Below are 72089 nucleotides of genomic sequence, written 5' to 3' on the forward strand. Positions count from 1 at the left end.
TACATATTTGTTATAAATGAATAATTACTAGCAACAACAACATGTTAATGTATAGCTGATTATGTCATTATGTCAAACCCCAGTGCATTATTTAAAAATGTTATTGCATTATTTGTTGTTGTAAGTCAAATAAATGACTGAAAATATGTATTGAAGTTGTCATTTTACTTTCTTGTTGTTTTCAATAGGTGTTAACAAGAGCATGAAAATGTGTAAATATATACTTTTTGTTTAAATCTAGTATTTAAAATGATTTCACTTACATTTGGTTTCAATGATATTCATGATTCACTTTGATGTTAAACAATAAAAAAAGGTTGCTTATGTGATTATTACATTTTATATAATTAAATCTTGATAAGAATTCTGCACAACACGATAAAATACAATTTGTTTTTAATAATATCTTATAATGACTGATTGATGACAAACGAACAAAGATCCATTTTAATGTATATTTGGAAATAGATAGATGGAAGGACGGATGGATGGATGGATGGATGATAGATGGATGAATAAACTTTATCGATCTGAAGCAAATTGTAAGTAAGTTATTTTTGATTGTTCAAGCTCTTTGTGACCCTGGTCTAGAAAATTATCTTTACAACTTGAATTTATTTGTCAGTATTATGAGACGAGTTAAATACTTGAGTGTTTTCACTAAAAATACATAAATTGTATGTAAAACTTATTTTAAAATGTAAATCACTTTCCACAATGATTTAAAAGACATGATTAAACATGAATGAACAAAAGGTAAATGTAGTTTAAAAATCACCTGTAAATAGAAACATTTTAAGTTGTTTAAATCTAGTATTTAAAACTACTAGAAAAATACATGTGCTTTCAGTGACATTTATGATTCAGTTTAATGTTATCAAAGAAAAAGGCTAACATGTTTATTACATTTTAAAATGTAATGCCTCAAAAGTATTTGATATTTACATTTTATTGACATCATGTAAGAACCACTCTGATCATATTCCTGCCCTCAATGCTCCACAAGGAAGTAAAGAACGTTCATCAATGACAGAGAACATATGAAGTGAATCATTATTCTGTGTCTGCTTCACGCTCAGGAAGGAATATCACGACTCTTCATCGTGGTTAGTGAGACCAAACACTTTAGAAACACATTTCTTAAGTTAAGTACTATAGAAATGATCCCTGAAAGTATAGTCTTAACTTAACTCTGGGCGAGCATCAGACTCCATCCTCCCACCAAACTGTTATAGTGAAGGTTGATTATTTACATTATTGTCATTTATTAAATCACACAGACATGTATCAAACAAATACTTAGTATATTTCAACAACAACACAACATTTTATAGACATATATTTTACATATTTTAAACTGAAACGCAACAATGATTTTTAGAGAAAGATTAAACATATATTTAGAAAACATAAATGTAGTAAATTAATAACTCATAAGAAGCAACTTTTGTTTTTGTTGTTTAAAACGATTAATTCAAAATATTAATTTGGTGTCAATAATATCATAATCAGAAACTTTTATTGTCAGTGTTGTAAACACAACATGGTATTTTTACTGTGATTCAAATGTGTTATTGTCTACAACAAGAAAACACATTTGTGTAAAACAATTATGATTGTTGTCTTTAACTTCTGAACAACACAAATATAAAATATTGTGACGACTAAAAATAGTGTAAATGTTGTTTCTTTTAAATCAGTATTTGTTCTTTTACAGAACACAACAAACACTGTGAGTTATTTGTTTGAAAACATTTTTAAAATATTCCACTGCACTATGACAGGCTTGTGATCTGATAAATGTTAGTATTTATTTTTTAAACGAAGATTAACTAAAAAGAATAAGCAGTTACATAATTTTACCACAAGATGGCATTAACAACATGTACATTAGTTATTTATCGCGATCAATTATAAGTCAGTAAGTCATTAGTATTTATAGAGACCAGGGTCACAAAGCGCTTAAAACATCAAAACAATACTCAATAAAATATACACTTAAAGGTCAAGATAACACCGAGAACAACACCGGAGTCTCCGAAAATCCAGGAAAAGATGAGAGACATTTCAATAAAATACATTTTTTCTTCTATCGTCGTAAGTGTGAGAGAACTTGGTAGTGAGTGTGAGAGAACTTGATTACACAGGAAGCCATCTTGATTACACAGGAAGCCATCTTGATTACACAGGAAGCCATCTTGATTACACAGGAAGCCATCTTGATTACACAGGAAGCCGCCCCCTTTTTCAAAAGAAATTCAAAATAAAATTGTTTAATCATTACTGAATTTCAGAGATGCCAGCAGTATAATACAAATGTTTGGTTTGGTGAAGAATGAATTCAATGCTTGGAAGGTGATGTTAAGTTTATTAAATCAGTCCCCGTTGTGCACATTAACATTATATCTTATTGATAATTCCACATTGTGCTTCACTTTTTATACACAGAACTGCCTATTTGAAATCTAAATAATAATCAAAGCAAATAAGAACTTTTGAGTGTTGAGCCTATTGGACCCTTATAGTAAGTACGAAAATACTACAAAAAGATTGACTTCTTTTCCCCAGATTGACGCAACGTTCATCGAATTCCTGGATGATTCTCTGGCTTTTTCTACTTACCTTGAACGCATCACACTGGTGAAGCACTTCTGAAGGGTCAGGGGTCAAACTATTGGGAGAAATCAATTCCAATTCATTGTGAAGAAGAAAATATTTACAGCTACAATGTTTTTTCTATGTCTGTACTATGAGTGATATTTGCTAGTTGTCTTGTCAAAAGTACTGCAGTACTTACAAAATATATGTTTAACACAACTCAAAAATTATAAACATTATTTTGCATAGTGGTCTGTGAACAAAATTCAAGTAGTAAAAGTGAAAAGTGCATGAAGTGAAAGTTATTTATTGTTCAGTATATTTAGATAAAGTCAAATGAGCTTCTGGAAGTGACCACACTTTGAAGATAATACAACAGAGAGAACCACAATAATCACCTGATGTTTAAACATTTAAATGGTCAACTTAGTTTATAAACTCTGCTAGTTTATTAGTTCTGCTGCTTCATCTTTGTGTGTGTTTGAAATTGTTCCTTGTTTCCTGAGAGACTCTTGAGATGATCCAGCACCAGATGAGTTACATTGTGGTCCAGGATCAGGAATATTTTGCAGCTCTTCCTGTCGCATGTCCTGGTCATCTGTGGAGAAATAATACAACTTTTAAAGTATCCTTTTTTCACAGTGTTCTCATAATATCATCTACTGTGATGAGTAACTGTATGAGTAAGTATTAATATTTACAACAACATTACTATGTGTCACACCTGAGGAGAAATAGGACTGATCTAAACTTTCTACATTTGTCAAACTTTGGTTATTGAATGATTTGGTTTCTTTCTTTTCGAATGACATCAATCTGGAAAAAAAGAAAAAATGATGAGAAGTTAGTTCTACGTCATTGGTGCTCCGCCCTCTAACGGCTTCGCTATTGGTTTACCCCGAGGCACCGCCTCGTCTCTGAGAAAGCTTAATGAACTCGCCACCCAGCAGGGGGCAGTCCACTTCCTATAAAGGCGGGAAGCACCCGCCGCACTTTCTCCTTTTTCAACTCAGCGAGAAAGCTCCTGACAGTGGAATGTATGATGGCGAATGAATATTGAAGTGAACCATGTGTGCACGAAGACTCCCTGAAGAGGAGACACACATGTCTGCTTCGTTTTGCCTAGAGGCCCAAATCACACGTGATGATTATGTGGCCTTCCGAGCGCTTCCCACGGCTTTTGACAGTGATGGGAAGCGTTCGAGGCTTGTCGACCCACGCCGCCTCAGATCATGATTATGATCAACACAGGACTGCCATGTTGTTTAAGAAAACAACACATAAACTGGCTAGAGCTGAAGGCGATTCACAATGCCCTGCTTCACCTCTCTACCCAACTGTCACGGTCCAATGTCCTAGTACTATCCGACAGCTCCACCGCCGTGGCGTACGTAAATCGCCAAGGTGGAGTCAGATCCCCAGCCCTTCTGAGTGTGGCAAAGAAGGCTTGGCTGTGGGCAGACTGTCACCTGCTTTCGCTCAGAGCTCAGCACGTACCGGGCGAGCTGAACGCAGTAGCGGACAGACTGTCGAGGGGGGACGTCCAGGACGAATGGGGTCTGTCCGAGGCAGTGGCGAGCGAGATCTGGTCTCGGTTCGGTCACCCGGTTGCAGACCTCTTCGCCAGCAAGGAGGACTTTAAATGCCCTCTTTGGTTCTCCCTCAGGGCTTCGGATGCCCCCCACTAGGCGTGGACGCTTTAGCCCATTCGAGGTGGCCGGTCGGTCTACTGTTTGCCTTCCCTCCTCCGCGGCTCCTTCTCCCCTTGGTTCGGAGGGCGAGGCGGGGGGGGCTGAGGTTAATACTAGTAGCACCAGACTCCCCGGGGGCGCTCTGGTTCCCAGAGCTGGTGCGCATGGCGGTCGGGGCCCCGTGGGCCATCCCTTTGGACTCAGACAGCGCCCCCGGTGCTGGGCCGGCCTCTCAAGGTGCGGCTCCTGCACGGGACGAGCTGATCGGGACTTTGGACCCGGACGTTCTCCACACGCTGGAGAACGCCCGGGCCCCGTCAACACGCAGGCTTATGCCTCAAGTGGGGGATTTTCTCCCGCTGGTGTTCAGACAGGTCCTTGGACCCCAGCTCTTGTTGGTCTCCGCTATCCTGTCTTTCCTGCAACATTTGCTGGACAACTGGCGGACTGTGGCGACACTGAGAGTGTTCGCATCAGCCATAGCGACGAGGCATGTCGGTTTTGAGGGTGCTTCGGTTCGCGCCCACCCCTTGGTGGCACGTTTCTTGCGGGGTGCCTGCAAGCTTCGACCTCCTGCAAGGCCCTCCAGTTGGTACTGGACTCTCTCACAGGCCCGACCTTCGAGCCTCTTGACCAAGTCCCACTGGATATCTTGTCTTCAAGGTATCGCTCCTTCTGGCACTAACAACCACGAAGAGAGCAAGTGAGCTTTGTGCCCTCTCCATTAGCTCTGAGTGTCTTTCCTTGGCGTCGAGGAGTCTTCGGTGTCTTTGCGTCCTAACACAGCGTTCCGCCCAAAGATTCTGAGTTCCTTGTTCCGGGCGACGACCTTCACGCTGCGGGCCTTTCATCCGCCGCCACACTCGGACCCGGGTCAGGAACGTCTCCACCTGTTGTGTCCAGTGAGGGCGTTGGCCTGGTACTTGCGGCGGGTGGCCGTGTTTGGGCGCTCTGATGCCCTTTTTTGTCTGCCACGGTAGATGCCGACGGGGAGAGGCGATCTCCTCCCAGAGGTTCTCTCATTGGGTGAGATCGGCCATTATCCGGGCCTACCGAGCAGCGGGTGGATCCGCTCCTAGCAGTCTGAGGGCACATTCCACCCGTGGTGTGGCAGCCTCAGTGGCTCTTTTGCGGGGTGTGGCAGCAGAGGATATCTGCTCAGCTGCTTCTTGGGCGTCCACGTCTACCTTGCTAAGGCCTATCTCTTCGACGTGACGGAGGGATCAGTAGCTCATACGGTTTTGAGCGCTGCTGTGCCCCCCCTCGAGGCCCACGGCTCCAGTTGACTTGGATCCTGGGCCGGCGGGGCCCTAGCGATGCTGCTTCAGGAGCGGCGTCCAGCTGGGGGTACATTTATCCCGTCAGGCTTCGCCTTTTGGGTAAACCAATAGCGAAGCCGTTAGAGGGCGGAGCACCAATGACGTAGAACCCCTGAGTTATCTATCATAACCTCAGGTTCTACGAGTTGGTGCGAACCCTCTAACCTCGTCGCCCAGCGGCCGCCCTTCTCGCTGAGTTTTCAGTTGGAGAAAGTGCGGCGGGTGCTTCCCGCCTTTATAGGAAGTGGACTGCCCCCTGCTGGGTGTCGAGTTCATTAAGCTTTCTCAGAGACGAGGCGGTGCCTCGGGGTAAACCAATAGCGAAGCCGTTAGAGGGCTTCGCACCAACTCGTAGAACCTGAGGTTATGATAGATAACTCAGGGGTTTTCACTGGTGTCACACAAGTAACGGTCCTACGGAAACATGCAAAAAGGTTCCTAGCAAAAGCAATAATATTGCTGCAATAGTACATTAAAAAGAGACAATATAATGTTGATGTGCACAACGAGAGCTGATAATAATAAAACAACTTACATGCTCGTCTTCTGAGCGTTGAATTCACTCTTCAGGCTCCACTGGTTTATAACAAGTCAGGCGCTTAGACGGACTTCAGGAGGAAATGATGTACATCAGCAGAAACGTTTAATAATTGTGTTATTAATGCTGCGATATCATTAAATAAAGTGATCATGTCAAAAATAACATAATAACAATACAAACATTTTTATTAAACTGCCGGAGATTAAGTATTGCTTGAACAACTTTATTTTGAAGTTGCTTAAAAAAGGGCGGCATCCGGTGTAATCAAGATTGCATCCGGTGTAATCAAGTTCTCTCACACGCACTACTAAGATCTCTCACACGTACTATCAAGTCCTCATGCACTTATGTACAAGATCTCTTACGCTCACTATCAAATACTCGTACTATTAAGTGCTAATAAAGAGTTTGAAAGTAGATGTGAGCAAGTTTGATAGAAGATGTGAGAGGGTTTACTAGTATGTGTGAGAGGTCTTGATAGTATGTGTGAGAGGTCTTGATAGTATGTGTGAGAGGTCTTGGTAGTATGTGTGAGAGGTCTTGATAGTAAGTGTGAGAGGTCGTGATAGTATGTGTGAGAGGTCTTGATAGTAAGTGTGAGAGGTCTTGATAGTATGTGTGAGAGGTCGTGATAGTATGTGTCAGAAGTCTTGATAGTAAGTGTGAGAGGTCTTGATAGTATGTGTGAGAGGTCTTGAAAGTAAGTGTGAGAGGTCTTGATAGTAAGTGTGAGAGGTCTTGATAGTAAGTGTGAGAGGTCTTGATAGTAAGTGTGAGAGGTCTTGATAGTAAGTGTGAGAGGTCTTGATAGTAAGTGTGAGAGGTCTTGATAGTAAGTGTGAGAGGTCTTGATAGTATGTGTGAGAGGTATTGATAGTAAGTGTGAGAGGTCTTGATAGTATGTGTGAGAGGTCTTGATAGTAAGTGTGAGAGGTCTTGATAGTAAGTGTGAGAGGTCTTGATAGTATGTGTGAGAGGTCTTGAAAGTAAGTGTGAGAGGTCTTGATAGTATGTGTGAGAGGTCTTGATAGTAAGTGTGAGAGGTCTTGATAGTAAGTGTGAGAGGTCTTGATAGTAAGTGTGAGAGGTCTTGATAGTATGTGTGAGAGGTCTTGATAGTAAGTGTGAGAGGTCTTGATAGTATGTGTGAGAGGTCTTGATAGTAAGTGTGAGAGGTCTTGATAGTAAGTGTGAGAAGTCTTGATAGTAAGTGTGAGAGGTCTTGATAGTAAGTGTGAGAGGTCTTGATAGTAAGTGTGAGAGGTCTTGATAGTATGTGTGAGAGGTCTTGAAAGTAAGTGTGAGAGGTCTTGATAGTATGTGTGAGAGGTCTTGATAGTAAGTGTGAGAGGTCTTGATAGTAAGTGTGAGAGGTCTTGATAGTAAGTGTGAGAGGTCTTGATAGTATGTGTGAGAGGTCTTGATAGTAAGTGTGAGAGGTCTTGATAGTAAGTGTGAGAGGTCTTGATAGTAAGTGTGAGAGGTCTTGATAGTATGTGTGAGAGGTCTTGATAGTATGTGTGAGAAGTCTTGATAGTAAGTGTGAGAGGTCTTGATAGTAAGTGTGAGAGGTCTTGATAGTAAGTGTGAGAGGTCTTGATAGTAAGTGTGAGAGGTCTTGATAGTATGTGTGAGAGGTCTTGAAAGTAAGTGTGAGAGGTCTTGATAGTAAGTGTGAGAGGTCTTGATAGTAAGTGTGAGAGGTCTTGATAGTAAGTGTGAGAGGTCTTGATAGTAAGTGTGAGAGGTCTTGATAGTATGTGTGAGAGGTCTTGATAGTAAGTGTGAGAGGTCTTGATAGTAAGTGTGAGAGGTCTTGATAGTAAGTGTGAGAGGTCTTGATAGTAAGTGTGAGAGGTCTTGATAGTAAGTGTGAGAGGTCTTGATAGTATGTGTGAGAGGTCTTGATAGTAAGTGTGAGAGGTCTTGATAGTATGTGTGAGAGGTCTTGATAGTAAGTGTGAGAGGTCTTGATAGTAAGTGTGAGAGGTCTTGATAGTATGTGTGAGAGGTCTTGATAGTAAGTGTGAGAGGTCTTGATAGTAAGTGTGAGAGGTCTTGATAGTAAGTGTGAGAGGTCTTGATAGTAAGTGTGAGAGGTCTTGATAGTAAGTGTGAGAGGTCTTGATAGTAAGTGTGAGAGGTCTTGATAGTATGTGTGAGAGGTCTTGATAGTAAGTGTGAGAGGTCTTGATAGTATGTGTGAGAGGTCTTGATAGTAAGTGTGAGAGGTCTTGATAGTATGTGTGAGAGGTCTTGATAGTAAGTGTGAGAGGTCTTGATAGTATTCGTGAGAGGTCTTGATAGTAAGTGTGAGAGGTCTTGATAGTATGTGTGAGAGGTCGTGATAGTACGTGTGAGAGAAAAACTGAATTTTGTCTCAAACGGCCCCTCATACACTGCAGCTGCTCAGTGTTTGTTCTACTTCACGTCATGTTTGTAAATCAAAAGCATGAGTTCAGGATCATCTGATCAAACTGAGGATTCAAATATGAAGCGAGTGTTTCTTTCAAATGTTCTTCAATTCTTTGTCCACTGATCGACTCATAATGGTTTGTTTTTTTAATTAAACTTCACTCAAATCAAATTCATAATAAGTTATTTCCAGTTTAAGTTTAGAAATGAACTATTTGAAAGCAATCATCAAAAGTTTCCAAAACTATTCTAACCTCGTCGTTGCTTTTCAAATCCAAGTTAGAAAATGATCTTTACTTACAGACCTCAACAGACTGAATTAAGAATCAACCTCTTCAGGAACTTCTTTATCACTTCGATTATTCAGTCACTTCTGGTTGGAAAAGTCTCAACATTCCTAGAAAACACAAATTAACAAGTTTTCATTCTCAAAGTAGATCTGAGATTGTTCTGTCGTCAACCTGTCACTCCAAACCAGTCAGTGTATCATTTACATTCAGATATGATGTGGAAATACTTATCCTAACAATTATCCCTATTCAATGGTACTACATTTTCAACCAAATATTTTCTTCCTCTCCTTTTCTCCCTTTTTTTAGTTTTCAAAAGTAGCAGATAAAAGGATAGTTTACTTCCCGTTTTTTATACTATTCCATTTCACTTAAACTTCCTAACTCCCTACATTACAGCGTCTCACAGTGATGACTGTTCAGAATCTCTTCTACTAGAGGATTATATTTCTACTAAACTAAAACATCTCAAAATCTTGGGTCTACAGAGATTATTTTTGAAATCAGACGTTTTAATGCTTTCAATGAACGGACAAGAAAACAACAAGAAAACAATATCATGCAAGAAAAGGAGGATTTTCTTCAGTTTGCAAACATCGTCATGGGATCAGTCAATGTATTGGATTTTAGCCTGTTTCTCAAAACATGAGTGGCTTCGTCGTGTCACCAGACAAGGTTCTGACAAACCTTCTCTTCCACCTCGACTCACCAGCATCACCTGCATGGTCCCATCCCAGCTTCCATGAGCTTGACTGAGGTCCAGTAGTCGTGACTGTGCCTGTCTCAGGTTGTCCCAGGGTTGGAGTCAGGATCTGAGCCGTCCTTCCAGACTCTCCTGGATCAGGCTGCTCAGAGGGCGAGAGTGATAACAGTCGTGGGGAGAGAAGCGACTCTTTCTTTTTCTCAATCCAAACATTCGTTGTGATGACTGTCGGACCCAGAAAATTGTTTGTCAAAGTACTGGTCATTTTCTGATGTTTCACTGTGACCCATAGTACTTTGATTGTTTGATAGAAGATTTGATCTCCATAAAAGAAAAGTTCTTCTAAAGAGTGTAATTATATAGACACTATGTAAATCTTAATCTTAATCACTATCTATTAGTAATCAAATGCTCAAAATTGTGTGAAAAGTCACAGAGTGGAAGGAGTGTGTTAGTAGAGCAGGAACAGATCTCAGAGTCCAACTTGGTTCATTGCATCAACAAGACCCTTATGTTTTAACTTTATACATTTTCAATTCAAAAGAAGCACATCTGACCTTTTTCCCATATGCATATTTAACAACAACAACAAAGTTTAACAATCAACTTCGGCATTTCTGAACAAACAAACACACTTCGCTCTATACTTGTTTAAATTTAAATTTATCTTGGTCTCAGCCATGGAACCGGGTCTTTGGATTCAAAAGAAGACTTCTAATTAATAAAGTGGTGTCTTCTTGATGTTTTATGCTGCGCAGTCTGTCATTTTTGAGTCCAGGAATCCAGGCCCGTCACCTCAACCAGAACCTTCTTTTCCTCCTTGGATCACGTCACCAAATTGAAGTGAACTCAAATCTCTTTCCTGGCTAATGAGTTCTGCGCATTCGTTTGATCCAAGGAGGAGTAACATTTAGAATTAAAACAGTAAATTTATTTAAAGTAAAGAATGATTACAAAACCATACAAACTTAAATACAACTGTTAACAAAGAATGCAAATTATTCAGAAATACCAGAAGTTCGAGCACTCGGTCCAGTCTCTGTCCGACATCCTGGTTCACCCACCAGATCCTTCCAGAGAGTGGTCTGTAGGCCATACATTCTGGGTCATGGACGTCAACATGACTGTATCCTCCTTACAACACAATATATCTTTCACAGTTTGGAACTTATTGTAACAATGAGGCCTCTGTCAATTGTATAAGAAACTTATACAAAGGTTCACACAAAGTTGAGGCCCAGATGTTTAGAGCCTTCAACTTTTGAAATACAAGACTATGTTTTAACTCTGAATAGAAGAAAACATTATCAATGTTAACAATTGAGTACATAAAATGAGGATATATAATTTAAGCCTTAAATGAATACATATATGTGGATCAATCTGAGGATATATCTTCTCAGTGAAGAACTAAAGTTGTTCTTATATCAGTGAAGTTACTTCTTACACTAACAGTTTTGTTAATCAATCATGAATCATCAAGTGATAAAGTAGAACTTTGAACAGGTGTGGTCAGACAGTTGTTTAACTGAGTGTTTCTTATGTAAAGTACTAGGTTACTCTGAAAGTTATTCATATAAACATTAATATATTCATGTAAATAACTCCTGCATTCCTTCTTCTAGATCAACATTGTGACTAAACTTATCAAACGTCTTGATTCTCGTGGCAAATGTTTCGTTGTTGAACGATGTCATAAAACTGTGAGTCAAATACACACTATGTTGCACTGATGTCTCTGACAGACACACCTCCTCACTGACGGTTCATCAGTGTTTCCCTGAGTCTGGATCACAAGCAGCTGAGCTCACCTGGAAGTTTCACCGACAAACATGGACACAAGTCTTCAGAGCAGAGCGTTGCTCACAGGTCAGTGGCTTTTTTCATGCTGTCATGTTCCCCAGCCAGAGTGTGAATGCATGAATCAAGAGTGAGTTGGCGAGTTGAATACATGAATCAAGCGTGAGGTCAATAATTGAATCAATAGTGAAGTGAATACATAATTCAAGAGTGATGTGATTAATGAATCAAGAGTGAGGTGAATACATGAATCAAGAGTGAGGTGAATACATGAATCAAGAGTGAGGTGAATAAATGAATCAAGAGTGAGGTGAATACATGAATCAAGCGTGAGGTGAATACATGAATCAAGAGTGAGGTGAATACATGAATCAAGCGTGAGGTGAATAAATGAATCAAGACTAAGGTGAATACATGAATCAAGAGTGAGGTGAATAAATGAATCAAGACTAAGGTGAATAAATGAATCAAGACTGAAAAAGAAAAGAATTCTTCACGTGTCGATTGAATAAGTGAAAACATAAAAAGCTAAAGTGGATCAAAGTCAGTCGAAGATCAAATTGCTCTCATATCAACATGTGCATCAATCATTAACCTGGTGACTGGATGAAGAATCGAGGACTATAAACACATGTGTGGCAGCAGCAGGTGAACTCTGATCCTGACTCTGTTGATAACGTCTGAACTGTGTTCCGGCATCTTTTGATTGCAGCAATAAAAAGTGTTCAGAGACCAAGAGTCAAAGTTCATGTGAAGATCAGCAACAACTAGAGTGAACACATGAATGTGTGGTTGAGCAACAACATGTTGTTTGTACTGGTTTTATTATTGTGTCAACAACACAATGATGACGAGTGATGATGCTGTTGTGTTTGTGTGCAGGTGTGGACACAGAGGAGGAAGATCCTGCCTCTGAACCTCCTCTGGGTGAAGACCATGACAGCTGGACCAGAGCTCAGAGGTGAGAAGATCACGTCTATGTCACACCAACAAATACTGGAATCTTCTTCTCACTGAAACTTGTGTGTGTTCAGCTCGAAGCTACGTAAATCTGCTGGACCTGGACCAGGACAAAGACCAGGACAAAGACCAGGACCAGGACCTGCTCCCAGCTGTGTGTCTCTGAAGAGTGACAGATCTATGGGAAGATTGATTGACTTCAGAGGTGAACAGAAGCATCAGAGGTGAGAGACAACAGGAGCAACATGACATCTACTGGTCAGATGGTGAACGACAGAAGTGTTGATCAGAGTTGTGTCTCTTTCAGGATCTACCAGGAGAAACAAGAAGAGTCTGAACTCAACTGTGAGTCTCTGAAGAGTGAAGCATCAATGGAACATCGTATTGATTTCAAAGGTGGACAAGAGTCTTCAGGAGACAGGTGAGGTTTTCTTCTCTCTTTTCTCCACTGATACCAACTGCTCATGAACTGTTAGTCAAAAGTGCTGCAAACACTCGTGAAAGAAATTCAACATCCAAGAGAAGAAGCAACAAACTGAAGCCATGAAAACTAAACCATGACTGAAGTAAAAACGTGTGTTCCTTCTGGTGTTCCATCAATGTGGAAAATTCCAACTGAGAGTCTGAGTCTTGCTCAGATCATTGGTGACCTTGTTGAAGTAGAACTTTTTGACTACCTGATGTTCTTCACAGAGAGGATCAGCAGGTCTCAGATGTTCTCCAGTGTGTCCAGCAGCATCCGACAGATGTGGAGTCCACGATTCAGGTACGTTCTTCAGCCTCACCTGCGAACTGCACCTGCATCTGTCAGCTTCACACTTGAGCTGTTCCTACATGAACCAGAAGGTCTGGTGTGGCTGAGACTCTTGTTTGGTTCTGGAGAGAAGATGAGATTTAAACGTGACTCAGACTCTCAAAGAAGGAACTTTTCCTTCTATGACGTCAATAAGAGACGAAATATCACGTCCTGCTCTTGAAGAAAGTTTTGCTCAACAGGTCCAGGTTAGACTTGAACTGAGACCTGCCTCTAGTCACATGTGTCTGTGTGTGTTTCAGCTGCTGGAGGACAAGGTCGTGACCCTGGTGAAGGAGGAACTGAAGAGAGTGAAGAAGTTTCTCAGACCAGGTGAGCAGAAACACCTGGATGATGAGGAAGAGGAGGACTTGAAGTGTGAAGAGGAGCAGATGAGGAGCAGCAGAGAAGCTTTTCTGACGATCATCCTGAACATCCTGAGGAGCATGAAGCAGGAGGAACTTGCTGGTCTTCTGTGGGGAAGTAAGAGGATTTGAACCTTCAACCTGTTGAATATGATGTCTTGAAGTAAATTTGTAATGGAAGTTCCTGCAGCTGATGAGAAGATTGACCTTCTAGAATCTTGAGCTTCATGTGACTTCTCTTCTTCAGGAAGTCGTGCTGGAAAGCGTCAAAGACGACTGAAGAGGAGCCTGAAAGAGAAGTTCCACAGAGTGTCTGAAGGAGTCGCTAAAGCAGGAAACTCTGCTCCTCTGAATGAGATCTACACGGAGCTCTACATCACTGAGGGGGGCACAGACCAGGTCAACCTGGAGCACGAGGTCCGACAGATCGAAGCAGCCACCAGGAACCAGACCAGACCAGAAACCACCATCAGACAAGAAGACCTCTTTAAAGCCTCACCTGAAAGAAATCGACCAATCAGGAGCCTGCTGACGAAGGGCGTGGCCGGCATTGGGAAGACCCTCCTGACACAGAAGGTCACTCTGGACTGGGCTGAAGACAAAGCCCACCAGAACTTCCACCTCATGTTTCCTTTCACCTTCAGAGAGCTGAACCTGCTGAAAGAGAAGAAGTTGAGTTTGATGGAACTTGTTCATCTTTTCTTTCCTGAAACCAAAGATCTCAGCAGTTTTGAAGGAGACCAGGTTCTGTTCATCTTTGACGGTCTTGACGAGTGTCGACTCCCTCTGGACTTCCTCAACAGTCAGGTCCTGATAGAAGCTACTGAGTCCACCTCAGTAGACGTCCTCCTGACAAACCTCATCAAAGGGAATCTTCTTCCCTCAGCTCGTCTCTGGATCACCACACGACCTGCAGCAGCCAATCAGATCCCTCCTGAGTGTGTGGACATGGTGACAGAGGTCAGAGGGTTCACTGACCTTCAGAAGGAGGAGTACTTCAAGAAGAGGTCCAGTGATGAGGAGCAGACCAGCACCATCATCTCTCACATCAAGACCTCCCGAAGCCTCCACATCATGTGTCACATCCCGATCTTCTGCTGGATCACTGCCACAGTTCTGGAGGACATGTTGAAGAGAGGAGAGACAGGACAGCTGCCCAACACCCTGACTGAGATGTTCATCTACTTCCTGGTGGTTCTGTCCAAAATCAAGAAGCAGAAGTACCATGGAGCAGCTTGGACAGACATAGTTTGGGATCCCGAGAGCATGAAGATGATGAAGTCTCTGGGAAAAATGGCTTTTGAGCATCTAAAGAAAGGAAACTTGATCTTCTACGAATCAGACCTGACAGAGTGTGACATCGACATCACAGCTGCTTCACTTCACTCAGGAGTGGTCACTCAGATCTTCAGAGAGGAGAGAGGACTGTACCAGAACCAGATGTTCTGCTTCATCCACCTGAGTGTTCAGGAGTTTCTGGCTGCTCTTCATGTTCACCAGATGTTCTTCAACTCTGAAGTCAACCTGCAGTCAAGAATCGTTGACATAGAAAAGTTCTACCAGAAAGAAATCAATGATGCTTTAGAAAGTCCAAATGGACATCTGGACTTGTTCCTGCGCTTCCTTCTGGGTCTTTCTCTGCAGACCAGCCAGAGTCTCCTTCCAGGTTTGTTGACACAGACAGGAAGTAGCTCCTGGACCAATCAGGACACAGCAGAGCTCATCAAGAAGAAGATCAGTGAGAATGTGTCTCCAGAGAGAATCATCAACCTGTTCCACTGTCTGAATGAAGTGAAGGACACTTCTCTGGTGGAGGAGGTCCAACAGCAGCTGAGATCAGGACGTCTCTTCACAGATCAACTGTCTCCTGCTCAGTGGTCCAGCCTGGCCTTCATCTTACTGTCCTCAGAGGAACATCTGAAAGTGTTTGACATGAAGAAATACTCTACCTCAGAGGAGGTTCTTGAGAGGCTTCTGCCGGTGGTTCAAGCTTCAAATGAAGTTCTGTAAGTGGATCATTGAAACATCTCTGACATGAACCATGAACGTTTGATTTCCTTCTTTATTTCATTTAGGCTGAGAAACTCCAACTTCCTTTCTCTCTTCATGGTTTTTCTTTCACCTTGTTTTGTAAATCCATCATTTTCTAAAGTCACTTTCGAAACAACATCAACTTTTCATTTGAATTTCATGAGCAAACACTTGAACATGTGGAAACAAATTAATTTTTACTCTGGAAAAGAATTAGACACAACAATTGAGAGAAAACACACAAAAACACTGAGATAAGTAAGTGAATAGAAAAAGAATCAATGATGTGTTATTATGATCAATATACATGTAACAACCTTTTATTTTCATTTGTCTTTGTTGTTTGTTTTGTGACTCTTTTTATTTTTCCTTATGTTATCTTGTGTTTGTTTCTCATGTAAACACAAATCAATCCTCTTGTTGACGACACTCGTCTCTTTCACAGGCTGAGCTGCTGTCGACTGTCAGAGAGAAGTTGTTCACTTCTGTCCTCAGTCCTCAGCTCTCCGTCCTCTAGTCTGACTCAACTGGACCTGAGTGACAACGACTTTTATGATCCAGGAGTGGAGCTGCTGTCTGCTGGACTGAAGAGTCCACACTGTCACCTGGAGACTCTCAGGTCAGAACATCATGTCTTCAGCTTCAGAACATGTGAAAGTCAGAGGTGAGACTCCAGAGAGTCAAAGTTGAGTCTTCAGTGAGTTCTTCAATGAAGCAGATGATTCTAAGTGACCTCAGTCTTCAGCAGGTTCTCACACTTGAACTTGATTTGTTCTTCTGCTGGGTCGTGCTGTTCAGTATGTTGACACATATTTACTGATCTCAGATCCATTCAAAGACATTTGAGAGACTCTTGTGATGTCATCACTTGTTCTGTTGCTAGATTTCAATGCAGGGTAATGTTCATGGTGATGTGAGCATGTGTGATGAACACATCAGCAACTGAATGAAAAGTCAAACATGTTCTTCTTCACAATATTCAACAGTGTCGTCTCACGTCCTGCTCATATCTTTCATTTCAACTCATCCCTGTGTCACCAACTCACTCCTTCTTTCTCTCTTCATGGTTTTTCTTTCACCTCGTTTTGTAAATCCATCATTTTTAAAGTCACTTTTGAAACAACATCAACTTTTCATTTGAATTTCATGAGCAAACACTTGAACATGTGTCGTGAACACAAACACACAAACACACAAACAGTGAACAACTGTATGTTTCTCCCTCAGGCACAGACAGGGTTTATTTTAGGCTTGACCCCGAAATCCAGCGTGAAAACTGAACATAAATGATGAAGAAAATGAAAAGTTAACACAGTGTTAATAGAAACTAACATTCAAACAAAACAACACCTCGTTGGCTGCAAAGAGAGAAAAGTCTTGTTTAATGTTTCTTCAAGTCCTTGAGTTTATGCAAATGAATGTCTCTTGAGCTTCTTCTTAGACTTTTGAACTCTTGTGAGATAAACAGACAGGAAGTGGACTTTCAAAATAAAACTAACAACGTTTTACAAGAAAATAAATAACATGAACACAATTTAAATCCACTGCAAACTTCACAACATGGAAGATTGTTTGAAATATCATGAAAGTAAGTACGTCATTTATATTTATAGGTGACAGTAAATCCTGGTTTGACCCTCCTAGGCCTCCATATTCAAACCTGGAACTACAGAGAAAACATTTGAAACCTGGAGATTTAAAGGAACGACACATGTTTGAACAATGTTGGAGGAAAACTTTGAAGACTTTGATAAATGTGAAAAAATATCATTAGAAAATAAGAAAATGTCAAAATATCTTCAATTGAAACATGTTTATGAATCATGAATAAAAAGTGTCACCAGATGGAAACAAACTGATCCATATATTGATTGATGTCCAGAAACAACTTCAAAAATAGTCTCCAAACTTGACACATGTTTCAAAAGTTGAAACTAATTCAGTTCATGTGAAGCAAACATGGAGAAGAAATGAAGGTGAATGTGACGGAGGATGATTGACACTCCATCTGTGTCACAACATAGATCCACTGGATCCAAAGATGGAGAGAATTCACCTTGAATTTTCTATCTGTAAACATTCAAATGAAGACAACAATGTTGAGAGAGTGCAGGAGTGTGAGTGACAAACACACACACATTGTTTGAGCTTGTATTACCTGCAACACCTTCACACTCACACCTGACACGGTTATGAATAATAACTTTGTAAACCTGTTCATATTGAATTGAATGTTAAAAAAACAAATAGAATAAATTGACTGAAGTGAATCTTCACGATTGAATCAGTGTCTTGATTAAATTGAAGATATTTTTACTCTGGAAAAGAATTAAACACAACAATTGAGAGAAAACACACAAAAACACTGAGATAAGTAAGTGAATAGAAAAAGAATCAATGATGTGTTATTATGATCAATATACATGTAACAACCTTTTATTTTCATTTGTCATTGTTGTTGGTTTTGTGACTCTTTTTATTTTTCCTTATGTTATCTTGTGTTTGTTTCTCATATAAACACAAATCAATCCTCTTGTTGACGACACTCGTCTCTTTCACAGGCTGAGCGACTGTGGACTGTCAGAGAGAAGTTGTTCACTTCTGTCCTCAGTCCTCAGCTCTCCGTCCTCTAGTCTGACTCAACTGGACCTGAGTAGAAACAACGACCTGCAGGATCCAGGAGTGGAGCTGCTGTCTGCTGGACTGAAGAGTCCACACTGTCACCTGGAGACTCTCAGGTCAGAACATCATGTATTCAGCTTCAGAACATGTGAAAGTCAGAGGTGAGACTCCAGAGAGTCAAAGTTGAGTCTTCAGTGACTTCTTCAATGAAGCAGCTGATTCTAAGTGACCTCAGTCTTCAGCAGGTTCTCACACTTGAACTTGATTTGTTCTTCTGCTGGGTCGTGCTGTTCAGTATGTTGACACATATTTACTGATCTCAGATCCATTCAAAGACATTTGAGAGACTCTTGTGATGTCATCACTTGTTCTGTTGCTAGATTTCAATGCAGGGTAATGTTCATGGTGATGTGAGTATAACCTTTCATCACACTTCTGATTCCACCAATGAAGCTGCGCGTGGATCACTTGTCTTTTATTTGTAGGATTCTGCACATAAATCAAAATACTGTTAGAGGATGAATCGCTCACACACTCGTTGCTCTCGCTCTAGAAACACCACACAATAAGTTAAACGCTAAACGATTAAACAAACATATACAATAGAACGGCTACTAAACAAATAATATAAAATATGACAATTGAAAGAAAAAGGTGTTTCTAACATATTTTTATACACTAATGCTCACAGAGCATCTCCTCCTTCTACCTCATCGCAGTCCTCGAGGCCATAGACATATATACATGGACGCCGCATCGACTGCTGCTGCCCACTAGAGGGGTGTGTATACAGGGCGGCCATCTTGGTACAGTGTTACTCGCTCCTACAGTGCATTAGGTCTATAGAGGAATGATGTGTTTACACAGTTTATCACTAACCGCTCATTTGTCAAGATATTTTCACAGGGTTTGTTTGCTTGATAGACAGACAGAGGTTCACAACTTTATTGCTTGAAGTTCTATTGCATTTGAGTATATTCCTCTTATTACAGAAGTTCTTATTTGTCAACCACTTTGTGGTGGCTTGTTTTTCAGAACTTTAATTTCAAATGGCAGCTTCTATGTCCAGGAACTATCAAAGGTCGAGCCATAGTTGCTAAATTATCAGAAGGAATATTTTCAATTATTATTATTATTATCCAAGCACCCTGTATCATAGCTTCATGTATGATGATTGTTTGAACAGACCAAACCGTTTGAAAATCGCTTCAGAATTCAGCGAATAATTGTATTTTAAGATTGAGAAGTACCTCCTTCCCTGCAGTTGTTAATGCTGCCTCTGATGACACTGAACCAAGATGGCGGCACTTTATACACATCCGTCTACAGTCGATGCGGCGTCTATGTATCTATGTCTATGTCGAGGCAATGAGGATATCCCACAATTCAGTGCTACAGTTCAAAGGGCAGGACTAACCAAAAACAATAGTAACAGTAGGTGGCACTGTTACCCCATTTTAGTGAATTTAATGCACAGCCCTTCACTAGGTTACATACACCCTCCTTAAATTCTGCTCAAACTGGGTAACAGTTACAACATTACAATATGTAAAAACATTTGAAGGAACAGTATTACATTACACTAAAAAATCCCTCAGTGCAGGATACCGAGCTAGTCAGTCAGCTAGTAAACTCTTCCGTTGGAAGCAAGAAAGTAACAGATTGACCAGATTTTTCACTCAACTTTGACTCATAAGATGTAATTTACATCTTCCATAACCGACAATAATAGAACATACATATAAAGCACTGGTTTACACAATGTAAGGATCAACACGATCAACTACAATGAACCCGAAAGAACATTTTTGAAAAAAGGACTCATTATTCAGTTTGAATTGTGCATCAACTGTTGCTTCATCTCAAATATTAGTCGTGTAAGTAAGTAAGTAATATTTATTTATATAGCGCTTTTCGAGACCAGGGTCACAAAGCGCTTAGACAATCAAAACAATACTCAAAAAAGTACATACTTTAAAGATCAAGATAATACTGAGAACAACACAGGAGTTCGAGAAATTCAAGGAAAAGCCTGAACAAATAGAAACGTCTTAAGGTGTTTCTTAAAGGAGTCAGTAGATCCATCAAGCGCAAAGAGAGAGAAGATCGTTCCAAAGCTTAGGAGCAACAGCCTGAAAAGATTTCTCTCCTCTGGTCCTGAGCCGTGTGCGTGGAACCATAAGTAGATTCTGATCCACAGACCTCAGAGCCCGAGCTGGGGTGTAAGTCTGGATCAGATCACTGATGGAAGGTCTGACCATGAATAGATCTGAAAGTAAGAACCAGAATTTTAAAGTTGATCCTGAAAGAAACTGGAAGCCAGTGAAGAGTTTTAAGGATCGGAGAAATGTGAGTTCTCCTACTTGAGCGGGTCAGAATTCTCGCTGCAGAGTTCTGAATCAACTGCAGACGAGACAGCTCCTTCTTGTTAAGACATGAAAACAAACTGTTACAATAGTCCAGACGAGAAGAAACAAACGCATGGATTACAAGCTCCAGATCATGTTCCGACAACATTTTCCTAAGTTTAGAGACTTTTTTCTCAGTTGAAGGAAACAGTTTCTGGTCAGTTTTCTTCAGTGTCGAACAAGAGACATGTCTTTATCAAATACAACACCCAGGTTTCTCAGTCTCAGTTTGACAGACTGACCCAAGTCACCCAAGTACTGACTCAACCCTGGAATCTTATCATCAGGAGCAATCACCAGAGTTTCAGTTTTGTCCACATTTAGCTGTAAAGTGTTTTCACTCAGCCATTGTTTGATTTCTAGCAAACAATTGACTAAGCTGTTCAGCCTTTGGGGCTCAGTTGGGTCAAAAGAGCAGTAGAGCTGGATGTCATCAGCAAAAATGTGATAAGAAACATCTGGAAATCTCTGAATGATTTTACCGAGGGGAATCAAGTACAGCAAAAACAATAAAGGACCCAGAACAGAACCTTGAGGGACTCCACACAACAGATCTGCCGATTCAGACCTCATTTGATTGGCAGATACACTAAAACTGCGCCCAGAAAGGTAAGATGAGAACCATTCTAACACAGACCAAGACAGTCCCACTTCATCCCTTAGTCTTCTCAGCAGGATCTGGTGATCAACTGTGTCAAAGGCTGAGGACAGATCCAAGAGCACCAGAACAGTGAATTTACCCAAGTCAGCCGACATCATGATGTCACTGGACACTTTCAATAAAGCTGTCTCCGTAGAGTGATGTTTACGGAAGCCAGACTGAAACTTCTCATGGATGTCGCTCTGATCCAGGAACAAAGACAGCTGCTCAGACACCACCTTCTCCAAGATCTTGGACAAGAAAGGGAGCTTAGAAATAGGACTGAAATTACTGAGGTCAGTTGGGTCTAAGCCTGGTTTTTTGAGCAGAGGCTCCACAATGGCATGTTTAAATGCATTGGGAAAAACCCCTGTGGAAAGGGAGAGGTTCACCATATTGGTAACCCAGGGGCCAATTACATCAAATACTTTGATAAAAAGCCTACAAGGAAGGACGTCATCTGAGCAAGAGGATGGTTTCATCTTGTTCACTAGTGCTGAAATATCACCAAAAGATACAGCAGTGAAGGAGGACCAAGAGGAGGAGATGGGCTCAGAGACAGCAGGGGTTCCAAACAAAGGGGGAGAGATTTTCTCTTTGATCAATTTAATTTTGTCAATGAAAAATCTCAACAATGCATTGCTGTCAGCTTCACAGAAGACAGGCGTGATTTGAGGAGCAGGAGACACAAGAGAATTAATCGTATCAAACAAAACTTTGGGGTTTTTCCTATTTGCTGCTACCAGTTTTCTGATGTAATCAGATCTAGCAGTTTCTACCATCTCATTGTAAGAAGTCATCAGATCCCTGAGGTGAAGTCTGTGCACCTCAAGTTTAGTAGAAAAATGTCCACCGGGAGCAGCACGTTTAAGTGAACCACTTTTTGTCTGAGTTACAGGGTGTCTGATGGAGTAGACATGAATCTCATGAGGTCACAGAGGTCACCTCATAAACAGTAGACTCCCACTTGTCAGCAAGCTTCTTTTTCCCCCTCTCACTGCGGTTAGCAAGCAGAACCTGATCACCAACAGCAAGATTGTCAGATTTCTCAGCAGACCAAAAACCAATTCCAAAGGTGCAGATGTTTCAATGCATTCAAGGGGGACACGAAATGCAAGTTCTGGAGTTTTAGCAACAACACAGCCAAAACAGCCCTTTACTGATGCCTGGCAAGTGAGACAGTTCGTGCCTGACCCTGATGACCAGCTGAGTCATGTAAACCACGCAACACCTGACCTTTTAATGAATTTGGGACGATTAACTGGAAGATTTTTTGTGTTGAGTTGCCTGTCTTTAGTTTGTCTGTACAACAAGCCATGTTTAATGACAAGTTTCGGCCAATGTCTAAGCAACTTCATCAAACCCCTGGTTCACTTCCCCGTTCACACCTGTTTGGGCGATTATGACGTTTGACATAATGAAACGCCATGTTTAGAATGTTGTCCTGTTCTTGCAGTCTGGCTATTTCACTTTTAGCTAATGAGTCCACCCTCATTCAAAGACTGCTCAATGACCCTTTGACAGTTCGTACTACACTTGAATGCACCATACACTTTTTCATCTTTAAGGCCACACATCTTCTCCAACAATGAGACGTAGGTCTCTGTAATAGTGTTGTGTCGTTGTGTCGAAAGAACGAATCTTTTGAGTGAACGTACTGAACCGCATCACTTCATGAAGTGATTCGTTCCTTTCTCAGTTCAGTTGAACTCACTCAGCCGCGATCGTGCCGGTGGGAGGCTTCTATGATGATGATTATCATGATATGATGATGATTCTATGATTCTATGACGCGCTGAATCCTCGGCGTCAGTGAACGACGCAGCTACTCATGGGTGCGGGGGGAGGGACTGAGGAGGGAGAGAAGGACTCGCTACACAACATTTAGTTTTAAAGGATTTCTTATTTTAATATTTGTTTTTACTTAAACAAGGCCTTTTTAATTGATTTGAGTTGATTGCATTTTATATTACATTACATATTACATTTTATTATTATTATTATTTTTGTTTTATTTTGACTGAACGAGGATTGTCATCCGGTGATTCTCCTCCGGGGATTCTCGAAAGAGTCGTTCAATGAAAAGGATTCTCTTCCGGTGATTCGCGCATCAGGGATTCGGTCAGTGAACGAGGATTCAAGTTCGGCTGTGAACACACCTCAAGATCTTCTCTATTTGCTAATTCCTCGCGAATTTCACTGGTCCTTGTCCGTGAACGGGCGTCTTTTTTTCTTTTTTTTTTTGCATTGTCCCTCAAGTGCAGTGAACGTGAACCTCGGGTCTGAATCATTAAAGCTAGTAACGGATTGTTTGGCTGCGTTCAGGAAGTAGAAGACATTGCAGTCAGAGCTCCATAAGCACAGAGTTATTGATTTGGTGAATGAACGAACTGAACGAATCTTTTGAACGAATCATTTTAATGAACTGATTCTAGTGATTCAGTTCACTCAAAAGAACTGCCGATCCCATCACTACTTTGTAACAAGTCGATGACCAATGCAAGACTGAACAAATGTTTCTCAAGGGCACCAGCGACCACATTCTTGTTGCCAGGTACATAGTTTGGATCAAAACTATAAGCTGCCAACTTGGACACCCATCTTTGTTCACATACGTCCAACCGGGGCATAGTCACAATGTAGGTTAGGGGATTGTTATCCGTCCAAACCGTGAAATGTCTCCCTTTTAGCCAGTGACTGAACTTATCACAAACCGCCCATTTCAGCGCCAGAAACTCTAGCTAATGAACAGGGTAATTCAGCTTGTGAGAGGACAGCCCCTAACCCATCAAAAGAAGCATCTACAGCAGGAACAAGGGCTCTGTGAAGTCAGGGTGAGCCAGAGTGACACTGTGGACTGAGTCATGTTTAAGTGTTTGGAATGCAGCCTTACACTCAGCAGAACAATCAACAGGAGTGAGTTTGATGAAACCTTTTCAATTCAGGTTTGCATTTTCTGCCTCTACTGTTACAGGAGACAGGATCAGAAACAAGATCAAAAAGTGGTTTGGCTTCAGCTGAACACCCCTCTATGAAATGGTGATAATACAGGACCATGCCAAGAAATGATCTCAGCTCATTGCAGGAGTGATTCCATCAGGGTCAAACAGATCAGATTCTTCCACATCAACAAATGCCTGTATTATATCAGCGTCCGTCTTTAACACCATTTGCACAAATAATGTGTCCTAAGAACCTTACAGATCTGCAAAGAAAGTTACATTTCCTAGGTGTAGCTTTAAGTTGTTAGCAGCAAGACGCGAAAAAACCATCTCCAACCGCTCAATTGCAACCTCCTCCGATGGAGCAAAAACCAGCAGGTCGTCCAGATAACACAAACGACTGGTAAAGTTCTTATCACCAAATATGCACATCATCATCCCTATAAATGTTGCGGGGCTGTTGGTAAGACCCTGGAGCATTCTATTATATTTGTGCAGACCAAACCGGAAGGAGAACGCTTTAAATTTCTTATCCTCTTCGTGGAGTCTGACATTATAAAACCCTGATGTGAGGTCCATAGTGGAGAAAAATGTGTTACCACCAAGCGCAGCAAGGGCGTCTGTCTGGTGGGGCAGGGGGTCCGCATCTTTCACTGTTCTAGCATCAACCATCTGAAGTCATTGCAAATGCGTAGGTCACCATTAGGTTTAACAACAAGCACAAGAGGAGAAGAAAACTCACTCTGAGATTCTCGAATAATCCCTTGTTCCTCCATCTTATTTAGAGCGATCCTCAGTTTCTCATATTGACTAGAGGGGTCACGGTGCTACAGCAGTCTGAAAGGCTTGTCGTCCACCAAACGGATTCTATGAACATATTCATTTGCCTCAACACAATCCATTTTGTGTTTTGAGAAAGTACACTCATAACATTGGATGAGACATAATAACTTGTTTTTCCATTCAAGAGACACTTCACAGGAAGTGAGATCTAAGTCCTCCAGATCCATGTCCTTCAACGTGTGGATGATCATCTCCTCAGACACCAGTGGATGTTCTGTGTCAACATCACATTAGAATAAACTGGTTCTGGTTGAGGCAAGTCTTGGACTGAGGGGCGAGTGACACATCTGCAACCATAGCATCTCGTTTTATAGTGAGTAGCTTCTCAGTAGGATTCAATATCTTCACAGGAGCCCAGGCATCCCCCCACAAGGTAGTGACAACTCTTCCTACCAGGATTTGTGCAGGTCTCACTTTGGACTGTGTTGCTCGATCACAACTGTTTTCTCCACAATGACTGAGCAGACGATGACACTTTAGCCCACACTAGATGTTCAGACCCTGGTTGCAGTGTGACACGACTCTTTGTCGTCCCAATCCTGCATTGCAGGTCTTCCTCTTTCCACTCGTCTGAATGTGACCAAAAGAGAAAGTAACTGTGCATCATCACATGTTGAGGTTAATGATGGAACTATTGAACCCTTCATCTTTGAAATAAGCCATTTGATGATGTTGCAGCCCAATATCATGTCATCTTCCTGGCCTGGTACAACAAGGACAGGGAGCATCACTCTGTAGCCATAAACAGTAGCAACAACATTGTATATTAGTGTTGGTTTGATGAAGTCTTTAGCTGATTTCTTTTCAGCACTTGAAAGTGATCAGGAAAGCCTGATATCTGTGGCTTCATTTACAGTGCACACCATTGAACCACTGTCCACCAAAGCTTTCACCACACATCCATTTTCAGTACTGACTTCAGTGTGGAACAGACTGTCAGTATTAGAAATCTTCTGTAGGCTTTGCATTATAACTGTTTTTGAGGTAAAGACCTTGTTCACATGAGACTGATATACTAACTCTAAATCAATATCTACATCTAAGGTGGGAGGTAGGCTCAACTCGTCTGCAGTTTCCTCCCTTGTGTGCAGACTGATTAGTTTCCCTGATGTGTGAAGGCAGGTGGCATAAGAACTTGAGGTCAGTTACGTCTTGTGTGTTCTGGAGAGTGACAAAAGAAGCAGAGAAGGTTTTCTCGGCAGTGAGAATATGAACCATCAGCACATACAGAACATCACAGCGTCAAGTCCCTCGGTGTTGTCTGTTGTAGTTGTTACGTGTCCTTCTGTTATATTGGTTCTGACTCTGGTTCTGCAGCATCTTTTCCAACAACCCCAGCAACCTCTCCATTGTAGAAGAGTCTGGATCAACTGGCTGCTGTCTCTCAGGTGGTTCACAGGCTGCTGTAGGTTAACTTCAACTCTATCCATGTTCACCTCTTCACTATGTCTGGCTGGTGTCTTCAAACTAGTCTATGAAATCATCCAACTCGTCCTGCACTTCACGGCTGACCATTTATCCAAAGTATGGACCGGAATGTGAGCCAGATCTGGGTGATCAAACATTTGCCTTGTTCCCACAAGCAACCTGTTGCGACTTCAGCAGCTTTCTTGAGGCGGAGCCAGTAGTCCTACGGGTCTTCATCACATCTGGGAGAGTTGAATAAAAGTCTGACAAAGGCACCGATGAATAACGTTCAGAAGAAAAATGTTTCCTCAAGAGACCAGACACATGTGAGGACGGCGTGCAACATCTATCTCTCCATTATTATCCAGAATTTCTTCGACCCGACTCTCCAGTTGAACATCACGTTTCTTGAAATAATCTTCCATCAACTCGAGCCATTCTTCCAACTCAACTTTGTCTGAACATCCCCACGGAAAACAAGAGGAGCCTTGAGTTCTCTTTGTGTTTCGTGTCTAACATGAGAGAATCTAGAAATGTCCGTTGGGAAGTGACTTGAACCATCATGGGCTCCTGAGCTGTTGTGTGGAGCTGATGGAGGGGCTGTCGTCCTTGGATGGGATACCATAGTCTCAGCTCACTGTCCTCCATATGTTGAACTACATCAGTCATTTGGTCAGTCATGTTGGCACTGAAGGTTGATAGTAGTCCATGTATAGTGGAAGTAGTCGACTCCTTGATTGTCAAACACACACACATTGTTTGAGCTTGTATTACCTGCAACACCTTCACACTCACACCTGACACGGTTATGAATAATAACTTTGTAAACCTGTTCATATTGAATTTAAGGTTAAAAAACAAATAGAATAAATTGACTGAAGTGAATCTTCACGATTGAATCAGTGTCTTGATTAAATTGAAGATATTTTTACTCTGGAAAAGAATTAAACACAACAATAGAGAGCAAACACACAAAAACACTGAGATAAGTAAGTGAATAGAAAAAGAATCAATGATGTGTTATTATGATCAATATACATGTAACAACCTTTTATTTTCATTTGTCATTGTTGTTTGTTTTGTGACTCTTTTTATTTTTCCTTATGTTCTCTTGTGTTTGTTTCTCATATAAACACAAATCAATCCTCTTGTTGACGACACTCGTCTCTTTCACAGGCTGAGCTACTGTTTCCTGACAGAGAGAAGTTGTTCACTTCTGTCCTCAGTCCTCAGCTCTCCGTCCTCTAGTCTGACTCAACTGGACCTGAGTGTCAACAACGACCTGCAGGATCCAGGAGTGGAGCTGCTGTCTGCTGGACTGAAGAGTCCACACTGTCACCTGGAGACTCTCAGGTCAGAACATCATGTCTTCAGCTTCAGAACATGTGAAAGTCAGAGGTGAGACTCCAGAGAGTCAAAGTTGAGTCTTCAATGAAGCAGCTGATTCTAAGTGACCTCAGTCTTCAGCAGGTTCTCACACTTGAACTTGATTTGTTCTTCTGCTGGGTCGTGCTGTTCAGTATGTTGACACATATTTACTGATCTCAGATCCATTCAAAGACATTTGAGAGACTCTTGTTTTGTAAATCCATCATTTTTAAAGTCACTTTTGAAACAACATCAACTTTTCATTTGAATTTCACGAGCAAACACTTGAACATGTGTCGTGAACACAAACACACAAACACACAAACACACAAACACACAAACACACAAACACACAAACACACAAACAGTGAACAACTGTATGTTTCTCCCTCAGGCACAGACAGGGTTTATTTTAGGCTTGACCCCGAAATCCAGCGTGAAAACTGAACATAAATGATGAAGAAAATGAAAAGTTAACACAGTGTTAATAGAAGAAAATAACATTCAAACAAAACAACACCTCGTTGGCTGCAAAGAGAGAAAAGTCTTGTTTAATGTTTCTTCAAGTCCTTGAGTTTATGCAAATTAATGTCTCTTGAGCTTCTTCTTAGACGTTTGAACTCTTGTGAGATAAACAGACAGGAAGTGGACTTTCAAAATAAAACTAACAACGTTTTACAAGAAAATAAATAACATGAACACATGAACTTAAATCCACTGCAAACTTCACAACATGGAAGATTGTTTGAAATATCATGAAAGTAAGAACGTCATTTATATTTATAGGTGACAGTAAATCCTGGTTTGACCCTCCTAGGCCTCCATATTCAAACCTGGAACTACAGAGAAAACATTTGAAACCTGGAGATTTAAAGGAACGACACATGTTTGAACAATGTTGGAGGAAAACTTTGAAGACTTTGATAAATGTGAAAAAATATCATTAGAAAATAAGAAAATGTCAAAATATCTTCAATTGAAACATGTTTATGAATCATGAATAAAAAGTGTCACCAGATGGAAACAAACTGATCCATATATTGATTGATGTCCAGAAACAACTTCAAAAATAGTCTCCAAACTTGACAAATGTTTCAAAAGTTGAAACTAATTCAGTTCATGTGAAGCAAACATGGAGAAGAAATGAAGGTGAATGTGACGGAGGATGATTGACACTCCATCTGTGTCACAACATAGATCCACTGGATCCAAAGATGGAGAGAATTCACCTTGAATTTTCTAACTGTAAACATTCAAATGAAGACAACAATGTTGAGAGAGTGCAGGAGTGTGAGTGACAAACACACACACATTGTTTGAGCTTGTATTACCTGCAACACCTTCACACTCACACCTGACACGGTTATGAATAATAACTTTGTAAACCTGTTCATATTGAATTGAATGTTAAAAAAACAAATAGAATAAATTGACTGAAGTGAATCTTCACGATTGAATCAGTGTCTTGATTACATTGAAGATATTTTTACTCTGGAAAAGAATTAAACACAACAATTGAGAGAAAACACACAAAAACACTGAGATAAGTAAGTGAATAGAAAAAGAATCAATGATGTGTTATTATGATCAATATACATGTAACAACCTTTTATTTTCATTTGTCATTGTTGTTTGTTTTGTGACTCTTTTTATTTTTCCTTATGTTATCTTGTGTTTGTTTCTCATATAAACACAAATCAATCCTCTTGTTGACGACACTCGTCTCTTTCACAGGCTGAGCGACTGTGGACTGACAGAGAGAAGTTGTTCACTTCTGTCCTCAGTCCTCAGCTCTCCGTCCTCTAGTCTGACTCAACTGGACCTGAGTAGAAACAACGACCTGCAGGATCCAGGAGTGGAGCTGCTGTCTGCTGGACTGAAGAGTCCACACTGTCACCTGGAGACTCTCAGGTCAGAACATCATTTCAAACAAACACAAACACACACATGGATGTAAACAGTGAATGGATTCATGTTTCTTCATGAAACCTTTTTCACTCTGAGAGGATTTGAATGACTTTTCCTCGACTCATGAACTTGGTTCTAGAAGTGATGATATTTCATGAACACAACAGGAAGGTGAAGAATATTTCAAGTCATCTTGACATATTTATCAACACAGTCTGGAGACTAAACTCTAGTATTTCTATCATGACTCGACAGTAAAAGACGTTCAAATCATTGAATGTTGAAGAAAACCATCAACAATTAGAACAAACTCTCTTCTCTGGTTCTTGAAGCTTCCATGAGACGCAGGTTGATCTTTACAAACACACAACACAAGTCACACAACACAAGTCACACAACACAAGTCACATGACACGAGTCACACAACACAACTCAGGCAACACAAGTCACACAACACAACTCACACTACATGAGTCACACAACACAACTCAGACAACACAAGTCACACAACACAATTCACACTACATGAGTCACACAACACAACTCAGACAACACAAGTCACAACACAAGTCACACAACACAAGTCACACAACACAAGTCACACAACACGAGTCACATGACACAAATCACACAACACAACTCAGACAACACAAGTCACACAACACAACTCACACTACATGAGTCACACAACACGAGTCACATGACACAAATCACACAACACAACTCAGACAACACAAGTCACACAACACAACTCACACTACATGAGTCACACAACACCAGTCACATGACACAAATCACACAACACAACTCAGACAACACAAGTCACAACACAAGTCACACAACACAACTCAGACAACACAAGTCACAACTCAAGTCACAGAACACAACTCACATGAAACAAGTCACACCACAAAAGTCACACAACAAAAGTCATACCACAAAAGTCACACTACAAAAGTCACACTACAAAAGTCACACAACAAAAGTCAAACCACAAAAGTCACACAACACAAGTTACATAACACAACTGAAACAACACGACTCACACAACACAACTCACACAAGTCCAATGACACAAGTCACACCACAAAAGTCACACAACACAACTCACACAACACAAGTCACACAACACAAGTTACATAATACGACTGAAAAAACACAACTCAGACAGGTCCAATGACACAAGTCACACAACTAACACGAGTCGAACCACAAAAGTCACACAACAAAAGTCACACAACACAACTCACACAACAAAAGTCACACAACACAAGTCACACAACACAAGTCATATAACACAACTAACACATCAAGAGTCACAGAACACAAGTCAAACAACACGACTCACACAACACAAGTCACACTACACAAGTCACACTACACAAGTCAGACAACACAAGTCACACTACACAAGTCACACTACACAAGTCAGACAACACAAGTCACACTACACAAGTCACACAACACAAGTCACACTACACAAGTCACACTACACAAGTCACACTACACGAGTCACATGACACGAGTCACATGACACGAGTCACACAACACAAGTCACACAACACAACTCACACAACACAACTCACATGACACGAGTCACACAACACAACTCACACAACACAACTCACATGACACGAGTCACACAACACAACTCACACAACACAACTCACATGACACGAGTCACACAACACAACTCACCCGACATGAGTCACACAACACAAGTCACACAACACAAGTCACACAACACAAGTCGTATAACACAAGTCACACAACACAAGTCACATGACACGAGTCACACAACACAACTCAGGCAACACAAGTCACACAACACAACTCACACTACATGAGTCACACAACACAACTCAGACAACACAAGTCACACAACACAATTCACACTACATGAGTCACACAACACAACTCAGACAACACAAGTCACAACACAAGTCACACAACACAAGTCACACAACACAAGTCACACAACACGAGTCACATGACACAAATCACACAACACAACTCAGACAACACAAGTCACACAACACAACTCACACTACATGAGTCACACAACACGAGTCACATGACACAAATCACACAACACAACTCAGACAACACAAGTCACAACACAAGTCACACAACACAACTCAGACAACACAAGTCACAACTCAAGTCACAGAACACAACTCACACCACAAAAGTCACACAACAAAAGTCACACAACAAAAGTCATACCACAAAAGTCACACTACAAAAGTCACACAACAAAAGTAAGTAAGTAAGTAAGTAATATATATTTATATAGCGCTTTTCGAGACCAGGGTCACAAAGCGCTTTAACAATCAAAACAATACTCAAAACAGTACATACTTCAAAGATCAAGACAACACCGAGAACAACACAGGAGTTCGAGAAATTCAAGGAAAAGCCTGAACAAATAGAAACGTCTTAAGATGTTTCTTAAAGGAGTCAGTAGATCCATCAAGCGCAAAGAGAGAGGAAGATTGTTCCAAAGCTTAAGAGCAACAGCCTGAAAAGATTTCTCTCCTCTGGTCCTGAGTCGTGTGCGTGGAACCATAAGTAGATTCTGATCCACAGACCTCAGAGACCGAGCTGGGGTGTAAGGCTGGATCAGATCAGTGATGTAAGGAGGAGCCTGACCATGAATAGCTCTGAAAGTAAGAACCAGAATTTTAAAGTTGATCCTGAAAGAAACTGGAAGCCAGTGAAGAGTATTAAGGATCGGAGAAATGTGAGTTCTCCTACTTGAGCAAGTCAGAATTCTCGCTGCAGAGTTCTGAATCAACTGCAGACGAGACACATCCTTCTTGTTAAGACATGAAAACAAACTGTTACAATAGTCCAGACGAGAAGAAACAAACGCATGGATTACAAGCTCCAGATCATGTTGTGACAACATTTTCCTAAGTTTAGAGATTTTTCTCAGTTGAAGGAAACAGTTTCTGGTCAGTTTTCTGCAGTGTTGAACAAGAGACATGTCTTTATCAAATACAACACCCAGGTTTCTCAGGCTCAGTTTGACAGACTGACCTAAGTCACCCAAGTACTGACTTAACCCTGGAATCTTATCATCAGGAGCAATCACCAGAGTTTCAGTTTTGTCCACATTAAGCTGTAAAGTGTTTTCACTCAGCCATTGTTTGATTTCTAGCAAACAATTGACTAAGCTGTTCAGCCTTTGGGGCTCAGTTGGATCAAAAGAGCAGTAGAGCTGGATGTCATCAGCAAAAATGTGATAAGAAACATCTGGAAATCTCTGAATGATTTTACCAAGGGGAATCAAGTACAGCAAAAACAATAAAGGACCCAGAACAGAACCTTGAGGGACTCCACACAACAGATCTGCCGATTCAGACCTCATTTGATTGGCAGATACACTAAAACTGCGCCCAGAAAGGTAAGATGAGAACCATTCTAACACAGACCCAGACAGTCCCACTTCATCCCTTAGTCTTCTCAGCAGGATCTGGTGATCAACTGTGTCAAAGGCTGACGACAGATCCAAGAGAACCAGAACAGTGAATTTACCAGAGTCAGCCGACATCATGATGTCACTGGAAACTTTCAATAAAGCTGTCTCCGTAGAGTGATGTTTACGGAAGCCAGACTGAAACTTCTCATGGATGTCGCTCTGATCCAGGAACAAAGACAGCTGCTCGGACACCACCTTCTCCAAGATCTTGGACAAGAAAGGGAGCTTAGAAATAGGCCGGAAATTACTGAGGTCAGTTGGGTCTAAGCCTGGTTTTTTGAGCAGAGGCTCCACAATGGCATGTTTAAATGCATTGGGAAAAACCCCTGTGGAAAGGGAGAGGTTCACCATATTGGTAACCCAGGGGCCAATTACATCAAATACTTTGATAAAAAGCCTACAAGGAAGGACGTCATCTGAGCAAGAGGAGGGTTTCATCTTGTTCACTAGTGCCGAAATATCACCCAAAGATACAGCAGTGAAGGATGACCAAGAGGAGGAGATGGGCTCAGAGACAGTAGGGGTTCCCAACAAAGGGGGGGAGATTTTCAAAGTCAAACCACAAAAGTCACACAACACAAGTTACATAACACAACTGAAACAACACGACTCACACAACACAACTCACACAAGTCACACCACAAAAGTCACACAACACAACTCACACAACACAAGTCACACAACACAAGTTACATAATACGACTGAAAAAACACAACTCAGACAGGTCCAATGACACAAGTCACACAACTAACACGAGTCGAACCACAAAAGTCACACAACAAAAGTCACACAACACAACTCACACAACAAAAGTCACACAACACAAGTCACACAACACAAGTCATATAACACAACTAACACATCAAGAGTCACAGAACACAAGTCAAACAACACGACTCACACAACACAAGTCACACTACACAAGTCACACTACACAAGTCAGACAACACAAGTCACACTACACAAGTCACACTACACAAGTCAGACAACACAAGTCACACTACACAAGTCACACAACACAAGTCACACTACACAAGTCACACTACACAAGTCACACTACACAAGTCACACTACACGAGTCACACAACACAAGTCACATGACACGAGTCACATGACACGAGTCACACAACACAAGTCACACAACACAAGTCACACAACACAACTCACACTACATGAGTCACACAACACGAGTCACACGACACAAATCACACAACTCAGACAACTCAAGTCACAACACAAGACACACAACACAACTCACATGACACAAGTCACACAACACAATTCAGAGAACACAAGTCACAACTCAAGTCACACAACACAACTCACATGACACAAGTCACACAACACAAATCACACAACACAACTCAGACAACACAAGTCACACAACGCAAGTTACATAACACAACTGAAAAAACACGACTCACACAACACAAGTCACACAACACAACTCAAGTCACACAACTTAAGTTGCACAACACGAGTCACACAACACAAGTCACACAAGTCCAATGACACAAGTCACACAACTAATACATGTCACACAACACAAGTCACACGACACAAGTCACACGACACAAGTCACACAATACATGTCACACAACACAAGTCACACAACACAACTCACACAACAAAAGTCACACCACAAAAGTCACACCACAAAAGACACACAACAAAAGTCACACAACAAAAGTCACACAACAAAAGTCACACAACATGACTCACACAACACAACTAACACATCACAAGTCACATAACACAACTAACACAAAACAAAGTCACAGAACACAACTAACACAACAAGAGTCACAGAACACAAGTTACACAACACAAGTCATACAACACAAGTCACACAACTCAAGTCACACAACTTAAGTTGCACAACACTAGTCACACAACACAAGTCACACAACACAAGTCACACAACAAAAGTCACACCACAAGTAACACGACATGAATCACACGACACAAATCCCACAATACATGTCACACAACACAAGTCACACGACACAAGTCACACAACACAACTCACACAACACAACTCACACAACACAACTAACACAACAAGAGTCACAGAACACAAGTTACACAACACAAGTCACACAACTCGACTCACACAACACAAGTCACACAACACAAGTTACATAATACGACTGAAAAAACACAACTCAGACAGGTCCAATGACACAAGTCACACAACTAACACGAGTCGAACCACAAAAGTCACACAACAAAAGTCACACAACACAACTCACACAACAAAAGTCACACAACACAAGTCACACAACACAAGTCATATAACACAACTAACACATCAAGAGTCACAGAACACAAGTCAAACAACACGACTCACACAACACAAGTCACACTACACAAGTCACACTACACAAGTCAGACAACACAAGTCACACTACACAAGTCAGACAACACAAGTCACACTACACAAGTCACACAACACAAGTCACACTACACAAGTCACACTACACAAGTCACACTACACAAGTCACACTACACGAGTCACACAACACAAGTCACATGACACGAGTCACATGACACGAGTCACACAACACAAGTCACACAACACAAGTCACACAACACAACTCACACTACATGAGTCACACAACACGAGTCACACGACACAAATCACACAACTCAGACAACTCAAGTCACAACACAAGACACACAACACAACTCACATGACACAAGTCACACAACACAATTCAGAGAACACAAGTCACAACTCAAGTCACACAACACAACTCACATGACACAAGTCACACAACACAAATCACACAACACAACTCAGACAACACAAGTCACACAACGCAAGTTACATAACACAACTGAAAAAACACGACTCACACAACACAAGTCACACAACACAACTCACACAACTCAAGTCACACAACTTAAGTTGCACAACACGAGTCACACAACACAAGTCACACAAGTCCAATGACACAAGTCACACAACTAATACATGTCACACAACACAAGTCACACGACACAAGTCACACGACACAAGTCACACGACACAAGTCACACAATACATGTCACACAACACAAGTCACACAACACAACTCACACAACAAAAGTCACACCACAAAAGTCACACCACAAAAGACACACAACAAAAGTCACACAACAAAAGTCACACAACATGACTCACACAACATGACTCACACAACACAACTAACACATCACAAGTCACATAACACAACTAACACAAAACAAAGTCACAGAACACAACTAACACAACAAGAGTCACAGAACACAAGTTACACAACACAAGTCATACAACACAAGTCACACAACTCAAGTCACACAACTTAAGTTTCACAACACTAGCCACACAACACAAGTCACACAACACAAGTCACACAACAAAAGTCACACCACAAGTAACACGACATGAATCACACGACACAAATCCCACAATACATGTCACACAAGTCACACGACACAAGTCACACAACACAACTCACACAACACAACTCACACAACACAACTAACACAACAAGAGTCACAGAACACAAGTTACACAACACAAGTCACACAACTCGACTCACACAACACAACTCAAACAACACAAGTCACACAACTTAAGTCGCACAACACGAGTCACACGACACAAGTCACACAACACAAGTCACACAAGTCACAAAACACAAGTCACACGACTCACACAACACGAGTCAAACCACACAAGTCACACAACACAAGTCACACGACACAACTCACACGACACAAGTTACACAACAAGAGTAACACAACATGACTCACATAACACAACTAACACAACACAAGTCAAACAACTTAAGTCACACAACGAGTCAAAGTCGAGCTACACAACACCAGTGTGGGTCGTGTTACACAACACCAGTGTGAGTGGAGTTACACAACACCAGTGTGAGTGGAGTTACACAACACCAGTGTGAGTGGAGTTACACAACACCAGTGTGAGTGGAGTTACACAACAGTGTGAGTGGAGTTACACAACACCAGTGTGAGTGGAATTACACAACACCAGTGTGAGTGGAGTTACACAACACCAGTGTGAGTGGAGTTACACAACAGTGTGAGTGGAGTTACACAACACCAGTGTGAGTGGAGTTACACAACAGTGTGAGTGGAGTTACACAACAGTGTGAGTGGAGTTACACAACACCAGTGTGAGTGGAGTTACACAACAGTGTGAGTGGAGTTACACAACAGTGTGAGTGGAGTTTCACAACACCAGTGTGAGTGGAGTTACACAACAGTGTGAGTGGAGTTACACAACATTGTGAGTGGAGTTACACAACACCAGTGTGAGTGGAGTTACACAACAGTGTGAGTGGAGTTACACAACACCAGTGTGAGTGGAGTTACACAACACCAGTGTGAGTGGAGTTACACAACACCAGTGTGAGTGGAGTTACACAACACCAGTGTGAGTGGAGTTACACACCAGTGTGAGTGGAGTACACAACACCAGTGTGAGTGGAGTTATACAACAGTGTGAGTGGAGTTACACACCAGTGTGAGTGGAGTTACACAACACCAGTGTGAGTGGAGTTAGACACCAGTGTGAGCGGAGTTACACAACACCAGTGTGAGTGGAGTTACACAACATTGTGCGTGGAGTTACACAACACCAGTGTGAGTGGAGTTACACAACAGTGTGAGTGGAGTTACACAACACCAGTGTGAGTGGAGTTACACAACAGTGTGAGTGGAGTTACACAACACCAGTGTGAGTGGAGTTACACAACAGTGTGAGTGGAGTTACACAACACCAGTGTGAGTGGAGTTACACAACACCAGTGTGAGTGGAGTTACACAACACCAGTGTGAGTGGAGTTACACAACACCAGTGTGAGTGGAGTTACACAACAGTGTGAGTGGAGTTACACAACACCAGTGTGGGTCGAGTTACACAACAGTGTGAGTGGAGTTACACAACAGTGTGAGTGGAGTTACACAACAGTATGAGTGGAGTTACACAACACCAGTGTGAGTGGAGTTACACAACACCAGTGTGGGTCGAGTTACACAACACCAGTGTGAGTGGAGTTACACAACACCAGTGTGCGTGGAGTTACACAACACCAGTGTGGGTCGAGTTACACAACAGTGTGAGTGGAGTTACACAACACCAGTGTGGGTCGAGTTACACAACAGTGTTAGTGAAGTTACACATCACCAGTGTGAGTGGAGTTACACAACAGTGTGAGTGGAGTTACACAACACCAGTGTGAGTGGAGTTACACAACAGTGGGAGTGGAGTTACACAACAGTGTGAGTGGAGTTACACACCAGTGTGAGTGGAGTTACACAACAGTGTGAGTGGAGTTACACAACAGTTCGAGTGGAGTTACACAACACCAGTTTGAGTGGAGTTACACAACACCAGTGTGGGTCGAGTTACACAACAGTGTGAGTGGAGTTACACACCAGTGTGAGTGGAGTTACACAACACTAACACTAACACTGATATTAAACACAAACACACATCAATCCTCTCACAACAGTGAGTCATGCGATCATTTATACATCAAGTGTTGAACTGATGAAAACCCCTGAGTTATCTATCATAACCTCAGGTTCTACGAGTTGGTGCGAAGCCCTCTAACGGCTTCGCTATTGGTTTACCCAAAAGGCGAAGCCTGACGGGTTTACCCCGAGGCACCGCCTCGTCTCTGAGAAAGCTTAATGAACTCGCCACCCAGCAGGGGGCAGTCCACTTCCTATAAAGGCGGGAAGCACCCGCCGCACTTTCTCCAACTGAAAACTCAGCGAGAAGGGCGGCCGCTGGGCGACGAGGTTAGAGGGCTTCGCACCAACTCGTAGAACCTGAGGTTATGATAGATAACTCAGGGGTTCTACGTCATTGGTGCTCCGCCCTCTAACGGCTTCGCTATTGGTTTACCCAAAAGGAGAAGCCTGACGGGATAAATGTACCCCCAGCTGGACGCCGCTCCTGAAGCAGCATCGCTAGGGCCCCACCGGCCCAGGATCGAAGTCCACTGGAGCCGTCGGCCTCGAGGGGGGGCACAGCAGCGCTCAAAACCGTATGAGCTACTGATCCCGCCGTCACGTCGAAGAGATAGGCCTTAGCAAGGTAGACGTGGACGCCCAAGAAGCAGCTGAGCAGATATCCTCTGCTGCCACACCCCGCAAAAGAGCCACTGAGGCTGCCACGCCACGGGTGGAATGTGCCCTCAGACCGCTAGGAGCGGATCCACCCGCTGCTCGGTAGGCCCGGATAATGGCCGATCTCACCCAATGAGAGAACCTCTGGGGGGAGACCGCCTCTCCCCGTCGGCATCTACCGTGGCAGACAAAGAGGGCATCAGAGCGCCTAAACACGGCCACCCGCCGCAAGTAACAGGCCAACGCCCTCACTGGACACAACAGGTGGAGACGTTCCTGACCCGGGTCCGAGTGGGGCGGCGGGTGAAAGGCCTGCAGCGTGAAGGTCGTCGCCCGGGACAAGGAACTCAGAATCTTCGGGCGGAACGCTGGGTTAGGACGCAAAGACACCGAAGACTCCTCGACGCCAAAGGAAGACACTCAGGGTTAATGGAGAGGGCACAAAGCTCACTTGCTCTCTTTGTGGTTGTTAGTGCCAGAAGGTGCGATACCTTGAAAGACAAGATATCCAGTGGGACTTGGTCAATAGGCTCGAAGGTCGGGCCTGTGAGAGAGTCCAGTACCAACTGGAGATCCTACTGAGGGCTGGAAGGCCTTGCAGGAGGTCGAAGCCTGCAGGCACCCCGCAGGAAACGCGCCACCAAGGGGTGGGCGCGAACCGAAGCACCCTCAAAACCGACATGCCTCGTCGCTATGGCTGATGCGAACACTCTCAGTGTCGCCACAGTCCGCCCGTTATCCAGCAATGTTGCAGGAAAGACAGGATAGCGGAGACCAAACAAGAGCTGGGGTCCAAGGACCTGTCTGAACACCAGCGGGAGAAATCCCCCACTTTGAGGCATAAAGCCTGCGTGTTGACGGGGCCCGGGCGTTCTCCAGCGTGTGGAGAACGTCCGGGTCCAAAGTCCCGATCAGCTCGTCCCGTGCAGGAGCCACACCTTGAGAGGCCGGCCCAGCACCGGGGGCGCTGTCAGAGTCCCCCCGCCTGACACAGGGCAGCGGGGCCCCAAGGGATGGCCCACGGGGCCCCGACCGCCATGCGCACCAGCTCTGGGAACCAGAGCGCCCCCGGGGAGTCTGGTGCTACTAGAATTAACCTCAGCCCCCCCCGCCTCGCCCTCCGAATCAAGGGGAGAAGGAGCCGCGGAGGAGGGAAGGCGAACAGTAGACCGACCGGCCACCTCGAATGGGCTAAGCGTCCACGCCTAGTGGGGGGCAATCGGAAGCCCTGAGGGAGAACCAAAGAGGGCATTTGAAGTTCTCCTTGCTGACAAAGAGGTCTGCAACCGGGTGACCGAATTGAGACCAGATCTCGCTTGCCACTGCCTCGGACAGACCCCATTCGTCCTGGACGGCCCCCCTCGACAGTCCGCTACTGCATTCAGCTCGCCCGGTACGTGCTGAGCTCTGAGCGAAAGCAGGTGACAGTCTGCCCACAGCCAAATCTTCTTTGCCACACTCAGAAGGGCTGGGGATCTGACTCCACCTTGGCGATTTACGTACGCCACGGCGGTGGAGCTGTCGGATAGTACTAGGACGTTGGACCGTGACAGTTGGGGAGAGAGGTGAAGCAGGACATTGTGAATCGCCTTCAGCTCTAGCCAGTTTATGTGTCTGAGCACCGGACTGCTCCAGACCCCACTGGCGTAGGCCTGACCCGAGGTGCCTCCCCAACCTGTCAGAGAAGCGTCTGTAAACACTTGAGTGTAACGAAGGACGCAACCCAATGGAACTCTCCGCCTGAGGTTGGCTAGAGAGTTCCAAAACTGGATGTCCTGCAAAACCCGAGCGGGAAGGCGCACTTTCCGACCTCTTTCCTGCTTGAGGTCTAGCTTGAGACGACCAAACCATCTCTGAAGCTCCCTCATGTGCAGCAAGCCCAGCCGAACAACCGTGTGGGCTGCTGCCATGAGCCCCAGGAGGGACATAACGGTGCCTGCTGTTGTCACGTGCCCCCGAGCTTCCAGCAACTGTGTTGTCAGTCGGAGAATGGGCTTGATACGCACGTCCGGGAGGCGCGCGTATCCCTCCTCCGAGTTCAACAGTACCCCCAGGTAAACTAACTGTTGAACTGGAGTCAGAGCGCTCTTGCTGAGGTTCACTGTGAACCCCAGGGTGGCCATATGGCTCAACACCTTCTGTGTGTGAGCGTAACTTTCTGCCTCTGACCTGGCAAGGATCAACCAGTCGTCCAGATAGGTCAAGATCCTTACCCCACTCACTCTCAATGGCTCCACTGCCGCTTCCACACACTTGGTGAAGGTCCTGGGTGCCAGAGAGTAGCCGAACGGGAGTCGAGTGTATTGAAACACCCGACCCTCGAGGGCGAAACGCAAGTACTTTCGATGTCTCTTGACTATCGGTATGTGAAAGTACGCGTCGGTCAGGTCGATAGATGTCATCCAATCTCCTGGACTTACACCTGAAAGCAGTTTCTTGACCGTCAACATGCGAAACAGGCGGGTAGCTATGAACTTGTTCAAATAGCTGAGGTCCAGAATGGGCCTCCAACCCCCGGTCTTCTTCGCCACGAGGAAGTACCGGGAGTAAAACCCTGTCATCATCTCGGCTGCAGGGACCAGTTCTACGACCTCCTTCTGCAGCAGAGTAGACACCTCGTTTCTCAAACAGGATAATTTCTCCTGCTCCGCCATACGCGTCCAGAGAATCCATGAAAAAGCGGGGTTGACGGGCAAAATGTAGTGCATAGCCCCGCCTGATTACTCCCCCCAGCCAAGTGGGTCTTAGAAGTAAAACCAGGCGACTCCAAGCCGAATAATGTTCTGTCAGAACCGCACCCCTGGCGAACCTTGGGTAGTCCTCCGGCCCGCCCCCCCACACAAGCCGCGTCTCTATCTCTTGAATCCACAGAGCATGTACTCGAGTTGGATTCACTAGAACCCCCACTCTCATACATAAAACCGGCTCTGTGGGAGAAGCGCGCAAGTGCTCGTGAGACACCTCAGATGCGCGTCGTGCGTGTTCCCTTCCCCCCCCCGGAAGTCTTCCCAACTCCCTGAGCACTTCTTAGTGTCACCGGAGCTGACAAAACCCGCGATGTGGAGGAATGTGCTGGAGAATTAACCCGGAGCTGAAGTGAGTTAGGTCGCGCGCGCGTCGGCACCGCATCACTCACCCGGTCCCGTACATTCTCAAGCTCCGCTGGCGGTCCAGACCTGCTCGTCACTCGTGAGATCCGACCGCCACGCACCTATCCAGTTGATCGACCAGACGGGGCGGAAGTTCTTCGCCCTCGCCTGGTCTCAGGACGGTGAGAAAACTCGCGCGTAAAAACACCAGGTTGCGTCAGTTCCATGGCGTTTCTCCGCCGCCAAACGTGACGTCCTCCACGGTGCCAGTGCTTGTAGACAGCGCTGTGGGGGAAGGAACAACCTCCGGTCAACATAGACATGTCTGGACTAGTTCCACTCACCTCCGCTGTCAAGCTCTGTCGGGCACGAGCGCTGGTCGACGCGGAAATAAACACAGCTGACTCAGCCGGTCTCGCGGACCTCTGCTCGTCTGTAAACAAAACACATGTGGTTGGAGTCTGCCCCTCATTCGTGTGGACAGACTCCGTTATTACAGTCTCGGCATGACCCGGGCGAAGGGGTTTAAACCCTCCTTCGAACTGTGTTCTGAGAGGAAACTCTCGCCGTCTATGAACGGCGGAGCATGTTAGCTTAGCATTAGCGGAGAAAGTCTCTAATGACGCCTGTGAATACGTCACACTCCCAGGCGGAGCCACATGCACACTACTAACATCTCTCAGAACGAACCACAGAAACGTCATACGTTCTCTTGTTTTATTCCCGACACATTCCCTTGAATGAATAGGGGGGGGGGTGGAGGAGCCCTCGGCCGTCGACTCTGCTGCGGCTGCTGGCTCCCCAGCTCGCGCTGCGGATCTTGGCGACGCTCACTCGTCGCACGCCGCCGCTGTTGCCGATGTTGTTGGTGCTGCTGGGGTGGCTGGTCTCTGGTGACGCTTCCCCCCAGCACCAGATGATGATGCCGACGAACGGGATCTCCGTCTCCGCGTATCCCCGTCGCGCCTCGTCATCACGCCAAACGTGACGTCATCCATGACGTTTCTCCGCCAAACGTGACGTCATCCATGGCGCCGGGATTTTCTTGACAACGCTCATCGGCGGTCAAACCCCGTCACCGCATGTCAACACGGAAGTGAAGTAAACACAGCTGATCAAGCCGGTCTCGTGGACATTTGCTTATCTGGAAACAAAGCACATGGTTGAGTCTGCCCTTCATTCGTGTGGACAGACTCCGTTATTACAGTCTCGGCATGACCCGGACGAAGGGGTTTAAAAACCTCCTCCGAACTGTGTTCTGAGAGGAAACTCTCGCCGTCTATGAACGGCGGAGCATGTTAGCTTAGCATTAGCGGCGAAAGTCTCTAATGACGCCTGTGAATACGTCACACTCACAGGCGGAGCCACATGCACACTAACACCTCTCAAGTGAACCCGTCGAGTGCTGCAGGAGGGCCATGTGGCCTGCAAGAGATACTTACCTGATCGCTCTCGCATACCTCATGGTCGACTCCATGCAGCGAGCCAGTCGTCCTCCTAGTCGACGTCCCTTGTTCATGATCGATGGACGACTCAGCTCGACTCATCAGGGCCCAACACGTTGGAACGTGAGCTTGTCGAGTGCAGCTCACAGGACTGCCATGTTGCTTTCTTAAACAACATGGCAGTCCTGTGTTGATCATAATCATGATCTGAGGCGGCGTGGGTCGACAAGCCTCGAACGCTTCCCATCAAAAGCCGTGGGAAGCGCTCGGAAGGCCACATAATCATCACGTGTGATTTGGGCCTCTAGGCAAACGAAGCAGACATGTGTGTCTCCTCTTCAGGGAGTCTTCGTGCACACATGGTTCACTTCAAAATTCATTCGCCATCATTACATTCCACTGTCAGGAGCTTTCTCGCTGAGTTGAAAAAGGAAGTGGAAGTGGACTGCCCCCTGCTGGGTGGCGAGTTCATTAAGCTTTCTCAGAGACGAGGCGGTGCCTCGGGGTAAACCCGTCAGGCTTCGCCTTTTGGGTAAACCAATAGCGAAGCCGTTAGAGGGCGGAGCACCAATGACGTAGAACTTCATTATTTCATGTGTTGATCAAGTGGATCCTGATTGAAATCAAAGTCTTCAAATGTTCACACAATCATGTGATGATCTTATGAACGTCAAGAGTTCAGTGTTTCCTCCAATCAAGGCTTTCAAGTCAAAATAGAGAAAAAGTCTCTTGTTGACGTTTCCGTCTCTTTCACAGGCTGATCTACTGTGAACTGACAGAGAGAAGTTGTTCACTTCTGTCCTCAGTCCTCAGCTCTCCGTCCTCTAGTCTGACTCAACTGGACCTGAGTCTCAACTACCTGAAGGATCCAGGAGTGGAGCTGCTGTCTGCTGGACTGAAGAGTCCACACTGTCACCTGGAGACTCTCAGGTCAGAACATCATGTCTTCAGTTCTTCTGATTTAATGAAACTGTTTCTCCTTCATTACAGTCTGTCATGGTGTAAGATCTCAGCAGGAGGTTGTTCTTCTCTGGCCTCAGCTCTGACATCTAACCCGTCCCATCTGAGAGAGCTGGACCTGAGCTTCAATCATCCAGGAGGACCAGGACTGGAGCTGCTGTCTGCTGGACTGGAGAGTCCAGACTGGAGGCTGGAGACTCTCAGGTATGGACGGAGCAGCAGAACTCACTGACTGAGTTCCAAAGATCTTCTGAACATGTGATCAGAAGCAGAGAGATGTGAGTGTGTGACGCTGCTCAGACTCTTCATCTGAACTGAGCACATGAATCCAACTCTCAGAGCTTCTCCATGTTCTCCTGCTGGACACCAGTGGAAGAACAAGGAGACAGTGGAGACTGAGCGAGTGTTTCTAGATCCATCTTTGTTGTGGTCAACACAGTCATGAAAGAACGTCCACTTGGCAACATCTGAAGTCAATGAACCTGATCTTCTCAATGTTTCTTCCTCCAGGCTGGATCACTGTGGACCACAGAGGTTAACATCTGGATGGAAGATGTGTAAGTTTGATTTGATTGATGGATGAGAACTCCTTGACTCTGTCAGCTTCTAGTGGAGCAGTTGTGATGTTGAGATGTTGTTACACTTGAATCTGCTGATGGAGCTTCATCAAGTCCAGGATGATGGTGGAGATGAACACAGAGATGTTTCAAGAACATGAAGAAACATCATGTTAGCTACATGCTAGTTTAGCTGCTGACTTGATATGGACACACTGGTGTCAATCAAATGTGACAAGATGATTCTGGGATGTTCCTCCTGGTTCTTCTCTTGAGGTGGTCCCAGTCTCAGAAGACTGTTGACTTCACTTTGATGATGATCTCCACTAGATGTCAACAAACAGAGCAGCCCTCCCTGGCTTGCTGGGACACTGAGTCCATGATTGTCTTGAAGAGAAAGTTCTTCCACCATCATCACCTCTCGTGTCTTCTTCTCTCAGACTTCCGTCCACTCTCACTGGACCCGGACACAGCACACCGGCGCCTCCTACTGTCCAACTACAACAGGACGGTGGAACTTGTGCCGCAGGATCAGGATTATCTGGACCATCCCGACAGATTCCACCGGTGTCTTCAGGTGATGAGCAGAGAAGCTGTGACTGGACCATGTTACTGGGAGCTGGAGTGGAGAGGAGGAGCTTCTATCGCACTGACTCTCAGAAGAGACGGAGGGAAAGAAGACGAGTCTGAGTTTGGACAGAACCGTTATTCCTGGAGTCTGAGCTGCTCTGATGATGATGGATATAAATTATATCACGATAAGAAAGAAACTGTCATCAAGAGTCAACAAGTTTCTCACAGAGTAGCAGTGATGATGAACTTTATTGAACCTGGATATTTAAGCTTCTACAGTGTCTCCTCTGATGGAAAGAACAAACACCTCAACAGCTTCTTCATCTCCACTGAACCTTTGTACCTGGGATTTGGACTCACAGAGGTTCCTGGTTGTGGTTCCTCAGTGTGTGTGTGTGACCTGAGTGTGTGAGTGTGTTCCTCCAACACACTTGTGTCGCTGCTGTCAATCATCATTAAAGTGCTGACAGTGATGATGGAAGAAATCTGCTCCTGAAACAAACGTGTTGATCTGAATGTTGTTGAAGAAACTCTTTCATCACTTGTTGAGTCGACTGAAGACTTGAAGTTCAGTGGAGCACGAGTCACTCATGATGTTCATCATGTTTAATAAAACATTTGGTTTAAAACTTTCAAGAGACCCAAGGTCACTTCACAATAAAAGGTTAGAAAGAAGGTCAGACGGGTAGATGTGAGGTCAGACAGGTGTGTCAGGTGTTAAATAGACAGGTGTGTGTCAGGTGTTAAATAGACAGGTGTGTGTCAGGTGTTAAATAGACAGGTGTGTGTCAGGTGTTAAATAGACAGGTGTGTGTCAGGTGTTATATAGACAGGTGTGTGTCAGGTGTTATATAGACAGGTGTGTGTCAGATGTTATGTAGACAGGTGTGTGTCAGGTCTTATATAGACAGGTGTGTGTCAGGTCTTATATAGACAGGTGTGTGTCAGATGTTATATAGACAGGTGTGTGTCAGGTCTTATATAGACAGGTGTGTGTCAGATGTTATATAGACAGGTGTGTGTCAGATGTTATGTAGACAGGTGTGTGTCAGGTCTTATATAGACAGGTGTGTGTCAGATGTTATATAGACAGGTGTGTGTCAGGTCTTATATAGACAGGTGTGTGTCAGATGTTATGTAGACAGGTGTGTGTCAGGTGTTATATAGACAGGTGTGTGTCAGGTCTTATATAGACAGGTGTGTGTCAGGTCTTATATAGACAGGTGTGTGTCAGGTGTTATATAGACAGGTGTGTGTCAGGTGTTATATAGACAGGTGTGTGTCAGGTCTTATATAGACAGGTGTGTGTCAGGTGTTTTATAGACAGGTGTGTGTCAGGTCTTATATAGACAGGTGTGTGTCAGGTGTTATATAGACAGGTGTGTGTCAGGTGTTATATAGACAGGTGTGTGTCAGGTGTTATATAAACAGGTGTGTGTCAGGTGTTATATAGACAGGTGTATCAGGTGTTATATAGACAGGTGTGTGTCAGGTGTTATATAGACAGGTGTATCAGGTGTTATATAGACAGGTGTGTGTCAGGTGTTATATAGACAGGTGTGTGTCAGGTGTTATATAGACAGGTGTGTGTCAGGTGTTATATAGACAGGTGTGTGTCAGGTGTTATATAGACAGGTGTGTGTCAGGTGTTATATAGACAGGTGTGTGTCTGGTGTTATATAGACAGGTGTGTGTCAGGTGTTATATAGACAGGTGTGTGTCAGGTGTTATATAGACAGGTGTGTGTCAGGTGTTATATAGACAGGTGTATCAGGTGTTATATAGACAGGTGTGTGTCAGGTCTTATATAGACAGGTGTGTGTCAGGTCATATATAGACAGGTGTGTGTCAGGTGTTATATAGACAGGTGTGTGTCAGGTGTTATATAGACAGGTGTGTGTCAGGTCTTATATAGACAGGTGTGTGTCAGGTGTTATATAGACAGGTGTATCAGGTGTTATATAGACAGGTGTGTGTCAGGTGTTATATAGACAGGTGTGTGTCAGGTGTTATATAGACAGGTGTGTGTCAGGTGTTATATAGACAGGTGTATCAGGTGTTATATAGACAGGTGTGTGTCAGGTGTTATATAGACAGGTGTGTGTCAGGTGTTATATAGACAGGTGTGTGTCAGGTGTTATATAGACAGGTGTATCAGGTGTTATATAGACAGGTTTTGTTTGTGTTTTCCTTCCATCCAGTCCAATCAGTTTCATTAAACACAGCTGGACTCAATGAAGAAGTCGAAGCATCTCAAGGAGGATCAGAAGAAATGGACGACACGTGAGTTAAATATGAGTCACAGCAAAAAGTCTGAATACTTATTACCATGTAATGTTTCAGTTTCCTTTTTTAATAGATTTGCAAAAAAAAACATGGAGAAAGAAACAAAGAGTTAAAAATGGAAAGGAGTCTTCAGTGAACGTCTTTTTATCAACAGACCATGTTCCTTCTCTTCAAGTCGCTCCTGTAGGACACGTTGAGATGTTTCTACTATAGTTCTGCTCACTCAGAAGAAGCTTCATTTGAAAGGTGGTTCCTGAACACGTCACGGTTCTGGTGTGAGCAGGAGTCGTGTGTTCTTCTGAGGTACTGTCTTTGATCCTGGGACGGGTTCTTGTTGGCACCGACGTCCCAGCAGCCGCTGGCATCTTCTCTGGACAAACAGGATTTAAGATTCATCTCTGACCCGCTTAAGATGGAGACTGAGCTGCACTTTTTAAATAGTTACTCCGTCCATGTTCTCCTTGAACCCTGGAGACACTACATTAACATCTCAGTGTTTTACATCAATACTTTGACTAGTTCAACACTTTTTTATTTTACTTATCAATCTTTTTTTGAATATCTTTTTCCTCATAGTCATTCAACACGTTCTCACACCCGAGTCGTCATACTGTCTGACGCCGTGCAATGCCCCCAGGCGTCACTAGGGTGACCGTATAGGGGGGACAAAAACATCAGTTTTAACCTACCCGAGTCACCCATTAATATACAGAGCAACCCCGACGTTGGATTCAAACGACCCAGGTAACATTTGACGCGTTGCCCAAGTCTTCGTTGCCATGGTAATAAAACGGACAAAACAGGAGTCTGTTCCGGTTGCTCCAACACGCCTTCACTTCCTGGTTCTTATACTTCGCTTTATGGAGAGAAAAGGTCTATGCAGAGTGTCACGGGTCGTTTATTCGCCGCTTCAACTCAAACAAAATACAAGCTTTACGATCGATCAGGCGCACTTTCTCCCGGCGACTTTACAGGTCAATAGCCCCGGGAGAAAAGGTCTCGAACTGTAGAAACATCGCTATATTTAAGGCAAATTTCCAGGCCGAGAGGTCCTCCCCCTATCGCCATATTGGTTCCTTCAAGCTTCCTGTGCCACGATCCCCTGTGGAGATTCCTTCCTAATTTGTTTCCTTTTCTAATCATTCAAATGTTCTTGGGTGGGGGTTTCTGTCTCCTAGTCCCCCCCTCACGGATGTGTACCGCTTCGTTCTTTTGATCCACGACACAAGGTGTGAAAGGGCAGACAAACAGACGTTTAAATAAACACTGTCATGTCTCTAATTCTGTTCCAAGCTTGTCTTGAGACAGTGTGTCAGTCTGAGTGAAATGTTGATTGTGAATGTGTATTCAAACGTTTAAGCTCTTAGATGAAGCTAGTAATTTATACTTTATATTTTGATGATCTTTTAGCATTAATTTAGTTATGTTTAGTGTAGCATTAATAAGTATGGCGTATACGTATAGTGTATAATCATTTTTAATCTAACAGTAACGTGACGTGACGTGCAATTGTACATGCAACTCAGAGCTGAGTCTCGTCCAGAAGTATGCTGACGACACTGCCATTGTTGGATGCATCAGGGACAACAGCGAAGACGAGTACAGGAGTCTGATACGTGACTTTGTGGACTGGAGTGAGAGGAACCACTTGCAGCTGAACACCTCAAAAACCAAGGAGCTGGTCTTGGATTTCGGGAGGTCCAGGACAAAGCCACGTCCAGTGTCCATCAGAGGCGACGAGGTGGAGATAGTGGACAACTATAAGTACCTCGGTGTGTGGATGGACAGTAAACTGGACTGGTCCTGCAACACAGACCATGTGTATAAGAAGGTTCAGAGTAGACTGTACTTTCTGAGGAGGCTTCGTTCATTTAACATCTGCAAGAAGCTCCTCTGCATGTTCTACCAGTCTGTGGTGGCCAGTGTCCTGTTCTATGCTGTGGTGTGTTGGGGTGGAAATGTGTCCAAGAGGAGTGTCAACAGGTTGGACAGGTTGATCAGGAGGGCTGGTTCTGTGGTTGGAATGAAGCTGGACTCACTGGTGACAGTTGCTGAGAGGAGATCATTGAACAAACTACTGTCCATCATGGACGATGACAGTCATCCTCTCAGCACTGTCATCAGTGAGCAGAGAAGCAGAATGAGTGCACGAATGCTCCTACCCAGGTGCAAAACAAATAGACTCAGGGACTCATTCATCCCTCGGGCTATTAAATTGTACAATTCTGAGTTCGGGGGCAGGAGTGGAGTGAGAGTATCTGGATGTTCTGTTCCATGTTAGTCTTTGTATCTTTGTCTTTGTTGTTTTTCTTTCCTTGACCATGTTCTTTGTCTTTGTCTTTAGACTTAGATTGTGTCATCTTGTTCTTCCTCTTTATGTTCTTCTTATTTTATTTTTTATGTATTATTTTTTATTGTTTATGAAAAATTGCTGGCTATTGTAAAAAAACAATTTCCCAAAGGAGACCTCCTGAGGGATCAATAAAGTTTTACCTTACCTTACCTTACCTTATGTAGGATGCTCGCTGACATCAGGTGTCAGTTGCTCGCTGTCATCAGGTGTCAGTTGCTCGCTGACATCAGGTGTCAGTTGCTCGCTGTCATCAGGTGTCAGTTGCTCGCCATCATCAGGTGTCAGTTGCTCGCTGACATCAGGTGTCAGTTGCTCGCTGACATCAGGTGTTAGTTGCTCGCTGACATCAGGTGTTAGTTGCTCGCTGTCATCAGGTGTCAGTTGCTCGCTGTCATCAGGTGTCAGTTGCTCGCTGACATCAGGTGTCAGTTGCTCGCTGACATCAGGTGTCAGTTGCTCGCTGTCATCAGGTGTCAGTTGCTCGCTGACATCAGGTGTCAGTTGCTCGCTGTCATCAGGTGTCAGTTGCTCGCCATCATCAGGTGTCAGTTGCTCGCTGACATCAGGTGTCAGTTGCTCGCTGACATCAGGTGTTAGTTGCTCGCTGTCATCAGGTGTCAGTTGCTCGCTGACATCAGGTGTCAGTTGCTCGCTGACATCAGGTGTCAGTTGCTCGCTGACATCAGGTGTCAGTTGCTCGCTGTCATCAGGTGTCAGTTGCTCGCTGACATCAGGTGTCAGTTGCTCGCCGTCATCAGGTGTCAGTTGCTCGCTGACATCAGGTGTCAGTTGCTCGCTGTCATCAGGTGTCAGTTGCTCGCTGACATCAGGTGTCAGTTGCTCGCCGTCATCAGGTGTCAGTTGCTCGCTGACATCAGGTGTCAGTTGCTCGCTGACATCAGGTGTCAGTTGCTCGCTGTCATCAGGTGTCAGTTGCTCGCTGACATCAGGTGTCAGTTGCTCGCTGACATCAGGTGTCAGTTGCTCGCTGTCATCAGGTGTCAGTTGCTCGCTGACATCAGGTGTCAGTTGCTCGCTGTCATCAGGTGTCAGTTGCTCGCTGTCATCAGGTGTCAGTTGCTCGCCATCATCAGGTGTCAGTTGCTCGCTGACATCAGGTGTCAGTTGCTCGCTGACATCAGGTGTCAGTTGCTCGCTGTCATCAGGTGTCAGTTGCTCGCTGACATCAGGTGTCAGTTGCTCGCTGTCATCAGGTGTCAGTTGCTCGCCATCATCAGGTGTCAGTTGCTCGCTGACATCAGGTGTCAGTTGCTCGCTGACATCAGGTGTCAGTTGCTCGCTGACATCAGGTGTCAGTTGCTCGCTGACATCAGGTGTCAGTTGCTCGCCGACATCAGGTGTCAGTTGCTCGCCGTCATCAGGTGTCAGTTGCTCGCCATCATCAGGTGTCAGTTGCTCGCTGACATCAGGTGTCAGTTGCTCGCTGACATCAGGTGTTAGTTGCTCGCTGACATCAGGTGTTAGTTGCTCGCTGTCATCAGGTGTCAGTTGCTCGCTGTCATCAGGTGTCAGTTGCTCGCTGACATCAGGTGTCAGTTGCTCGCTGACATCAGGTGTCAGTTGCTCGCTGTCATCAGGTGTCAGTTGCTCGCCGACATCAGGTGTCAGTTGCTCGCCGTCATCAGGTGTCAGTTGCTCGCCATCATCAGGTGTCAGTTGCTCGCTGACATCAGGTGTCAGTTGCTCGCTGACATCAGGTGTTAGTTGCTCGCTGTCATCAGGTGTCAGTTGCTCGCTGACATCAGGTGTCAGTTGCTCGCTGACATCAGGTGTCAGTTGCTCGCTGACATCAGGTGTCAGTTGCTCGCTGTCATCAGGTGTCAGTTGCTCGCTGACATCAGGTGTCAGTTGCTCGCCGTCATCAGGTGTCAGTTGCTCGCTGACATCAGGTGTCAGTTGCTCGCTGTCATCAGGTGTCAGTTGCTCGCTGACATCAGGTGTCAGTTGCTCGCCGTCATCAGGTGTCAGTTGCTCGCTGACATCAGGTGTCAGTTGCTCGCTGTCATCAGGTGTCAGTTGCTCGCTGACATCAGGTGTCAGTTGCTCGCTGACATCAGGTGTCAGTTGCTCGCTGTCATCAGGTGTCAGTTGCTCGCTGACATCAGGTGTCAGTTGCTCGCTGTCATCAGGTGTCAGTTGCTCGCTGACATCAGGTGTCAGTTGCTCGCTGTCATCAGGTGTCAGTTGCTCGCCGTCATCAGGTGTCAGTTGCTCGCTGACATCAGGTGTCAGTTGCTCGCTGACATCAGGTGTCAGTTGCTCGCTGTCATCAGGTGTCAGTTGCTCGCTGACATCAGGTGTCAGTTGCTCGCTGACATCAGGTGTCAGTTGCTCGCTGACATCAGGTGTCAGTTGCTCGCCGACATCAGGTGTCAGTTGCTCGCCGTCATCAGGTGTCAGTTGCTCGCTGACATCAGGTGTCAGTTGCTCGCTGACATCAGGTGTCAGTTGCTCGCTGACATCAGGTGTTAGTTGCTCGCCGTCATCAGGTGTCAGTTGCTCGCTGACATCAGGTGTCAGTTGCTCGCTGACATCAGGTGTCAGTTGCTCGCTGTCATCAAGTGTCAGTTGCTCGCTGACATCAGGTGTCAGTTGCTCGCTGACATCAGGTGTCAGTTGCTCGCTGTCATCAGGTGTCAGTTGCTCGCTGACATCAGGTGTCAGTTGCTCGCTGTCATCAGGTGTCAGTTGCTCGCTGACATCAGGTGTCAGTTGCTCGCTGTCATCAGGTGTCAGTTGCTCGCCATCATCAGGTGTCAGTTGCTCGCTGACATCAGGTGTCAGTTGCTCGCTGACATCAGGTGTCAGTTGCTCGCTGTCATCAGGTGTCAGTTGCTCGCTGACATCAGGTGTCAGTTGCTCGCTGACATCAGGTGTCAGTTGCTCGCTGACATCAGGTGTCAGTTGCTCGCCGACATCAGGTGTCAGTTGCTCGCCGTCATCAGGTGTCAGTTGCTCGCTGACATCAGGTGTCAGTTGCTCGCTGACATCAGGTGTCAGTTGCTCGCTGTCATCAGGTGTCAGTTGCTCGCTGACATCAGGTGTCAGTTGCTCGCTGACATCAGGTGTCAGTTGCTCGCTGTCATCAGGTGTCAGTTGCTTGCTGACATCAGGTGTCAGTTGCTCGCTGTCATCAGGTGTCAGTTGCTCGCCGTCATCAGGTGTCAGTTGCTCGCTGACATCAGGTGTCAGTTGCTCGCTGTCATCAGGTGTCAGTTGCTCACTGACATCAGGTGTCAGTTGCTCGCTGTCATCAGGTGTCAGTTGCTCGCTGACATCAGGTGTCAGTTGCTCGCTGTCATCAGGTGTCAGTTGCTCGCCGTCATCAGGTGTCAGTTGCTCGCTGACATCAGGTGTCAGTTGCTCGCTGTCATCAGGTGTCAGTTGCTCGCTGACATCAGGTGTCAGTTGCTCGCTGTCATCAGGTGTCAGTTGCTCGCTGACATCAGGTGTCAGTTGCCCGCTGACATCAGGTGTCAGTTGCTCGCTGTCATCAGGTGTCAGTTGCCCGCTGTCAGGTGTCAGTTGCTCGCTGTCATCAGGTGTCAGTTGCTCGCCGTCATCAGGTGTCAGTTGCTCGCTGACATCAGGTGTCAGTTGCTCGCTGACATCAGGTGTCAGTTGTTCCTGGAAAAGGAAAAACAATGTTTTTTACTATTTTTATTACATTTTGGGTCATTTCAAACACACACACACACTAACTATAGCTAATTGAGGACCTTGATCTACGTATATGATGAGACACCTTTCTGTCAGTATTCTGGGGTCGTTCTAAACTAACACACACACACTAACTATAGCTAATTGAGGACATTGATCCATGTATATTGTTAAGACACCAGTATGTTGTTCTGTCAGTATTCTGGGGTCGTTCTAAACTAACACACACACGCTACTCATACCTAATTGAGGACATTCATGCATGTATGTATGTTGTGAAGAGAGTAAGTAGTATTTTATACCTGAGGTTTGTCCCCGACATCAGGTATCGACATCTGAAAATGACTAAAATAACTAATATCAACACTTAATAATTTGTACCTCTGCGCCAAGGCCAGTCTGAATCACCATAATCGTATGTTATTTCCTTACCTGGGGCGATGTCTCTTATAGCAAACAGGCAAAGACGTGGCATCTTACCAACATCAATGGTTTGGATCAGTCAGGCTTGCTGTGGTCGTCGTTGACAACCTTCCCAGAGACTCATCTTCAAGAGATGCATCAAGACTTAAGGAAAAGAAAACTGGTGTTAAGAGAAGAAATAACTTTGTTTGGATACAGTGTTAAGAAGAGCATGGATTATTTAAAAGTTTCATATACATTTTCAGTGTTACCGGGGTGGTGTGTAGTGGTGTAGATAGATACATCTTTGTTGATAGTTAATCTATCTAACAAACCATGCAAGAGACTAACCCCGGAAACACTGTACTTATCCTCAGGTTAACACGTCATCAGAGCTTATCTAACTAAAACTATTGCAATGTATTACACTTGCCAACAAAAGCATTATTTTAACTTACCACCAACATCCCCCTTTCCATTGGAAGTCAAACAAGAATACTGCCTCCATGTCAGTGTAGGTTTTTGTAAGGAGACCTTTTTGCTTGAAAAGTTTTCCACGGTATTCCAATACAAAATCTCCTTGGTGGAAAACCTCCAAAGCAACCACACCTCGACCTATAAAATAAGAAAAAAACAAGGAGTGACTTTCATTCTTAAACCAGCTGCTAGAGACTTAACTTTGTTGCAGCAGAAACACCAGCCAATTTGAGGGTTTACCAAACAGGTCATGTCACACTGCAACGTAAATTCCAGACTCTAAGACATTAATTTTTTCTACGATTGAAGTCTGCAGACTATATTTGATGCAACTAATAGATTAGCGATAGATTTTTACAGGCTTACAGCCTCCAGAGTTACAAATGTTGTAACGAGAATATAAACTTTATATCATTATAGAGCTCGAACCTATCCTTGTTGGACATAATACCTGTATATCATGGCAATGACGTCTATTTACTTCACACGAGTCAGTACTAGTTGTTTCACCTGATCTGCAGGGTTGGTCGACAGTCGTATGTCCAACAACACTACACGTCTAAAAGCTTTTGTGAGACATCCATGTTTGAATATAAACATACGTGTCACGGGTGGAACTCGGCAGGAGACCCAGAAGCGGAAGTGGACAAATATTCCCGGAGCAAATGTTCAAGCAAAAGGTCTTTTAATATTCCAGGCGGTCGGAAGGGACCGAAACAAAAAACAAATCAGGAACTCGGGACGAAGGCAGGACGCGGCTGGAGATCGGGATCTCAGATCCGGAACTAAAACAAAAGAGGAAAAAGACTCACGTGAGCAAAACAAGGCGCTGACAACGTCAGGGGTCTTCAGGAAAACGATCATAGGAAACACGATCAGAGAGAATCTTTGAAAGCCAACCTAGTCTGGAAACTCAATTCTCTGGCGAGTTCTTCAGGTCCGCGACGCTCCTTTTCTGTGGGAGGAACCCGCCATTCAATCACCCCCAGCCGCGCACCTGCCAGCGTCTGTCAAGACACAAAACAAAACACGAACCAAAACAGGAAACAGACTACAAAATAAAACAGGAAAGCACCAAAACATGACAGTACCCCCCCCTCTAGGTAGCGCCTCCAGGCGTTCTACCCGGTCTTTCCGGGTGCTCCCGGTAAAAGTCTCGGAGAAGGGAGAGGTCCAGGATGAGTGAGCGGGAGATCCAGGAGCGCTCCTCTGGACCGTAGCCCTCCCAGTCCACTAGGTACTGGAAGCCCCGACCTCTGCGGCGAACCTCCAGGATCTTGTGGACCTTGTACGCAGGGTGATTGTCAATGATGAGCGGAGGAGGTGGAGGCTCGGCTGGCGCACTGAGAGGACTGGTTGAGACGGGCTTCAGGAGAGAGACGTGGAAGGTGGGATGGACCTTGAGCGACGGAGGGAGCTTGAGGCGCATGGCCGTGGGATTTATGATCCTCTCGATCTCGAACGGACCTACGAACCTGGGGGCCAGCTTACGGGATTCCACTGGAAGGGGGAGGTCCCGGGTGGAGAGCCAGACCTTCTGGCCAGGTGAGTAAACGGGGGCTGGCACACGGTGCTTGTCAGCGAGGCGTTGATTTCTTGTAGCGGTGCGTGATAAGGCCGCCCTGGTCTGGTGCCAGACAGATCGACAACGTCGTAGGTGGGCTCGAACTGAGGGAACCGCTGCCTCCCTCTCCTGAGAGGGGAAGAGAGGTGGTTGATACCCATACGCTGCCATGAATGGTGACCTCCCAGTGGCAGATGACGTTAGGGAGTTGTGCGAATACTCCACCCAGGGGATGTGCTGACACCAGGAGGCCGGGTGACGAGCTGACACGCAGCGTAGAGCTGATTCCAGGTCCTGGTTGGCCCGTTCCGTCTGGCCGTTGCTCTGCGGATGGTACCCCGACGAAAGGCTAGCCTTAGCCCCCAGGGATCTACAGAACGCTCTCCATACCTGCGAGGAGAACTGGGGTCCCCGATCCGATACAATGTCTACCGGGATACCATGGAGTCGAAAAACATGTAGGACCAGCAGGTCCGCGGTCTCCAAGGCTGACGGTAACTTTATCAGGGGGATAAAGTGAACCATCTTGGAAAAGCGGTCCACTACTGTCAGGATAACTGTCCTACCCATGGAAGGAGGGAGACCGGTGACGAAATCCACAGATATGTGCGACCAGGGGCGACTCGGCACAGGTAAGGGTCGAAGAAGTCCAGCGGGGGGGCGACGGGAGGACTTTCCGCGAGCACACGTGGCACATGCGGCCACGAACTCCAGGACGTCGCGTGCCATCTCCGGCCACCAGAACCTCTGCCTGAGAAAAGAGAGTGTCCTTGAAACGCCCGGGTGACACGCTACCTTGTGGGTGTGCCCCCACTGATGAACCTGGGCACGAGCTGGCTGCGGAACAAACAGTCTATCAGGCGGTCCAGAGCTAGGTCCTGGGTCACTCTCCTGGGCCTCCTGAACAACCCTCTCTATATCCCAGCTGGCCGCCCTGATAAAACACCGCCTTGGAAGGATGGTCTCCTCAGCCAGACCCTCCTGGGAAGGAGCAAACTGACGGGATAAGGCATCAGGCTTAATGTTCTTACCTCCCGGGCGGTACGTCAGGGAAAAGTCGAAACGACCCAAAAACAGGGCCCAACGGGCCTGGCGGGAGTTCAGGCGCCTGGCCTCCTGTAGATAGAGTAGGTTCCGATGATCCGTTAACACTAGAAAGGGTACCTCTGAACCCTCCAGCCAATGCCTCCACTCCTGAAGAGCCGCCACCACCGCCAGGAGCTCCCGGTTGCCAATGTCATAATTCTGCTCCGCTGGGGACAGTTTCCTGGAATAGAAGGCACAGGGATGCACCCTATTGTCCCTGGCGCACCTTGCCGGTGTCCGAAGCGTCCACCTCCACGATGAACTGACGGGCTGGGTCGGGGTGTCGTAGGATAGGCGCGGAGGAGAACAGCGAGCGCAGCCGGTTGAAGGAGTCGTCCGCCTTGGAGGACCAGGTGAAAGCACTCTTGGTGGAGGTAAGCTGGGTTAATGGAGCGGCAACCTGGCTATAACCCCGGATGAACCTGCGATAAAAATTAGCGAAACCCAAGAATCGCTGCAATTCCTTTCGGCTAACAGGCACCGGCCATTGAGCAACTGCCTCCACCTTCATGGGATCAGGCCGCAACTGACCCTGTCCTAGAATAAAACCCAAAAAACTCACTGTGGGGACTCCAAACTCGCACTTCTCTGCCTTGACAAACAGTCTGTTCTCTAGTAAACGTTGGAGTACGCGGCGGACGTGGGTGACATGTTCCTCAGGAGAACTGGAAAAAATCAGAATGTCGTCAAGATAAACGTACACAAAATCACTCAAAAGGTCCCCTAAGACCTCATTGATAAGTCTCTGGAATACCGCTGGCGCATTGGTCAGGCCAAACGGCATGACCAGGTACTCGAAGTGACCTAAGGGGGTCTTAAAAGCCGTCTTCCACTCATCTCCCTCTCTAACACGAACCAAGTGATAAGCACTTCTAAGGTCCAGCTTGGTGAATATCATGGCCTTGTTCAGAGGGTCAAACGACGGGTCTATGAGTGGGAGGGGATACCGATTCTTAACGGTTATGCTGTTTAGTCCCCGGTAGTCAATACAAGGTCTCAGGGACTTGTCCTTCTTACTCACAAAGAAGAACCCTGCACCAAGAGGCGAAGAAGAGGGGCGAATTAAACCGGCGGTCAGTGACTCCCCGATATAAGTGTCGAGGGCCTGGCGCTCCGGGCGAGAAACCTTATACAGTCTACTACAGGGAAGAGGAGAACCAGGAAGTAGGTCAATGGCGCAGTCATAGGGACGGTGCGATGGTAGGGATAGCGCCCTCTCCTTGCTAAAGACCTCACCCAAACTGTGATACTCCGGAGGAACGGAGGAAAGGTCAGGAGGGGAAGAGATGGGAAGTGGAGGACGAGAGGAAATAGGTGCAGAACGGAGACACTGTGAATGACAATGCGGGCTCCAACCAAGTACCGTGGAGTTCACCCAATCAAAGTGAGGGTTATGGATACGAAGCCAGGGGAGACCGAGAACAATAGGAGAAGAGGGAGAAGAAATCAGAAGAAAACAAATTAACTCAGAGTGGTTACCCGAAATCGTGAGGGAAAGGGGAGTAGTCTGGTTATTGATATGTGACTCAAGACTGATGTTATTTTATCAGAAAACTACACCAACAACAACAAATACTGAACGACTAACAGTCTTCTTGAAATGAGTTTTTATAGTGGCCTGTGCTACATTAGGGTTAATTCAATAACTTCAAGAGGCCTCAAAGCTAGCAGGCTGATATTTATATGACACATTAAGATGATCTGCTACCATCGGTGGGAGAAATGTTGTGTCCATCGGTGCAAAAATGAGGGAGAGGTTGTCATTCTTCTGTCAAGATGGTCCCTGAGTGTAACAGAATGACCAAACTTGATCTTCCAGGAATGGACTTGGGACCTTTTTTTCTACTTGGACCTCAGAGCTGATAGATTTTTACAAGCTTACAGCCTCCAGAGGGTAGTTAACACCTGGATGTCATTATCACAATAACACATCAACCTCAATGTCCCAATTCCAAATGTTGCATGATAGCTGCATATGGAAAACAACAAAAAAGGATCCACAATGTCAACTCATGTTTAACATTTAATTTCTTTTTATCAATTTCTATATATTAGGAATCGAGGAACACATCAATAGTTATAGAGAAATACTGCTTTAACGCAACTTTTCTTTATTATTTAATCAAGAATAGGCTTATTTTAACCTAGAATATTTTTTAAATAAATTACACAAGATATGTGTTTTCGATTTTTCAGCCATTTACTGGGATAATGACGCTCATTATTTAGCTGGGTTTCATTTTTCGCAGTTTTCCTTTTTTATTGCTTTTTGTCCCCAACTTTGTTCTCCAGCTGTGCTTAACTGAGAGTCACATGTGACTTTATTACTACATGTAATGTAATGATTCTATATCCTGGTGCCAACATGGGCAAAAAAACAAACAACTAGAGCTGCCCCTCCGTGAAACAACGAGTGTAACTGTTCAGAACCAGGTGCTTCAATGATGCAACTGAAGCCGAGGAAGAATGTCCCCCTCACTCCACTAAAGGTGCCCAGGTGTTCAAATGCAAAGGTGTGTGTGATGTACCATGTTTTCCGCACTATCAGACGCACCGGATAATAAGGCTCACCTTCAATGAATATCCTGTATTAGAAATGTTTTCATTTATAGTTTGCACCGGATTATAAGGCGCATAGAATAAAGGATACAGTCACTGACTGGTGTTGCGTTAGGAAAGTGTTTGTAACAAGTCACCCACCAGGTAATGTTCATATACATTATAAGGCGCTCCATATTATAAGGCTGACTGTTTTTTGAGAAAATTAAAGGCTTTGAGTGCACCTGTATAGAAAATACAGTAATACAAGAAGGAGTACGGCGTGGACATCCCAGACCAGATGGAGAGGGCGTACTCTGTCAAAGGCGATACATGAAGATAACCAGTGGCGGTCTTATATAACACCCTCAACCTGCCATCAATACCCACATCTTATTCAAGGAGAAGCAGGAGAGTCCAGAGGAAAGTGCTGCAGAGGAGCTGCTTATAGTGTGACTTATAGACAGGTGTGGCATATATATGGACAATTTATTTTTTACTAAAACATTAAGTGGTGCGGCTTATATTGAGGTTCACCTGCTTAATTGTTCATTGTGATGGTTGGGAACAGTGTGTCACAGTTCGAAAAGTCTTGAGACCCAGGTGCGGAAGTAAAACAAAGTTTCAAGTAGGTAATCCAACAGGGTTTAATAAAACAATTGGAAATCCAAAACGTAGCCCAGAACGGGTGTCAATAAACAAAAGTGGATCCACAAAAAGGGGGATCAGGATCACAGGCAAAATCCAGGACGCAGGCAGGGGCACAGCTGGCCGATAACTAAAACAGCAGGAACAAAAAGACTCATGTTAGGACGGAGAGGTACGGGCAACGTCGGAAACAGGAACAGGTCAAAAACTGCGGAATAATTGTCCAGAGACATACGGGGAAGCCAAACCTTGATCAGGAGACGCAAAACTCTGGCGGATTCTTCTGGGACGAGCTGCTCCTTAAGACCGGGAAGAAACCGCCCACCAATCAGCCGCAGATCATGCGCACCTGCCTGCGCCTGTCACAGAACAAAATCAAAACAAAGGCATCACGTGGTCAAAACATGACAGTACCCCCCCCTCTACATAGCGCCACCTGGCGCTCTACCTGGTATTTCTGGGTGTTCTCGATAGAAGTCCTTCAGTAGAGAAGGGTCAAGGATTAGGGACCGGGAGATCCAAGAGCGCTCCTCCGGACCGTAACCCTCCCAGTCCACCAGGTATTGGTACCCCCAACCTCTGCGTCGAATGTCCAGGATCTTATTGACCCTATAAGCTGGGTGGTCGTCAATAACGAGCAGCGGTGGTGGAGGCTCGGTTGGAGGACACAGTGGACTGGAGGCGACCGGTTTCAGAAGGGAGACGTGGAAGGTAGGATGGACCTTGAGCGACGGGGGAAGCTTGAGGCGCATGGCAGTGGGACTGATGATCCTCTCAATTACAAACGGCCCTACGAACCTGGGGGCCAGCTTTCGTGACTCAACTGGAATGGGGAGGTCCCGAGTGGAAAGCCAGACCCTCTGGCCAGGTGAATAATCCGGAGCGGGTACACGGTGCTTGTCCGCGAGACGTCGATTACGGGCGGCGGTGCGGGACAAGGCAGCCCTGGTGTGGTACCAGACTGACCGACAACGTCGTATGTGGGCACGGACGGAGGGAACCGCTGCTTCACTCTCCTGAGAGGGGAAGAGAGGTGGTTGAAAACCATAGGCGGCCATGAAGGGTGACATCCCCGTGGCTGATGATGTCAGAGAATTGTGAGCATACTCCACCCAGGGGATATGCTGACACCAGGAGGCAGGGTGACGAGCCGACATGCAGCGTAAAGCGGACTCCAGGTCCTGGTTAGCTCGCTCCGTCTGTCCGTTACTCTGTGGGTGGTAACCTGACGAAAGGCTGGGATTTGCCCCCAGGGATTTGCAAAAAGCTCTCCAGACTTGGGAGGAAAACTGAGGACCACGATCGGAGACTATGTCCACTGGAATGCCGTGAATCCGAAAAACATGTTGGACTAGCAGGTCCGCCGTCTCCAATGCGGAAAGCAACTTGAGCAGAGGGATGAAATGCACCATTTTGGAAAAACGGTCTACCACTGTGAGTATTACCGTCATGCCAGATGAAGGGGGGAGACCAGTGACAAAGTCGACGGAGATGTGTGACCAGGGACGACTTGGAACTGGAAGAGGTTGCAGGAGACCAGAAGGAGGGCGTCGAGAAGACTTTCCTCGAGCGCAGACGGGACAAGCAGCTACAAACTCCCTGACATCCTGGGCCATGTCCGGCCACCAGAATCTCTGTTTGAGAAAAAATAAGGTTCTGGTTACTCCTGGGTGGCAAGTTACCTTGTGGTTGTGTCCCCATTGTAGGACTTGAGACCGGACCGCCTTGGGAACGAACAGTCGGTCAGGTGGAGCAGAGCTTGGTCCAGGATCTCTTTCCAATGCCTCCTGGACAAGTCTTTCAACGTTCCAGCGAGCGGCCCTTAGAAAACACTTCTCTGGCAGGATGGTGTCACCCTTGCCGTCGGCCTGGGGAGGTTCAAACTGACGCGACAGTGCATCAGGCTTTATGTTCTTGCTGCCGGGTCGATAGGTCAGGGTAAAATCAAAACGTCCAAGAAAAAGTGCCCACCGGGCCTGACGAGAGTTCAAACGTTTTGCATCACGCAAATAAGTCAGGTTCTTGTGGTCCGTAAGGACTAGAAAAGGTACCTCAGAGCCCTCCAACCAGTGCCTCCACTCCTGAAGAGCTGCCACCACCGCCAGGAGTTCCCTGTTCCCGATGTCGTAGTTGCCCTCTGCCGTTGACAACTTCCGTGAGAAGAAGGCACAAGGGTGCACCTTGTCGTCTTTAGGGCAACGCTGGGAGAGCACTGCGCCGATGCCGGTGTCAGAGGCGTCAGCCTCGACGATGAACTGTCGTGTAGGATCCGGATGGCGCAGGATGGGTGCAGAGGAGAACAAGGAGCACAGCCTGTGAAAAGCCCCCTCGGCCTCAACCGACCAGAGGAAGGGAGTCTTAGTGGACGTTAGCCTCGTGAGAGGAGCAACAACCTGGCTATAGCCCCTGATGAACCTTCTATAAAAATTTGCAAAACCCAGGAACTGTTGGAGCTGTTTACAGGAACCCGGTACTGGCCACTGAGTTACTGCCTCAATCTTCTTAGGGTCAGGCCTTAATTTGCCCTGCTCTAAAATAAAGCCCAGAAAACATACCGATGATACCCCAAAGTCACACTTCTCCGCCTTAACGAACAACTTGTTTTCTAATAGGCGTTGCAAGACGCGACGAACATGACAGAGGTGTTCCTCAGGGGTTCTGGAAAAAACAAGTATATCGTCAAGATACACATATACAAAGTCATTTAGGAAATCTCTGAGTACATCATTAATCAGTCCTTGGAATACTGCGGGGGCGTTAGTTAGACCGAACGGCATCACCAAATATTCAAAATGGCCGAGAGGAGTCTTGAATGCGGTCTTCCACTCATCTCCCTCTCTAATGCGGACTAAATGATAAGCGTTACGTAAATCAAGTTTAGTAAAGATCCTTGCCTTATTCAAGGGATCAAATGAGGGGTCAATTAGAGGAAGAGGGTACCTATTCTTGATTGTAATGTTATTTAGTCCCCGGTAGTCGATACAAGGTCTGAGAGTCTTGTCCTTCTTGGCAACAAAGAAAAAACCTGCACCTAGGGGAGATGAGGAAGGTCGGATCAACCCAGCTGCCAGTGACTCCCCTATGTACGTATCCAGAGCCTGTCTCTCCGGGCGAGATACATTGAAGAGCCTACTGGAGGGTAGAGGAGATCCAGGGAGTAAGTCTATTGCGCAGTCGTAGGGGCGGTGCGGTGGCAGGGATAGAGCCCTTTCCTTACTAAAAACCTCACCCAAAACGTGATACTCTGGGGGAACACAGGAGAGGTCAGGAGGGGAAGACACATGAAGCTGAGGAACTGAGGTTACAGGAGCAGAACGAAGACATTGTGAATGACAGAAAGAACTCCAACCCAAGACAGAAGAATTCACCCAGTCAAAGTGAGGGTTGTGAAGACGGAGCCAAGGCAGACCAAGAACCAACGGAGAGGAGGGAGAGGAAATCACAAGGAAACAAATAGCTTCAGAGTGGTTACCCGAAATAGTGAGGGACAGGGACCTAGTCTCGTGAGTCACGTCGGTAAGGGGTCTGCCGTCAATGGCACAGATCGGTCGGGGAACGTCGAGTTGAACCAAGGGGATGTTAAGGGAAAAAGCGAAGTCCTTGTCAATGAAATTGTCGTCGGCGCCAGAATCTATTAGAACAACCGCATCAGTGGAAGTCATGTCAAAAGTCAAAAGTGCAGGTAGAGTGATCCGGTGAGAAGGATCAGGAGACGAGAGGGTGTGTCCCACGTGAGTACTGACCTTCGGACGGCTAGGACAGAAACGTAGTCTGTGACCAGGCTCACCACAGTAGAGACACAATCCCCTCGTTAGTCGGTGTGAGCGCTGTTCAGGAGTCAACCGCGTTCGACCGAGTTGCATAGGCTCGTCAGGTGGCGGCGTAGGAGTTGTAGGAGTCATCTGAGGAGCTGGTCAGTTAAAGGAGGAAGGAAGAGGGGAGAAAACATTCTTGCCAAGTTCCCTGCATCGTTCCCTCAGCCTATTATCGATCTTGATAGATAAGCTTATAAGGGCCTCTAAACCCTCAGGTTCATCACGAGTGGCGAGCTGGTCCTTGACAGAGTTACTTAGCCCCTGGGTAAAAGCAGTTATTAGCGCGGGCTCATTCCATCTACTCTCGGCGGCTAATATTCGAAAACTGATAGAATATTGCCCCACCGATTCATCACCCTGTCTTAAACAAAGTAATTTGCGAGCAGACACAGCAGTAGAGCGATGTGGCAGGTCGAAAACACGGCGCATCTCGTCAGTGAAACAATCATAATTTGATAAAGCTGGAGAGTTAGACTCCCATAGAGAAGTTGCCCAATCAGCTGCTCTACCCCGGAGGAGATTTATCAAGTAAGCGATCTGGGCACGACCCGTGGAAAATGAAGATGGCTGCTGGCTAAACACTAGTTGGACTTGGAGCAAGAAACGTGCACAATCACCCACTTCTCCATTATAATGTTCCGGAGTAGGTATAACAGGTTCCCGTAGAGCCGGCAGTCTTTCAGGGTGAGCAGGAGCGGAGGCAGTCGGTGCGCGCACAGAGGCTGCGGCGGCTGCAGCAGGTGCGGGAGGGGCCAAATGAAGAGTGAGAGTTTCCACAGCAGCTGACAGCTTGACGAGCGCTGAGTGACTGTCCTGTGTCACTTCTTCCAGAGTACAGAGTCTGGTTCCTTGAGAACCGAGAGCTCGGCGGAGCTCCTTTATTTCCGCTGGGTCCATTACTGGCCAGGGTTTTCTGTCACAGTTCGAAAAGTCTTGAGACCCAGGTGCGGAAGTAAAACAAAGTTTCAAGTAGGTAATCCAACAGGGTTTAATAAAACAATTGGAAATCCAAAACGTAGCCCAGAACGGGTGTCAATAAACAAAAGTGGATCCACAAAAAGGGGGATCAGGATCACAGGCAAAATCCAGGACGCAGGCAGGGGCGCAGCTGGCCGATAACTAAAACAGCAGGAACAAAAAGACTCACGTTAGGACGGAGAGGTACGGGCAACGTCGGAAACAGGAACAGGTCAAAAACTGCGGAATAATTGTCCAGAGACATACGGGGAAGCCAAACCTCGATCAGGAGACGCAAAACTCTGGCGGATTCTTCTGGGACGAGCTGCTCCTTAAGACCGAGCTGCTCCTTAGATCATGCGCACCTGCCTGCGCCTGTCACAGAACAAAATCAAAACAAAGGCATCACGTGGTCAAAACATGACACAGTGTTCCCTTGTAAAACCTTGTAAAACCTCCTCAATAGCAGATTTTCCTCTTGCCGACTGATCACAGATTAGATGAAATGATGATGACTTTACCTGCACCTGCTTTCACAGAACACATACTGTATGTGCTGGCTAGTTATTCAAACTATACTATGAACAAATAAGTTCAAATCAAAATATAATATTGTTCTATACAGTTAAAAACAATTTTTTTCTCTACAATAAAAGTCTTAATTTGGACTAAGTTGGTTAGTGTTGAGGTTGTGTTAGTAGTTTTGATTGAACGTTGTAACAAGGATAGCTCGAACGTATCCTTGTCTGACATAATAAGCTCTATAAATCGGTCATTGTTTATTGAAATGATCTGAAACTTTTGGAAGTTCTTCAAGTTTCATGTTTACACATGTGTTCTTAAGGTCTTTTCTGTAGGTGCTTCCTAAAGCTACTTCCGGTTTGGGAGGGGCTATCATTATGGTTCCACCAGCATATTATTCTAGAGGTGCCAGAGGTCACACAGACCAAGTTTCATATATCAGAATCAGAATCACAATCCTTCATTTGTCCCGCGAGGGGAAATTCGGTTTAAACAGCAGAGCAATATACAAAAAATAAAAACACCCAGAAATAAAAATAAAATGAAAAAAATCTAAATACAATAAAATAGAAATCTGCACCATATTATATATATACAAGATATTTACAAAAATAACAAGAAGAGGTGCTGTTAAATATTATCTGGCTGTGTTCTTGTTGTGGAGTCTGATGGCAGTAGGGAGGAAGGACCTGCAGTACCTCTCCCTCACACACCTGGGATGGAGCATCCTATCACTGATGGAGCTCCTCAATGCCCTCAGTGTGTGCTGGAGAGGGTGAAATAAGTTCTTCCTCATGGAGGCCAGCTTGCTCTGTATCCTCCTCCCAGACACTTCCTCCACAGGATCCAGGGGGCGCCCTAGGACGTAACCGGCCTTCTTAATAAGGCTGTCCAGTTTAGCCCTATCCTTTGCTGTCATGCTGCTCCCCCAGCAGACCACACCGTTGAAGATGGCAGAGGCCACTACTGAGTCATAGAATGACTTCAGGAGTGACCCCCGGACACCAAACGACCTCAACCTCCGGAGCAGGTAGAGTCTACTCCGCCCTTTTTTATAAAGAGCAGCAGTGTTATCCACCCAGTCCAGGCGGTTGTTGAGGTGAACACCCAGGAACTTGTAAGACGTGACAATCTCAATGTCCTGTCCCTGGATGTTCAGTGGTGAGGGGGAGATGGAGGGACACCGCCGGAAATCCACAATCAACTCCTTAGTTTTGCTGGAGTTGATCTGGAGGTGGTTTTCCAGGCACCAGTCAACAAAGTCCTGGACAAGTCCCCGGTACGACCCGTCATCCCCGTCCTTAATGAGGCCGACGATGGCGGAGTCGTCCGAGAACTTTTGCAGGTGACTGGTGGGAGACAGGTGTTGGAAGTCTGCAGTCTACAGTGAAAAGAGGAACGGTGCCAACACTGTTCCCTGGTGGACCCCTACACTGTGAAGTAGTCTTGAAGATTCGTTGGATCCTTGAGTTAGTGAGAGACAAAGTCCGGTCCAATATAGTCTGGCAAAAAGATTTATTAAAGATGTTACACAAGACGAATAACAACGAGAGGTGTACAGAGCTCTGAGTTACGAGTGTGAAAACACGCGCATATATTCTTACAAGGCCGTTATCTACTGTTGTGAAAACATGCGCATATATTCTTACAAGGCCGTTGTCTACTGTTGCACACAAGTCCTTATAAGGTAACATTCAGTTGGTGTTATGTCTGACTCATGGGGTGAAAGTTACAGACAGAAGTTATTGACACGTTTCCTGAGTGTTCGGGCTTGACCTTTATTGAATAGAACACTCAGCACGTGTCACCCGAACAAATACAGGCGATAAGGTTATGCAAACAGATTGACAGAAATATAATGAGGCTTCAACTTCCCCTTTTGGCCTCTGAAGGAGGACAACAACCAAGAGATAAAAACGGATAAAAAACGGAATACAAAATTGCTACAAATTTTAAAACCCTTCAAAATTATCGCCTGAGAAACATGCAAGCATAAGATACAGTGTCACCAAGCTGAATAGCGGTCTTTTAAGGACAGATAGAAGTTAATGGGGCATCCAGGTATTCAAGAACAGGGGTTTGGAGAGGGACAGATGCAGTTGATAACAGATTTAATGGGATGTCCTGATAAACGGGGGCAGTTGGTTCCACAGTAGAAAGTAACTGGTAGGCAGGAGGTTGGGCAAGGTCTCTTTTCTCTATAGCGGAGGTAATAACTCGGTTGCAAAGAGATCTGGCACAGGGGATGCAACAGCACCCACACAATACAAGGATGGCACAGAAGACAGCTATAGAGGTTAGGGCAGAGAGAACGAGTGAGCGATATTTCCCAAACATTTCACCAAATATGTCATATGTGGAGGTATCTACACCTGCATTAGCCTTGAGTTCGTTAGACATGGCATTCAACTTGGCAAGGGTGCGCGTCAATTTTCCATCCGGTGCAGTGTTATTTGGGATGAAGGTGCAACATTGTTCACCAAACATGGCACATACACCACCTTTTTCAGCCAGAAGCATGTCCACTGCCATGCGGTTCTGTACCACCATAAGGGATGTGGCGGCTAGCTGGTCATGAACCGCGGCAAAACCATCACGTGTGAAGTTAACTAAACGTTGTTGGTTGTAATAAAGGTAGTTGATGCGATCCACATTCTTATTTGGGGTGATGGGAAATATAGCTGCTACAATGGGAATGTTTTCAAATCCAGCTGAAATCTGGTCAGCCAATTTGAATTCATCTGGTACCCCACGGGGGATACCAATGGAGTCAATGTATACAGGGGTGCCAGTCAGGGCATCAGTGGATCGTTTAGTTAGGTGGTTGTGGGAGGGCCGATATTGTAATATGTCGTCTTCTGACATGCTGACGATATTGGCAGGGAAAATAAGATTCACCAGGGCACATCTTCCTCTCCACCCCAGTGGAAGTGTCTGTCGTATGATAGTTCCTCCGCAGAACCACCAAATGTCTGATCTGGCCACAAACTTAACTGATTCACTGACCGAGATGGTACGTATAGTTAGGCAGTGTATGGGAAGTATCCATCCTACAGGGGTCATGGGTCTCTCAGTGCGGTTTCTTTCAAGACAGGTGAAGTTGGACACGTACAGCCTAGAGTTGAACACAGGAGGGTCCATTCTGGTGGTCATGGGGTAAGCCGTGTCTGCTATGGTGCAATTAGGACGAAGAATGGAGTTGGTCATAACATGAAAATGGCATTCGGAATAATTGGTGTAGGAATCAAAAATGGAAAGTGTCATCGATAGCATCATGTGGGGGCCCATGCACACCAAACATGAGGTGACTTGGGCTGATTCACGGGCTGCCACCGCCGTTTGAATCCAGGCATTGAAATTGGGATTGTGTCGTCCGGTGCCGGCTACAAGGGCATCTGGAACAGTTATGTTATCAGCCTCGAATGCCGTGACTTTGTTGGGTCGTTTTGGTCCTGGGTTGTGGGGTTTGGTGTCAACTAGGGAAGGTTTGACATGCGGTGGGTTGTTGATTACAGGGGGATCTACGAAGATGATTTTTAACAGTCCCACAGGATCTGTGCCTGATACTGATAATCCAGGGGGCAGATAAGTTGCGTTACCAAAACCTTGTTCGTACGGAACGCCAGACCATGCACATGAGGGATATGTCCAGAATTCTGCTCTGGAGACAACGCGACCAATGCTGGGTGGGGGCGTCTTACAGTGCGGATCTCTGTATAGACCGTTAAGATGCAATAGGAGTGGATTAAGGGATGCACCAGTTAGGGATCCTCGGACAAGGGTAATGTTACTGTTAGCCAGGGAAGAACATTTACTCTTAGTGTTTGTCCACCCCCCTGGCTGAGTAGTCCACAGGAGGCTATTCCAGGGACAATGTGTGGAGACGTCTGAGTTACTTTGGATACACATGTATGCGTCATAATCCCGATAGGCTGCCTTGTTGCCTGTGCATGGGATCACATCACATAAGTCGAATTCATAAATTTTATTAGTTCCCCTCTGGTGATAAATCGTGATTTTAGAATTATAGTATAGCAGGCATTTGTCTGATACCTTATGGTCAGGACCGAGTGATCTGGCGCTTGGATCGTTTGGGGACCTGTAGCGTCTGGTTGTGAATGTTGGTATCTTTGTGGGAAGATACCTCTGTGACCGTAGAAAGGGTTATACCGTGCAGAACATAGTACAATAACATTGGGGTACAGACCAAAACAGAAGCAATAAATGCAGCCAAGCAACAGGAGTGTATTACATGTCGAGGAATACTGGTAGCCATGGGTAATACTAAGTGTGCAACAGCTAAATTATTAAAAATGCGAGAGAACGTAACGAAACTCAAAGAGTGCAAAATGAAACAGCGGATTCAAGGAGGTCTTGCACCTTTTCTTGATCCTAATTTAATATTCAATGTTTTGTGTGGGCAAAAACCTGCGGCAGTTGTTGATGCAGGGAAAATTCCTCACACGACTCTTGGTGCCATGCCAAGCAGTCAGACGTTAGACAGTGATGACGGGGGTGATGAAGGATTGTCCAGGTTGACGGGGACGACGTTGGTGGGGGAAAGGGTTGTAGATGGGGTGTGGGCGTTGACGTTGAGGAGGGGTTTGTCACAGCTCTCGGGGTCAGCTGCACACTGCGTCAGGTGGAACCAGGTGTCTCCTTTGCCTTCCAGCCGGAGGGCGTGAGACGTCCTTTCCAGTACGCGATGAGGACCAGTCCAACGTGGTTCCGTCCACTTTCGCTTGAGCACCTTCAGGTAGACACACGGGGTGACCTGCAGTGGGACGGGTTGCTCGGGGACCTCTTCAGTCTGCTTGGAGAACCTGGAGCCAAGAAACTGTACAGTTGAGACAAATGGCGCGTGTGTTGGCTTACCCCTTAGGTTTGATATTGGTAATGGAGCGTGGGGTCCTGGAAAACAGCGACCTGTGTGGAGTTCGAATGGAGAGTAGCCCTTCCGGGTATTAACAGACATTCGAACACTTATCAGTGCCATTGGTAGTGCCGCGAGCCAGTTGACTCCGGTACTCATGACTCGGTTGAGGTTGTCCTTCAATGTCCTGTTCATTCTCTCCACCTGTGCCTGTGACTGGGGGTGGTAAACAGAACCAAATTTGTGTCTGAGGCCCAATTGGCACTCCACCTGTTGTAAGTGGGTGTTCTTGAAATGCGTGCCATTGTCACTTTTCAGACAATGGGGAAAACCATGAGTTGGAATGTAATGGTTAACCAAATGTTTAGAGACGCTTTTTGCATCTTCTTTCTGGCAAGGATATGCTTCTGGCCATCCTGAGTAGGCGTCCACCATCACCAACAGGTACCTGTATCCAGAAACTGGGACCAACATGTCAGTATAGTCGATAACAACCATTTGTCCTGGAAAGAAAACTGAGGGGTGTGTTAGTCCTGGTAATGGTTTGAGAGTAGGCCTAATTGCAGCTTGATTGCAAACATTACACGAGATTAGTGCTTGTTTCACCATTTGGTTTTTAAATGGATGCCACCAATTGTCCAATCTTCGAATTGTTTCTTCTCTGCCTACATGTGTAGGACCATGTGCCTCAAGGATTAGAGATTTCAGATAGGCTACTGGTGCAGCCGGGCGTCCCCTTTTACACCAGACACCTTCTTCTGTTTTCCCTGAGCCTTGATTTATCCACATGGAAATCTCTTCAGGTGATGCTTGAGATTGAATGTGGAGAATTTTTGACCAGGATGACTGCTCATCCATTTCTTCAGCTGGAACCACCATCATTTGCCCTTGTGGCTGATAACCCGTGGTTTGTTTTGCCAATGCATCTGCCGCGCGATTACCTTTTGATATTTTGTCAAGTCCAATTGAATGTCCTTTGCATTTGACTACAGCTACTTTTGA

At 45.2% G+C, this 72089-nt stretch overlaps 2 protein-coding genes and 1 non-coding gene across 3 annotated transcripts; 1 reads left to right on the plus strand and 2 right to left on the minus strand.

Moving 5' to 3' along the window:
- Positions 1–967: 967 nt before the first annotated feature.
- On the minus strand, positions 968–1183 carry LOC148089964 (small nucleolar RNA U3). Its single transcript, XR_015709234.1, has one exon. It is a non-coding gene; the product is annotated as a small nucleolar RNA U3 (small nucleolar RNA).
- A 12241-nt stretch (positions 1184–13424) lies between these two features.
- On the plus strand, positions 13425–46297 carry LOC148089965 (NACHT, LRR and PYD domains-containing protein 3-like). The gene is made up of 10 exons (XM_087810870.1): positions 13425–13593; positions 13723–15481; positions 15952–16125; positions 18068–18244; positions 27545–27721; positions 29471–29647; positions 44552–44725; positions 44786–44959; positions 45266–45312; positions 45753–46297. Exons 1-10 carry the CDS (start codon positions 13503–13505, stop codon positions 46295–46297), a joined length of 3495 nt encoding a protein of 1164 aa, XP_087666996.1. The 5' UTR covers positions 13425–13502.
- Positions 46298–56219: 9922 nt separating this feature from the next.
- On the minus strand, positions 56220–56889 carry LOC148089966 (uncharacterized; the record flags this gene model as incomplete). Its single annotated transcript, XM_087789538.1, has 1 exon — positions 56220–56889. A coding segment is annotated over exon 1 (600 nt), but the record flags the coding sequence as incomplete, so codon positions are not given.
- Between the last annotated feature and the right edge of the window lie 15200 nt (positions 56890–72089).

This window comes from Callionymus lyra, chromosome 1, assembly GCF_982586985.1.
Source record: "Callionymus lyra chromosome 1, fCalLyr1.hap1.1, whole genome shotgun sequence".
In the NCBI taxonomy this organism is placed as follows: Eukaryota; Metazoa; Chordata; class Actinopteri; order Syngnathiformes; family Callionymidae; genus Callionymus; species Callionymus lyra.

What these genes read in the sequence shown, in the direction of transcription:
- LOC148089965 (XM_087810870.1), top strand. Translation starts at nt 13,503, where the DNA reads ATGAGGAGCAGCAGAGAAGCTTTTCTGACGATCATCCTGAACATCCTG. An exon ending in TGCTGGTCTTCTGTGGGGAA is followed by an intron (nt 13,594 to 13,722) that starts GTAAGAGGATTT and finishes TCTCTTCTTCAG; the next exon opens with GAAGTCGTGCTGGAAAGCGT. An exon ending in TGTCACCTGGAGACTCTCAG is followed by an intron (nt 18,245 to 27,544) that starts GTCAGAACATCA and finishes TCTCTTTCACAG; the next exon opens with GCTGAGCTACTGTTTCCTGA.